At 44.9% G+C, this 71,620-nt stretch overlaps 1 protein-coding gene and 1 long non-coding RNA gene across 2 annotated transcripts; both read right to left on the bottom strand.

Moving 5' to 3' along the window:
* Positions 1-29,080: 29,080 nt before the first annotated feature.
* CFAP161 (cilia and flagella associated protein 161) lies at positions 29,081-42,217 on the bottom strand. Its single transcript, XM_004447703.5, has 7 exons — positions 42,106-42,217; positions 40,991-41,080; positions 40,291-40,523; positions 38,292-38,376; positions 32,307-32,465; positions 30,296-30,369; positions 29,081-29,912 (listed from the first exon to the last, which is right to left on the bottom strand). Exons 1-7 carry the CDS (start codon positions 42,172-42,174, stop codon positions 29,717-29,719), a joined length of 906 nt encoding a protein of 301 aa, XP_004447760.1. The 5' UTR covers positions 42,175-42,217; the 3' UTR covers positions 29,081-29,716.
* Positions 42,218-56,767: 14,550 nt separating this feature from the next.
* On the bottom strand, positions 56,768-59,021 carry LOC139438058 (uncharacterized). Its single transcript, XR_011647946.1, has 2 exons — positions 58,918-59,021; positions 56,768-58,034 (listed from the first exon to the last, which is right to left on the bottom strand). It is a non-coding gene; the product is annotated as an uncharacterized lncRNA (long non-coding RNA).
* Positions 59,022-71,620: the final 12,599 nt, after the last annotated feature.

The following is a 71,620-nucleotide window of genomic DNA, read 5'->3' on the forward strand; positions in this document are numbered from 1 at the left end:
GACTTCTTCCCTTCCAATTTGAATGCCTTTTATATCTGGTTCTTGTCTCAGTGCTCGAGCCAGTACTTCCAAGAAAATGTTAAATAGGAGCGGAGACAATGGGCATCCTTGTCTTGTTCCTGATTTTAGAGGGAAGGATTTCAGGACTTCGCCATTGTAAACAATGTTGGCTTTAGGTTTTTCATATATACTCTTTATCATGTTCAAAAAGTTTCCTTGTATTCCGATCTTTTGGAGTGTTTTTATCAGGAAGGGGTGCTGTATTTTGTCAAATGCCCTTTCCGCATCTATAGATATAATCATGTGGTTTTTTTCTCTCAATCTGTTTATATGGTGTATTACATTGATTGATTTTCTTATGTTGAACCATCCTTGCATACCTGGAATAAATCCCACTTGGTCATGGTGTATAATTCGTTTAATGTGTTGTTGAATACGATTAGCAAGTATTTTGTTAAGTATTTTTGCGTCTAGGTTCATTAGAGAAATTGGTCTGTAATTTTCCTTTCTTGTGGTGTCTTTGTTTGGCTTTGGTACTAGGGTAATGTTGGCATCATAGAAGGAATTAGGCAGTGTTCCTTCTGTTTCAATTTTTTGGAATAGTTTCAACAGGATTGGTGTTAGTTCTTTCCGGAATGTTTTGTAGAATTCACCTGTGAAGCCGTCTGGCCCTGGGCTCTTCTTAGTTGGGAGATTTTTAATGACTGATTCTATCTCTTTGCTTGTGATTGGTTTGTTAAGATCATCAATTTCTTCTTTCGTCAGTATGGGCTGCTTATGTATTTCTAGGAATTTGTCCATTTCCTCTAAATTGTCATTTTTGTTGGAATATAGTTTTTCAAAGTATCCTCTTATGATAGTCTTTATTTCTGTGGGGTCAGTGGTGATTTCACCTTTCTCATTTCTTATTTTGTGTATTTGCATCTTTTCTCTTTTTTTTCTTTGTTAGTCTTGCTAAAGGTTTGTCAATTTTGTTGATCTTCTCAAAAAACCAGCTCTTGGTCTTGTTTATTTTTTCAAGTGCTTTCTTATTTTCTATTTCATTTAGTTCTGCTCTTATCTTTGTTATTTCCTTCCTTCTTCTTCCTGTTGGGTTACTTTGTTGTTGTTTTTCTAATTCCTTCAAATGTGCAGTTAATTCTTCAATTTCTGCTCTTTCTTCTTTTTTGATATATGAATTTATGGCTATAAATTTCCCTCTCAGTACCGCTTTTGCTGCATCCCATAAATTTTGGTATGTTGTGTTATCATTATCATTTGTTTCAAGGTAGTCATTGATTTCTTTTGAGATTTCCTCTTTGACCCACTGTTTTTCTAAGAGTGTGCTGTTTAATTTCCAAATTGTCGTGTGGAGTCTGGGTCTCTGTCCCTTGCAAATTTCCAGCTTGACTCCACTGTGGTCAGAGATATTGTTTTGTATGATTTCAATCTTTCTGAATTCATTAAGCCTTTCTTTGTGGCCTAGCATATGGTCAATCTTGGAGAATGTTCCATGTGCGCTTGAGAAAAATGTATATCCTGCTGTGTTTGGGTGTAATGATCTATATATGTCTATTAGATCCAGCTCTTCTAATATACTGTTCAAATGTTTTGTTTCTTTAGTGATTCTCTTTTGAGATGTTCTGTCCAGAGTTGATAGTGGTGTATTAAAATCCCCCACTATAATTGTAGATGCATCTATTCTTTCACTTAGTTTTTCCAGCGTTTGCCTCACATATTTAGAGGCGCCCTTGTTAGGAGCATAAATATTTATGATTGTTCGATCTTCTTGACAAATTGTCCCTTTCACTAAAATATAGTATCCTTCTTTGTCTCTCACAATTGTTTCGCATTTAAAGTCTATTTTGTCTGATATTAATATAGCTACTCCTGCCTTTTTTTGGTTGTTGTTTGCTTGTATGATTGTTTTCCAGCCATTCACTTTCAACCTCCATGAGTCTCTGGGTCTAAGATGTGTCTCTTGTAGGCAGCATATAGATGGGTCATATTTCCTTATCCAGTGTCCCAGTCTGAATCTTTTGATAGGTGAGTTTAATCCGTTGACATTCAGTGTTATTACGTTTAGAGAGTTATTTATGGTAGCCATATTTTGGTTGGATTTGTGTTTGTTATACTTTGTTTGTATTATTTTATTTTCCCCTTCTATTTTTGTCTTTCTTGTTGCTTTTACACTCTCCTCCATCTCTGACTGTCCTGTTTTTTCCTTTCTTCCTGCAGAATTCCCTTAAGAATTTCTTGAAGGGGAGGTTTCTTGTTGATATACTCTTTCAGTTTCTGTTTATCTGTGAATATTTTGAACTCTCCATCATTTTTGAATGCTAGTTTAGCTGGATAGAGTATTCTTGGTTGGAAATTTTTTTCCTTTAGTACCTTGACTATATCATACCACTGCCTTCTTGCCTCCATCGTTTCAGATGAGAAATCAGCACTTAATCTTATGGAGTTTCCCTTGTATGTGATGGTTTTCTTTTCTCTTGCTGCTTTTAGAATTTTTTCTTTGTCTTGAGCATTGGATAATTTGACAAGTATATGTCTTGGGGTGGGCCTGTTGGGGTTTATGACCAGTGGAGTGCGCTGTGCTTCTTGGATATGTACATCTGTCTCTTTCAGTAGATTTGGGAAGTTTTCATTCATTATTTCCTGCAACAGTCCTTCTGACCCCTTTCCCTTCTCTTCTCCTTCTGGAATGCCTATAATACGTATGTTTGAGCGTTTTGCGTTATCATTCAGGTCCCTAAGTCCTATCTGGATTTTTTCTACCTTTTTATTGACCACTTCTACTATCTGTTTGATTTCCAATGCACTGTCTTCCACATCACTAATTCTCTGCTCTGCCTCTTCTAGTCTGCTGATATTTGCTGCAAGTGTATTTTTGATTTCTTGAATTGTGGTGTTCATTTCCATCATATCTGTTATTTTTTTGCGCATGTCTGCAATTTCCCCTCCAAGTGTTGTCTTCACGCTGTTAACCTCTTTCATTACTTCATCAAATTTGTCGGTGATAAATGTTCTGAGATCTTTCATTGCTTGTGCGAAGTCCTGCCCCCCTTCCTGATTTTCAGTTTGTTGATTGGATTCAGCCATGTTTTCCTGGTTACTGGTTTGGTTTGTAGATTTTTGTTGCTGTCTTGTCAACATTTTTTCTTGACGGGTTTAATCAGTTCCTTAGCTTCTTTGTCTAGTCTTGGAGATTAATTAGCTGTTGTTTTTGCGTAAGTGTTATATCTTCTCTTTGTCACTTTGTTCTTCTTATTCCAATTTCTTATTGCTAGTTAAGCTCACTTTAAAGGAAAGTATTAGTGCTGGGGAAAGTCAATTGTGTAAGGAAGGAAAAAGTGTGAAGTAGTATTGGTGATATATGTTTACAAAGCAACAATATGAGTTCTGGGAGGATGGAGGTTAGATCATGTAAATTGTGTAGAGTTATAGTAGTAGGAAAGTACCTATAATGAGGTAGACGACTGAATATGGGAGGAATGTGGTACGTACTAAGAGGCTATTGTTTTCGTGAGAGAGGGAAAGAGAAAAGAAAGGTAATAGTTTCAGGGACGAATACCAGATGGAAAACTAAACAAAGGTATTAGAAATTAAGAGTTAGACACTTTGTGGATCAAAGAAAGGGAGATGGAATATAGGAGAGATAGCAGATGGTGGAGGATATCAAGTTGTAGGGGAAAGGGGATAGTGTAGATAGGCTAAATCTATTCACAGAGAAATGAGGCAGTGGAGGGTGTGGAAACCCAGCAAATGTGAGGTATTTCCTGTAGGTCCTATTGTATTGTTAAGGTAAAATAGTATAAGAAGAATATTGGGGACAAGAAAGAGAGGGTAAAAAAAAAAAAAAAAGAACAACAACAACAACAACAAAAAAAAAAAAAAAAAAACCAAAGAACAGAAACCCCGCCGCCAGGCTCGGCTGGGCTCAGCCGGGCTCCGGTCCCCCGCCCGCCGCCCGCCGCGGCTCGGCTGGGCTCGGCTGGGCTCGGCCGGGCTCGGCTTTACCGCCCGGTGCAGCGCGGCTCCGCTCTCCCGCTCGCCGCGCGGCACGGCTGGGCTCAGCTGAGCTCAGCTGGGCTCCGCCCCCCGCCCGCCGCTGCTCAGCTGGGCTCGGCCAGACTCAGCTACCCTGGCCGCCGCCCGCCGGGGCTCCACGCGGTGCTAGCTGCCTCGGCTCCGCCTAGCCAAGGAGGGAATCCTCCACACGTAGCTGGGATCTCCGTGTATATTTCACAGATGGATCCTCTCTGTTACCTTCCCTCCAAATCGATGTCCAGACACCTCCGTACCAGGAAAAATCCCGAAACAGCCGGTCCCAAAGAGTCTCCGACGCCTCCCAGCCAATTCCCCCCAGGAGCTAGTAACCGGGAAGTTCACTCAGCCGCCATCTTGCCTCCCCCTCCTGAAAAGTCCCAATTTATATCTTATAGACCAGTCCTTTCCATTACCTTCCCACCAAATCGATGTCCAGACACTTCCTGCCCTGAAAAAATCCTGAAAAAGCCTGGTCCCGGAGAACCTCCAGCGGTGCCCAGCTGCCTCTTCCCAGGAGAGACGGCAAGGCAAGCTCACTCAGCCACCATCTTGCCGGAAGTCCCGGTTTTTGCCATTTTTTAATCAGGTCATTTGTCTTTTTATTGTTGAGTTGTAGCATCTCTTTCTATAACATGGATATTAGACCCTTGTCAGATGTGTGATTTTCAAATATTTTCTCCCATTGAGTCAGCTGCCTTTTTACCTCTTTGCAAAGTCCTTGAGGTGCACAAGTGTTTACTTTTGAGGAGGTTCCATTTATCTATTTTTTCTTTTGTTCCTTGTGCTTTGGATGTAAGACTTAAAAGACCCCATTTACTACAAGGATTTGTACATGTTTTCTTTTGTACTTTCTAGGAGTTTTATGGTCCTGGCTTTGATGTTTATGTCCTTGATTCATTTTCAGTTGATTCTTGTACAGAGATAAGGGTCCTCTTTCATTCTTTTGGTTATAAATATACAGCTCTCCCAGCACCACATGTTGAAGAGGCTGTTCTGTCCCAGAAAAGTGGGTTTGGTAGGCTTATAAAAAAAATCAGGTGACCATAGAGAAGAGGGTGTATTTCTGAACTCTCAATTCTGTTCCACTGATCAATGTGTCTATCGTTATACTAATACCATGCTGTTTTTACCACTGTAGCCATAAAATACACTTCAAAGTCAGGAAGAGCTGACTTGCTCCTCTTTTTTAGGGTGTTTTTGACAATTCCAAATAAATTTGGAACTTGATCTTCTATTTCTATGAAGTAGGATGTTGGAATTTTGATTGGTATGGCATTGAATCTTTAAATCAATTTGGGTATAATTGACATCTTCACAATGTTTAGTTTTCCAATCCATGAACATGAAATGTCCTTCCATTTGTTTAGGTCTTCTTTCTTTTAGCAGTGTTTTGTAGTTTTCTGAATACAGATCCTTTATATTCCTGTTTAAATTAATTGAGTTCTTAGATACTTGAGTCTTTTGTTGCTATCGTAAATGGAATTTTTTTCTTGATTTACTCCTTAGGTTGCTCACTACTAATGTGTAAAAATGCTACTGATTTTTGATTGCTGATCTTATAAACTGCCACTTTGCTGAACTCGTTTATTAGCTCTAATGGCTTTGTTGTAGCTATTTTGGGATTTTCTAAATATGTCATATGCTAACAGTGAGAGTTTTACTTCCTCTTTTCCAATTTGAATGGCTTTTATTCATTTTGTCTTGCCTAATTGCTCTGGCTAGAACTTCTAGCACAATGTTGAATAACAGTAGTGACAGTGGGTTCCTGATCTTAGAGGCAAAGCTTCCAAACTCTCCTTACTGTGTGCAATGTTGGCTGTGGGATTTTCACATATGCCCTTTATTATGTTGAGGAGCTTTCCTTCTATACCTTTCTTTTGGAATATTTTTATCAAGAAAGGATGCTGGATTTTTGTCAAATGCCTTTTCTGCACTGATCAAGATGAGCGTGTGTTTTTTTCCCCTTCAATTTGTTAATGTGGTGAATAACGTTAATTGATTTTCTTATATTGAACCACCCTTGCATACAGGAATAAAACCCACTTGATCATGATGTATAATTGTTTTTATATGCTCTTGGATGCTATTTGCAACTATTTTGTTGAGAATTTTTAATCTATGTTCATTAAAGGGATTGGTCTATAGTTTTCTTTTCTTGTGATATCTTTATCTGGCTTTGGTATCAGGGTGATGTTGGCTTCATAAAATGTTTTGGGTAATTTTCCCTCCTTTTCAATTTTTCGGAAGAGTTTAAATAGGAGTGGCATTAATTCTTCTTGGAATATTTGGTAGAATTCACCCATGAAGCCACCATCTGGTCCTGGACTTTACTTTTTGTGTTGGAAGATTTTTAATGACTGATTCGATCTCTTTGCTTGTGATTGGTTTGTTGAGTTCTTGAGTTTCTTGTAGAGTCAGTGTAGATTGTTACTGCCCTCCTATAAATTTGTCCATTTCATCTAGGTTGTCTAATTTGTTGGCATACAGTTGCTCATAATATTCTCTTACGATCCTTTTTATTTCTGTGAGGCCAGTTGCAATGTCCCCTTTTTATTTCCTTGTTTTATTTATCTTTATCTCCTTTCTCTTTTCTTTCTTAGTCTTGCTAAGGGTTTGTTGATATTTTTTATATTCTCAAAGAAATAGTTTTTGGTGTTGTTGATTTTCTCTATTTTTTTTTCTAGATTTCATTTATTTCTGCTCTAATCTTTGTTATTTCTTTCTTTCTGCTTGCTTTGGGAATGGTTTGATGTTCTTTTTCTAGGTTCTCCAGTTGTTCAGTTAGAACTTTTATTTTAGCACTTTGTTTTTTAATGTAGACATGTAAGGCTACACATTTTCCTCTCAGCACTACCTTAGCTGTATCCTATAAGTTTTGATAAACTGTGTTCTCATTTCTTTCATCTCAAGATACTAATTTCTCTTGCAATTTCCTTTTTGACCCACTAATAGTTTAGTAGTGTACTGTTTAGCCTCCGTATATTTGCAAAATTTCCCCTTTCCTGCCTATTATGATTTTCAGCTTCATTCCATTATGACCAGAGAAGGTGTTTTATATAATTTCAATCTTCATAAAATTATTGAGAGCTGTGTTGTGGCCCAGCATGTGGTCTATTGTGGAGAAAGACCCAAGAGCACTTGAGAAGAATGTATAACCTCCTGATTTGGGGTGCAATGTTCTGTGTGTCTGTCAGATCCAGCTTGTTCTCCATATTGTTTGAGTTCTCTTGTTGATCTTCTGTCTAGTACTTCTATTTATTGATATGAGCAGTGTTTTGAAGTCTCCAACTATTATTGTAGAGATGCCTATTTCTCCTTTCAGTTTTGCCAGAATTTGCCTCATATATTTTGGGGTACCCTGGTTAAGTGCATAGATGTTTATGTCTGTTACTCCTTCCTGGTAGAGTGTACTTTTATTAATACATAATGACCTTCTGCATCTCATGACTTTTTGCATTTGAGGTCTGTTTTTTCTGACCCCAGTATAGCTACCCCTGGTTACTTTTGGATACTATTTGCATGGATATTATTTTCCAAACTTTCAGTCTATTTGCATCCTTGGGTTTAAGGTGAGTCTCTTGCAGACAGCATATGGATGGCTCGTGTTTTCTTATCCATTCTGTCAACCTATGTCTTTTGATTGGGGAGTTTAATCCATTCACATTCTATGTTCTTACTGTAAAGACATTACTTACTTGAGCCATTTTATCCTTCCATTTTCATATACTGTATATTATTTTTGGCTGTCTTTTTACTGTTTTTACTTTTACTTTTTACCCTTTCTGATGGTCGTCATTTCTACACTCTCCCAAGTCTCTCTTTCTTGTCTCTTCTTTTCCAGCTGCAGAACTCCCTTTAGCGTTTCCTGTATAGCTGAATTCTTATTTATGAACTATTTTCATTTTGGTTGTGGATATTTTAAACTCACTGTCTGTGACTATTTTAAACTCAGTCAAACTTGAAGGACAGTTTTGCTGGGTAAAGAATTCTTGGCTGGCAGTTTTTCTCTTTCAGTACCTTAATTAGATCATACCACTACCTTCTCACCCCCACAGTTTCTGAAGAGAAATTCATACTAAGTCTCATTGGATGTCCCTTGTATGTGGTGTTTTGCTTTTTCCTTGCTACTTTCAGAATTTTCTCATCTTTGGCATTTGGCAGTCTGCATATTACGTGTCTTGGGTAGATCCATTTGGATTTACTCTAATTGGAGTACACTGTGCTTCCTTGTCACATATATTCATGTCTTTCAGAATAATGGGGGGATTTGGGGCCACCATTTCCTCAATCCTCTTTCTGCCCCCTTTCCCTTCTCATCTCCTTCTGGAACTCCCATAACATGTATGCTGGTGCACTTTGTGCTGTCATTCACCTCCCTGAGCCCCTGCTCAATTTTTTTCATTCTTTTCTCTCTTCAATTTCAGTTGTTCTTTCCTCTACATCGTTGATTCTCTCTTCCATGATTTCAAATCTGCTGTTGTGTGCCTCTATGGTATTTTTAATCTCACTTATTGTGTCACTCATTCCCATAAAATCTGTTATTTTTCTAGCCAAGATTTCAAATTTTTCTTTGTATTTGCCAAGTGTTTTCTTAATCTTTTTTGTTTCTTTAGCCATGTTGTCTCTTAATCCCATGATTTGATTTAGGAGATTTGTATGAACCTCATCGATTAGTTGTTTCAAGTCTTGTGTTTCATCTGGAGCTTTGATTTTCCCCTTTGCCTGAGTCATATTTTCCTTTTCCTTTGTATGGCTTGTAATTTTTTTTTTTTTTTAAAGATTTATTTATTTATTTAATTTCCACCCCTCCCCTGGTTGTCTGTTCTTGGTGTCTATTTGCTGCGTCTTGTTTCTTTGTCCGCTTCTGTTGTCGTCAGCGGCTCGGGAAGTATGGGCGGCGCCATTCCTGGGCAGGCTGCTCTTTTCTTTTCATGCTGGGCGGCTCTCCTTACGGGGCGCACTCCTTGCACGTGGGGCTCCCCCATGCGGGGGACACCCTTGCGTGGCACGGCACTCCTTGCGCGCATCAGCGCTGCGCATGGCCAGCTCCACACGGGTCAAGGAGGCCCGGGGTTTGAACCGCGGACCTCCCATGTGGTAGATGGACGCCCTAACCACTGGGCCAAAGTCCGTTTCCCGGCTTGTAATTTTTTGTCTTGGCATCTGATTCTGATGCTGCATTTACTCTAATGTTCAGTTTCACTCCCTTGCCTAGGGATGTGCAGTGTATGCTACCACTGTTCTTTTACTCTTGCTTCAGCTTGCTCCAGATCTTGAGGATTGCCCCTGGCTAACTGCTCACCAGGGCTAAGGACCCAGTAATGGGGTTTGGGCGAGTTTCCAAGGGCCCTGGAAAGGGTGGCAGTGTTACCATAAGGAAGGCTATTTATAGAGAGGCCCACCCAATCCCATGCTACAAAGGACAAATGTGTCTCTTAGTGAGAAGATGATCTATTGCAAGTGCACAAGCAAGGAACTGAGGGAATCTTCCCCAAATCAGTTCAAAGTAAAAATGGGAGCTAGGGTTTTTAAAGGGGAAATAAAGTAAAAAAAAAAAAAAAAAGGTAGTTGAGAAGAAAAACAAGTAATGTCAGAGGTCTTATAAGGAGAGAACATGCAATTTCTCAGTCCTGTGCTGTCTCAAGTACATTCCACTTGTCCTTGATTTCAGCAGCTAATAACCCACAGTTTAGATAGAGTTATGAAGGAACAAGGTTTCCATGGCCCCTTTCTCAGACAACCACTCAAGGATATCAAACTTTTTGTCTCTGGGAAAAGTTACAGATTTACACCATTCTGTCTGGTTTTGCTTTGAAATGTTATCTTACTTCTGTAAGCAAAACTGAGAAGGTCTGGTTAATATCCTTCAGGGAACTAAGTGCAAAGAGTAAACTTCTAAAATTTGATGAATAGAACACCAATACAGTTAGTTTTAGAATTTTCAAAGCTGAAGAAATTTCATTAAGCACATTTTCCAGCTATCAGCAGTCAAGGCACCTGCTGGCCTCTTTTATTTTTTTCCTTTTTCATGCACTTTTCCAATCTAGCCAGCAGATCACACTCTTTGGCAGACCTCGCACCTCAGATCCCAGGTGCTAGGGGCGGAATTGCACTCAGAATAACTCCGGGCAGGTGGGTTTGCAGAAGCACTGTCCTCAGGGCAGGCCACGCCTCAAAGGCTAATCATCAAGGCTGTTCTCTACCCTCAGCAGCCACGCCCTCCCGCCCTCTGCCTCCTCAGCAACCAGCCTGCAGCAATATGAAGGGTGTTTGAGAAGGCGAATTATCTTGAGCTCCCTGGGGGCTCTCAGCGCCAACAATGTACCGACCCCACCCAGCCTGGAAGTGTGCAGCCCCTCCAATGCAGCAGACTAAGCTTGCTGGCCAAAATCTGAATTCTCTGTAGGCTGTGTCCCTCCTTCTCTCATTTCTTGGGGAAAAGGACCCCTGCAATTCCTTCATTCTGCAGCCAGTGCAGTGGGGAAAGATGCCCGCTGCTGCTGCAGCCGTCCTCATGGGATTTTCCAGCCAGCCAAGCTCTTTCCCTTCGCCCCTCTCTCTTTGGGGTGGTGTCCAGCCTTCCCCTGGAGTATTGAGCCCCAGAGAAGCCCCCCAGCCAGTGTCCCCTGTCCTCTGGCTATTTTTCCAGGAGAGAACTGACCCCTCTGCCTCTCTAATCCTCCATGTCCAGGTAAATTCTTCCCCGTCAATCTTGTTTGGTCCTCCTATCATCAGAAGAACATTTAGCTCATTCATTCTAGAAATACTTATTATCTACTCTGTGCCTGGCACTATTTTAGGTATTGGAGAGGTAGCGAAGAGCAAAACAGCCAACAACCCCTGCGCTTGTGGAGGTTAGACTCTCATAAAATCTATTATTAGAACTAAACACAAAGATTTTTTTCTTTCTTGTGTATAAAGAGTTCCTGTCTCATGTCAGCATTTCCCAAAGTATTTTTCATGAAATATATGTTAACTATTTAGGACATGGGGGAAACGTGTTTCTCTGGTCAGATACATTTAGAAAATTTGGGGTTCCAAATAGTGAAAGAGGGTTCAGCCGGCACACCTCGGAGCCCGCAGCAGGCTAAAGAGCGTCGTGCATTTTCAAGGGAAGGTGGCGATGTGTGGCTCGCCCACACTCACAGGGCCCCGGAATTCTTGTTTCACTGTTACAGAACCTGGAGCCTTGACGGGCCGTCGTGCCTCCTCGGGCTGCCCTTGCTCCTTCCTGCCCGCCCAGGAGATTCACCCTGCAGGGCTCGGCCCAGTCGCCCTGACCTCCGGGAAGCATCCCCTGACCTCCCCGGCCAAGGCAGCGCCCGCTCCTCCATGCCCGCCAGCGCCCTTGCCCGCCCCCTCCCATGGACTTGAACTCTAGGGTGGTGTTCTTTCTCAGTCCTCTACATCAGCCCCTCCAGTCCCCCCAGGGGCACGTCGGAAGCGAGACCAAAGAGGGCAGCAACGCCTTTCGGACAGCCCAGGGTGGCAGTTCGGGGCCGGCGGACCTCACACCCACCCCCACCCCTACATAAAAGGCCGGTTCTGACCCCAGACCCCCGCCTCAGTCAGAGCGCCCCCAGGTCCCTGGGCAAGAGGTCCGCTGGGTCAGCTGTCCTGGAGTGCCCTCCTGGACAGGCCAGGGACTGTCCCAAACGGCAGGGACCCACGCAGCCCCTCGTTTCACAACCAAGACGGGCGTGAGCCAAACCCCAGGGCTGGGCTGTGTGTCAAGGATGCGAGAGCGAGCCACACGCAGACCTCTCCCTAGACCCCCACAGGGTTTTGGGGGGATCCCGGGCTCAGGCAGCCGGCCTTCCGAAGTGCAGCCCGGGCATCGGGGCCCCTGCCCACCTGCGCGGCCTCCCCCTCCTGCCGTCACCTGCATCTCTGATAGGCCCCTGTCTTCTGCTGAATGTCCTGACCCACAGCAGGGTCCCTCCCCGGGGAAGGGGGGGGGGGTCCCGGGCGGGGGTTGGGGCCCCTCTCTTCCACTCTCCAGGTCTCCTGAAGGAGGAGACCCCCCAGCCCCCGAGCCAGCGTCCAGGGAGGGGCGGCTTCCTGCCCGCCTGCTGGGAGCACATGCAGGAGACATGAGCAGATGTCTGGCGCGTGGCCACCGTGTCCCAGGCCAGCCAACAACAACACAGCCCAGGGACCCAGAGGTGGGGGGGGGGGGTGCGGCTCAGCTGGGAGGGAGGGAGGGAGCTGCTTGAGTGGGACTCTCAGGCCGGGAGTTAGAACCTGCCGCACCCACAGGATGGAGGAATAGAGTATGGACTAGAGTGGACTTGCTGATATTCTACTACAGAACTGTTGTGCCTAGTAATGGAAGAAGCTGTAGCATCGATATGGAGAAAGTGGCCGCGGTAATTGCTGAGGGCAGGGAGAGGGAAGAAGACATGGGATGTGGGGCACTTTGGGACTTGGAGTTGTCCTAAATGATATTGCAGGGACAGGTGCTGGACATTATATACCCTGCCATAACCCACTGAAGGGACTGGGGGAGAGTGTCAACTACAATGTAAATTATAATCCATGCTGTGCAGCGGTGCTCCAAATGTATTCACAAATGCAATGAAGGTGCCACGATGATGAAAGAGGTTGTTGATGTGGGAGGACAGGGGTGTGTGGGGGGGGGAGGGTATATGAGAACCTCTTATATTTTTAATGTAACACTTTTTTGTGATTTTCAAAAGAAATACCATTTCTAAAAATGACGGGGTGGGGAGTGGGGTATATGGGAACCTCTTATGTTTTTTTTTAAAGATTTATTTATTTTTTATTTATTTCTCTCCCCCCCCCCAAGTTGTCTGATCTCTGTGTCCATTCGCTGTGTGTTCTTCTGTATCTGCTTCTATCCTATCAGCGGCTCCTGGAATCTGTGTTTCTTTTTGTTGCGGCATCTTGTTGTGTCAGCTCTCCGTGTGTGCAGCACCATTCCTGGGCAGGATCTCCTTATGGGGCACACTCCTTGCGCGTGGGGCTCCCCTACACGGGGGACACCCTTGCGCATATCAGCACTGCGCATGGGCCAGCTGCACACGGGTCAAGGAGGCCCGGGGTTTGAACCGCGGACCTCCCATGTGGTAGGCAGACGCCCTAACCACTGGGGCAAGTCTGCTTCCTCACCTGTTACGTTTTTTATGTGTTTTTTATGTTTTTCAATGTAACATTCTTTGTGATCTATTAACTTTTTAATTTAAAAAGTGTGAAAAAAAAAAAAAAAGAGCCCTCCACAGCGGGCACCAGGCTCGGGGCGGGCCGGGTCAGGCTGGCGCTCAGCTGCCCAGACAGAGTCTACGGCTGGAGCCTGCCAGCCTGGCACACATTTGGGTCGATCTGAAATCGGAGGGTTGGGGGCCAGGCTGCCTGAAACGGGGCCCTCGGCCCCCTCCTGGACCCTGGAGGGCACCTCTAGGCGGGACACACTGCCCAGGGCTCCGGGCAGCCTCCTCTGGGCCCAGGTGGTGCTGGAGCGGGACCCCAGCTCTGCGCTTCTGGGCTGGGGCTGCGAGTGGTCAGAGTCCCCGGGTGTGCCCAGGCAGCCGAGGGTGACCCAGGCCACACAGCGCCGCCTCTGCCGCGAGCCGCTGCGGTCACACCGCGGGTTACTGCAGGTGCGGGGCAGCTCCCGGCTCGCAGTCCTCCTCCCACCCCCCTCCACCCCCTGCCCCCCACCCCCCCGGCCCCTCTGCTGCCCCGGCAGTTTCGGCACCTCCCGTCCTTCCGTCCTCCTTCCACTGACCCTGCCACTTGTTCGTGGCCTGTCCCCCTGGATGGCAGGTGTGTAAAGAGGCTGGGATGCACTGGATGGACTGTGGGAGAGTGTGGGCTATGGTGTGGACCATTGACCATGAGGTGCAGCGGTGCTCAGAGATGTATTTACCAAGTGCAATGAATGTCTCATGATGATGGAGGAGGTTGTTGTTATGGGGGGAGGAGTGGGGGGAGGGGGGAGGGGGGTATATGGGGACCTCATATTTTTTTAATGTAATATTAAAAAAATAAAGATAAAAAAAAAGAAAGAGGCTGGGATGGAAGAAACGCGCTACACAGCCCCAGACCACATTCTGTTGTGTCTCCATTTCCAGTCTTACTGATTCCCTTCAAATCAGCAAAAATGCCTTGAGGGCTGAACTGCCCTTGAAGCCGCACCGGATAGTGGTGACGCTTGGGGGCTCTGATAGAGACTGCCTGGCTCCCCACCATGGCAGGCGGTGTCCCCCAAAAGACATACACACCAGGAGCCTGTGAACATTCCTCGTTTGGAAAAGGGTCGTTGTAGGGAAAGAATGTGGCTTGACCAGTTGGGCACCTGCCTCCCACTCGGGAGGTCCCAGGTTTGGTTCCTGATGCATCCTAAAGAAGATGAGCAGACACAATGAGCAGACAGACGAGAGAGCCATGGTGGGGGGGGGGGGTTAATAAAAATAAATACATAGATCTTTTTTTAAAAAAGAGTAATCTTTTCCTGAAGGCTACGGAGATCCACAGGGTATATGTTCATGGCAGATGAATTTGGAGCTCTGTGCCATTTCAGAGCACCCTACTTTGGAATTTGTGCTCCTGAGTGTGAGAGAGCTGGATTCAGATGTGACTTTTCTACACATGCCTCTACTGTCACTTTCACTGAACCTGCGGTTGGCACTAGGGATGGTCCATGCTCAGGAGACTTGAATCTCTGGACCGCCCGTGTGCCAGCTGGGCCCTGAGCCTCAGCAGAGTGGCGACTCCTACTCTCTGGTTCGTTGGACTTACCCAGGTCAGCTAACAGGGAGGTGAAGATGGTCAATCACCACACCAGGGAATCAAGAGTGCCTACAACTGTAAGCAGAGGAATTGCATCCATCATCCATGTGGGATCTAAGCCCCTCTTGATCTAGAGGTGGCATGGACATCACCATCCCAGGGTCCACAGGATGGAGGAATAAATATGGACTAGAGTGGGCTTACTGATATTCTACTATGAAACTATTGGGACTAGAAATAGAAGAAATTTTAGCATTGAGGTGGAGAAAGTGGCCACAGTCGTAGCTGAGGGCAGGGAGAGGGAAGAAGAGATGTGATGTGAGGGCATTTTTGGGATTTTGAGTTGTGCTAAATGATATTGCAGGGCCAGATGCTGGACTTTATATATCCTGCCATAACCTGCTGAATTGACTGGGGGAGAGTGTGAACTACAGGGTGAACTATTATCTGTGTAGTGCAGCAGTGCCCCAAAATGTGCTCATCGAGTGCGATGAGTGTGCCACAGTGATGGGAGGGGTTGTTGGTGTGGGAGGAGTGGGGTGGGGGAGTGGGGGAAATACGGGAACCTCATATTTTTTAATGTAACATTTTTTGTGTGATGTATATATCTTCAAAAAAATACAATTTACAAAAAGGACGTGGTAGGGGTGGGGAGTGGGTTATATGAGAACCTCTTATGTTTTTTGTTTTTTAATGTAACATGCCTTGTGATCTATTAACTTTAATTCAAATATATATATTTTAAAAACGCAAAAAAAAAAAGAGTAATATTCTGCAGAGATTAGATTGCCTTTGGGGGAAAAAGGGTATCTTTGCAGATGAAATTAAGGATCTTAAAATACGATTGCCCTGGTGGGATAATGCCCAATGGCAAGAGTCCTTAGAAGAGAAGAAAAGGGGAGAAGACACAGAGGAGGAGGCAACCTGGAGGCAGGAGGGATAGGAGCATGGCGGCCACAAGACGAGGAGCGCCGGAGGCTGGGAAGGAGGCATGGGGCAGGCTCCTCCCCCAGAGCCTCCAGCGGGAGCGGCTCTGCCACCCCCTTTTCAGGCTTCTGGCGATGGAACAAATTTCTGTTGTTTAAAGCCCCTCTGGTTTGTGGTAGTTTGCCACAGCCGCTCTGGGAAATGAAAACACCTGTTTACTAGTTGTGCAACATTGCGCAAGCCCAGCTCTCTGTCTAAATTTTGTCTCCTGTAAAAGTCAGATGATGATGGGAGCGATGCCATGGCTTACACGGGAGGATTAAATTGGTGAATACCTGAGAAAGCCACAGAGGCGCGTCTGGCATGTAATAGGTGCTCAACAAACGTTAGCTCTGAGGAGGAGGGCTTCTGACGCTGGGGGTGGGGTCGCCTGCCCTCCAGGAGCTTCCAGGCAGGTGTGGCAGACAGACAGGTGAGCACACAGCTGCAATTCACAGTGACGCGTGCCGGGTGGAGGACGATGAGCTCGTGAGCGAACCCCTGCAAGTCACTCCACCTCTGCATACTTCATGACGCGTGACATGAGATGAAAGGAAAGGAAAGAGAAGGACCAACATTGACAACGGTATGCGCCCAGCAGGGGCTGACCGTTGGGCAGACAGATTCTAATTAGATATGTGCACAGGCAGCTTCTCCATTTGAGGGGCTCGTTGTCACGGAAGGGCGAAGGATATTAAAAACTCAGAACGCAGCCATGCGAGGAGCGTGCCAGGGGGCAGAGGCGTGCATGAGGCTCTGCAGGACGGGTCATGACGGCGGTTATCGTTTTTGGTGTGATGCCGGACAGGAGGCTGAATGCTGGAGAGAGAGAATCGCACTTAATCTGCACAGCAAGCTCGTGCAAGGGGTGCTATTTTAATCCTGTTTTTAGCCTTTGAGGGATGGAGGTGCAAAAAGGTGCCAGGACTTGCCAGGGTCCCACGGCTACGGAGTGATCAGCATCCGCCCTAAGTCGTCTGACCCCAGAGCCGGGGCTGGTACGCATGAGCCTGCCCCTCGCAAACACACGATGTCATTTCATTTCATCTTCTAAGCAACCCTGCGAGGAAGCGGTTAACCCAATGGGGAGAAAACTCCAGCTTGCTGGGGAAAAAGGACCTAGGTGGCACTTAGCAGAGAGGAGCTGGGAAGCGCCGTGCCACGCCGCGCTGCCTTCACGATGGCATTGTCAATGGCCGGGACCCTGGGCCTGGGGCGCAGGGCACAATTTCCCGGGGAGAACTCCCTATTTCAGAGAGAGTGCCTACAAAGGCCCCGCGGGAGCTGTTTCTAACTTGAATTCCCCTTGGCGCAAACCTTAGGAAAGCTGTTTAAAGCAGTTCTTGTATATGCCTAATATACCGTTTCTTTTAAAAAGAAAAAATTTTTTTTTTACTTGATGCCCTGACCAAGGTACTTGTATGGTTTTTCTCTTGAAATTTCATTTTGAAAACTGGAAACTCATATTTTGGTTCAATAGTTGAGCAATTGCAATTAACATTGACATCTAGTGGCCACTTTAGAAAACTGCAGGATCCGATCAGCAGGTGGGCAGCACGTCCTCACGGGAGACTTCAAGACATGCCCGAGTCTTAACCCACCGGCCTTCTCCAAGGTCCTGCACTGACTGTAAGTTCACCGGCTGATCCCAAGGGGGATCTCGCGGACCTGCCTCCGTCGTCCTTATGACCTTAGGTGTGCCACCCCCCCTTTCATGTTTTGAAATGTTTATTGGACACTTGAATTAGTTCTTTTACAATTGCCACCTCAAGCGCTTTGCGTGTTTTTCTAAAGGGACGTGTGTAGTTTTCTCTCTCACTTGTAATAGTTCTTTGTGTATTCGCCAATTGTCTTCCTTACAACACGGTCTCCCCTTAGGAATTGGATCCTGACACAGGCTCTCCTTCCGCCAAATTTCCGTGATAACTGAATTTATATCGAATTTTAATCACATATATAAATGGTTACTCTTTAAAATAAAGCAGCTAAAAGGGGAAAACTAGAGCTGTTATTTCCCTTTTTAAAACTCCACACCAAATCGGGAGATGTTGAATGAATATATTCAGGGAAAATAATATTTCTACTACCTTTGCCCTTGATGAAGGGCTAGTAGAAAACGCGCATCTGCGCATCAATCAGGATCACAGCTACGCTTCCCCCTCGTCCACGCCTTTGGAGTCTTTCACCGACCAGATGGCAGATTCACAAATGACCTTCTTTTTCTATTTATCCTGTACCTCCTCTCCCAGAATCACCTTCCTTTCTCATTCTTTCCCTCCCCTGCTTAAAAAAAGCAAACAAAAAAGCAAAACAAAACAAAACAAAAAACATACGGTGGCTCCCCACTGCCTGCTGAATTAAAACACAAACTTGGCTCCCAATATATCATTTCCCTAGCAAAGACCCTGAAGGCAGGGACCATAAAATACGTTTTTATTACAGAAGTTAGGAACTTACGAAACAGTCGCATATGTGTAAAATTCCCATACAATACCCCTTCCCCTTCAACAACTAGCATCACATTGTTGTGGAACAGTTGTTACAGGTTATGAGATAATATCATCAAGCTCTTGCCACTCGCTATGATCTATACCATACGTTTGGCATATTTTCCCATATGCCCCTATTATTAACACGGTACATTAATGCAAGAAGATCACAGTATTACTGTGAACTATAGTCCATAAGTTACCTCAGTTGAATTTTTCCCATGCTTCTGCACATTCCCACCGCCTGATAATAGTGACGTACATCCACATTTGTTTACCGCAGAAGGACACTCTTGCATTTGTACTATTAACTGTGTAGTTCAGTCTCTGGATTATTCTCTAGCTTTTTTTTAAACTGACATTTACATCTCTAGACAACCCTTTTCAGCCACAATCCCATTTACAAATCAGCTGCTACTCACTACAATATGTAACTATAAACTCTATCCATTTCCACTCTTTTACAGTCAAGTTAATTCAAATGTCTACATACGTTAAACATCAGTATTGCTTTGCAGCCCTCCTCTTATCTCCTAATAACCTATACTCTAGGTTTTAACTCCATGCGTTTATTCTTCATATTTAGTTCATATTAGTGAGACCATGCAATATTTGTCCTTTTGTGTCTGGCTTATTTCACTTAGCATAATGTCTTCAGGATTCATCCTTGTTCTCATACGCATCCCAGTTTCATTTCTTCTTCCTGCAGCATACTCTTCCATCGTATGTATAGACCACATTTCATTTATCCATTCATTGGCTGATGGACACTTGGGTTGTTTCTTCTTTTGGCAATTGTGAATAACGTCGCTCTGAACATCAGTGTGTAAATGTCTGTTTACATCACAGTTTTCGGTTCTTCTGGATATATTCCTAGTAGAAGAATTGCTGGATCATATGGCAGTTCTCTATTTAGCTTCCTGAGGAACCACCAAACTGTCTTCCACAGAGGCGGCACCATTTTACAATCCCACCAACAGTGCAGGAGTGTTCCTGTTTCTTCACATCCTCTCCAGCACTTTCTTTCCGTTTTTTTAATAATGGCCATTCTATGCAGTGTGACGTAATATCTCATTGTTGTTTGATTTGCATTTCCCTAAGAGCTGGTGATACAGAACATTTTTCCATGTGCTATTTAGCAATCTGTATTTTGGAGAAATGTCTTTTTAAATTTTTTGCCCATTTTAATTGGAATGCTTGCTCTTTTATTGTTCAGTTGTATGATTTCTTTATATAGATTAGAAATCAAGCCGTTATCAGATGTGTGGTTTCCAAATAATTCCTCCATTGAATGAGTTCCTTTTCACTTTCTTGAGGAAGTCCTTTGAATCACAAAATTTTTTAAGTTTGAGGAGATCCCATTTATCCATGGTTTCTTTCATTACTAGTACTTTTGGTGCAAGGTTTAAGAATCCATCACCTATCACAAGGTCTTGAAGATATTTTTCTACATTTTCTTCAAGGAGCTTTATCGTTCTAGCTTCTACATTTAGGTCTTTGATCCATTTTGAGTTAATTTTTGTAAAAGGTGTGAGATAGGGGTCCTCTTTCTTTCTTTTAGATATGGATATCCAGTTATTCCAGCACCATTTGTTGAATAGACTCTTCTGCCCAAGCTGGGTGGGTTTGACAGGCTTGTCAAAAATCATTTGACCATAGAGGTGAGAGTCTGTTTCTGAATCGTCGCTTTGGTTCCATTGGTCTATGTGTCTTATCTTTATGCCAGTGCCATGCTGTTTTTATCTCTGTAGCTAGATAATATGGATTAAAGTCTGGAAGTGAGAGTACTTCAGCCTCACTTTTCCTTTTTAAGATGTTTCTGGCTTTTCAGGGCCCCTAACCTTCCAAATTAATTTGATAATTGTGTTTTCCATTTGTTTGAAGAAATGCTGGTGGAATTTTTACCAGGATTGCATTGAAACATATCAATTTGGATAGAATTGACATCTTAATATTTACTCTTCCAATCCATGACCATGTAATGTTCTTACCATTTTTTAGGTCTTTTTTAATTTCTTTTAATAATGCACTGCAGTTTTCTGAATACAATTGCTTTATATCCTTGGTTAAGTTTATTCCTAGATATTTGATTCTTTTAGTTGCTGTTGTAAATGGACTTTTTTTTCCCCTGACTTCCTTCTCAGATTGTACATTATTATTGTATAGAAACATGACTGATTTCTGTGTATTGATCATGAATCCTAACACTCTCCTGAAATTGTTTCTTAGCTCTACTAGCTTTGTTGTGGATTTTTCAGGACTTTCTAGGTATAGGATCATATCATCTGAGAATAGTGAAAGTTTTACTTCTTCCTTTCCAATTTGGATGCTTTTTATTTCCTTTTTCTTGCCTAATTGCTCTAGCTAGAACTGCTAGCACTATGTTAAATAACAGTGGTGACAGTGAGCATCCTTGTCTTGTTCCTAATCTCAATGGGAAGGCTTTCGGTCTTTCACCATTAAGTACAATGTTAACTATAGGTTTCTCATATATGGCTTTGATTGATTGAGAAAGTTTCCTTCAATTCTATCTCTTATAGCATTTTTATCAAGAAAGGATGCTACTTTTTGTCAAATGCTTTTTCTGCATCAATTGATAGGATTATGCGATTTTTCTTCTTTGATTCATTAATGTGGTGTATTATGCTGGTTGATTTTCTTGTGTTGAACCACCCTTGCATGCCTGGTATAAAACCCACTTGATCATGATAAATAATTCTTTTAATGTGTTGCTGGATTCAACTAGCATGACTTTTGTTGAGGATTTTTGCATCCATATTCATTAGGGAAATGGATATGTAATTTTTTTTTTCATAATATCTTTATGTGACCTTGGTATTTGGGTGCTATTGGCTTCATAGAATGAGTTTGGTAGCTTTCCTTCTTGTTCAATTTTCTGGAAAAACTTGAGTAAGATTGGTATTAAATCTTCTTTGAATGTTTGGTTGAACTCACCTGTGAAACCATCTGGTCCTGGGCTTTTCATTTTGAGAAGTTCTTTGATGATTGTTTCAATCTCTTTACTTGTGATTGGTTTGTTGAGGTCTTCTATTTCTTCAGGCTCAGTGTAAGTTGTTCATATGTTCCTAGGAATTTTTCCATTTCATCTACATTGTCTAGTTTGTTGGCATACATTTGTTCATAGAATCCTCTTATGATCTCTTTTATTTCTGTGGGGTCAGTAGTAATGTCCTCATTTTCATTTTTTATTTTCTTTATTTGCATATTCTCTTTTTTACTTTGTCAGTCTATCTAAGGGGTTGACAGTTTTGTTAATCTTCTCAAAGAACTACCTTTTGGTTGTTAATTCTCTCTATTGTTTCTTTGTTCTGAATTTCATTTATTTCTGCTCTAATCTTTGTTATTTCATTCCTTCTACTTTCTTTGGGAATAGTGAGCTGCTCTTTTTCTAGTTCCTCCAGCTGTGTAGTTAGGTCATAGATTTTAGCTCTTTCTTCTTTTTTAATGTAAGCATTGAGGGCTATAAATTTCCCTCTCTGCACTGCCTTTGATGCATCCCATAGGTTCTGATATGTTGTGTTCTCATTTTCATTCATCTCAAGATATTTATTGATTTCTCTTGCAATTTCTTCTTTGACCCATGGATTATTTAAGAGTATGTTGTTTAATCTCTATATATTTGTGAATTTTCCCTTTTTCCGCCTCTTTTGATTTCCAACCTCATTCCATTATGATCAGAGAAAGTGCTTGTATAATTTCAATCTTGTTGAATTTATGAAATCTGCTTTGCAACCCAGCATATGGTCTATCCTGGAGAAAGACGCATGAGCACCTAAGAAGAATGTGTATGCTGCTTTTTGGGGTGCAATGTTCTGTATATGTCTATTATGTTTATTCCATTTATCATATTATTTAATCTCTCTGTTTCTTTATTGATCCTTTTCCCAGATGTTCTACCCAATGTTGAGAGTGGTGTATTGAAGTCTCCAGCTATTACTGTAGAGATACCTATCTCTCCAGTTTTGCCAATGTTTGTCTCATGTAATTTGGGTCATCCTGGTTAGATGCATAAGCATTTATGATTGCTTCTTCCTGGTGAATTGCCCCATTTATTAATATATAATATCCCTCCTTGTCTCTAATAACAGATTTACTTTTAAAGTCTATTTCAACTGATCCAGTTTTTTTTTCCCCTGGCCACTGCATGTGTATAATAACTTCTTCCAGCCTTTTGCTTTCAGTCTACTGGTATCCTTGGATCTAAGATGTGTCTCTTTTAGGCAGTGTATAGATGGCTCATATTTTCTTAGCCATTCTGCCAGTCCATATCTTTTGATTAGGGATTTTAATCTATTAACATTCAATGTTATTACTGTAAAGGCAATTCTTATTTCATCCATTTTGACCTTTGAGTTTTATCTGTCAGATTTTATTTTCAATTTTTATTTTCTTTTTATACTTTTAGTTACTTTTACTGTTACAATCTTTATTTCTAGACTGTCTTCCAAGTTTCTCTCTCCTGTCTTTTCTTTTCAGGCTGAGGTACTCCTTTCAGTATTTCCTGCAAAGCTGGTCTCTTGGTTACAAACTCTCTCCATTTCTGTTTATCTGTGAATACTCTAAACTTGCCTTCATTTTTTGAAAGAGAATCTTGCAGGATACAAGATTCTTGGCTGTATCTTAAACATATCATACCACTGCCTTCTTGTCTCCACGGTTTCTGATGAGAAATCCATAGTTGATCTTATTAAGTATTATTTGCATGTTATGCATCACTTTTCTCTTGCTGCTCTCAAAATTCTCTCTTTGTCTTTAGCATTTGACATTCTAATTAGTATGTGTCTCAGAGGTGATCTATTTAGATTTATTTGGATGGGCATATGTTGTGCTTCTTGGACACAGTTATCTATGTCCTTCAGTAGGTTTGGGGAATTTCTACTCTTATCTCTTCAAACATTCCTTCTGCCCCTTTTCCCTTCTCTTCTCCTTCTGGGATACCCATGACATGTATGTCTGCACATCTCTTGCCATCATTTAGTTCCCTGAGACTCTGTTCAATTTTTTTACATTCTTTTCTTCATCTCTTCTTTTGTATGTTTGCTTTTGGAGGCCATGTCTTCAAGCTCACCAATCCTTTCTTCTGCCTCCTCAAATCTGCTGTTACATGCTTCCAGTGTATTTTTTATTTCATTTATTGTGTCTTTCATTCCCATAAGATCTGCTATTTTTCTATGTATGCATTCAAATTCTTCTTTGTGCTCACCCAGTGTCTTCTTAATATCTTTAATCTCTTTAGCCATATCATTGAATTTATTAAGGAGACTTGTTTGAACATCTGTGATTTGTTGTCTCAACTTCTTTATGTCATCTGGAGCTTATCTTGTTCCTTTGACTGAGCCTTATCTTCCTGTTTCTTGTTATGGATTGGCATCTGGCTCACTAGATGTACTTATTCTGGGCAGAGTTTCTCTCTTCAGTTTAGGGCTTTCTTATCCTCTCTCCCTTGCTGGTTGTGTAGTAGGAACCAAGGATGTAGTTGTTACTGTAAGCTGTGGAGGCTAAAACTGTCTGCGTTGCCCCAGGAATTAATGAAGCTTCTTCCACCTTTCTCATCTGCCAGTGGTAGGGACAGAGCCATAGCTGTGTATAATAATCCAAGTCATGCAGACCAAGACCATCTGTAGTTGCCAGGAGAGACTGATGAACCTTCACACTCCTTCCTCCCCTGTGTGGTGCACAAATGGAGCTGTAGGTGTGGACTGCAATCTGTGCTATCCAGTTCCAAAATGACTGCAGTTGCCCATAGACTCACATAGCACTGGTCCTCTTCCTTCCTTGCCAGGATAGGGATGGACCCTCCAGAGTGTCCAACAATCTAATAATCCATGTGGGATGAAAGCACCTGCAATTGCACTGAGAGGCTGAGGATGGAACCACAGGCACCCAACAGTTCAGTCCATGTAGGCCAAAAGTGCCTGCCATTGTCCAGAGAAGCTAAGGAAATACCAGCCCCCTCTTATCTTATTAGGGGGTGGAGGTAGATCCACAGGTGTTTAGCAGTCCAGTCCTTGCAGGCCAAAAGTGCCTGCCATTGCCTGGAAAGGCTGAGAAAACACAGGTCCCCTCCTGGCCTATTTGGGGACAAGGATAGAGCTTCAGGTGTCTGACTATTCAGACTGTGTGGTCAAAAACACCTGCAGTTACCCAGAGAGGCTGGGGAAACAGACCCTCTCTTGTCCTATCTGGGGTGGAGGTGGAGCTATAGGCACCCAACGGTTGTGTTCATGCAGGGCAAAAATGTGTGCAGCTGCTTAAAGAGGCTGAGGAAACACAGCTCCCCTTCTATCTTACTGGGGGTGGGGATGGAGCCACAGGTGTCCAACTATGCAGTCTGCGCCAGCTGAAAGAACCTGCAGTTGCCCGGAGAGGCTGGTATAGGTATCCCCAATGTCTTCCTGCCAGAGATAGGGCCAGAGCCTAGGCTAGGGCTGCAGTCCAATCTGGGTGGAAAGAAGCCAGTTCCTACCATTGCTGTGATTTTCAGTCCACCCTGCTTCCCCTCATGCTGGAAACAGAGTTAAAATAGTGGCTACCAGTCTCTTTCTGACTTGGACAGGATCAAACTTTAGCTCTTCTTAAGATTATACCAGCGAAATTTACCTATCAGTAGCCAAAGTCAGTGACCAACCATCTCTTCCTCCCCTGTTTTTGGGAAATGGAGCTTCCAAATACAGTCACGAAATAGCTCCCCAGGCAGCTTGTGCCTTCAGGGGAGGATGGGCACCAACCTCCACAGCATGGAGCACTCGACTCATGAATCCTCACTGCAGGTGGGCAGTCTCCTCCTTCCGTTCTTGGGATGTTATAGGATGCTTTTCTGGTCTCCTGGGCCCCAAAATAGGTGCTCTAGATAGCTCTAGTGATTATTAACTACCCTGTAGGGTGAGCTGACTCTTGGAATGCCTTACTTTGCCACCATCTTGCTCCCTCCCCCCAGGAGGGACCATTTTCATTCCTCTCTGGATCCCCAGTATCTAGCCCAGCCCCAGGTATAGAATAGTCCATGAAGTCTGTTGGATATGAATGAACACAGAAAGGTCTTCTGTGTATGGGGACAAAGAGGGGTCGAATCCCCAGGTATGGAACCAGGGTGGCATTGGGAATGAAATCAATTCCTGACTTGAACGTACACTTGCTAAACTTTCAATGGAAGGCAAAGGGGAAGCAGGGAAGATACCAGCACACATTGAGCCCCTGCTTTCGCCCACCTGATCACACCCAATCCTCCCTGCAACCCTCCAAGGCACTGCCTCTCCCCTTCCCAGATAAATGCATGGATGCTCAGAGAGGTGACGGTATCAGAGCTGAGAGGTGGCAGAGCCCAGCCACTGGGGTTTCTAGATCCCTCCATGTGTCCTGTCCCCCCCAAACTGGGACAGGAATTAAAGGTTTAAAGATACTGCTCAACCCTAAAGTTTTATTTACTATGAATTATCAAGGACTTTGGATTTTTTAGCCTAGCAGCAGTGCTGAAGAAGGCATTGTGGCTGGGCTGCAGTTCTATCCACCTTAACAGGTTCTCCTGAGGGTCAGACATCCCCTGGAAGCATTGGAACTTCCCTGCTCACCTGCTCTTCTTCTGTTCTGAATCCCAGGGATGTGCCCATGCCCCAAAGCTGGCTGTCCACCTTCTCCTTCTGTCTTGCTCTTTCGTCCACCAACTCATGGACTCCTTTGTCTCCCCTTGATCACTAAGTCACCCCTCCTTTCATGCCTCCTGACCCTGTCTCAGTTCAGAGCCTCAGCCTCCCTGCTGCCACAAGCTTCCATCATAATCTTTCAGAAACAGAATCCTACCACTCTCTTCCCTCAAAGTCTTTCAAAGTGTGACCACCACCTTCAAGACGGAATTCAGATGCACTTACCAGTTACACACAGCCAAGAATGATCATCGACATATTTAACAACCCGTACAATTTTTCCTGGGTTGCACAGGCACCAGTCAAACAAAACAAATTCTGGCCTAGGTGCTGAGCAGGCGTGACCTCCTTAATTGCTAGACTGTAGGGAAGTCCAGGGGCCCGGAGGGTTCCAGAGGCCACCTCATGGGGCTGGGTCCCAGGTACTACAATATTTTCACAGCCAGTCCAGCCACACCACAGCACCTGGTGACGATCACCTCCACACACAGCCCATTAGGAACTGGCCCCTTGCCAGCCTCCACCTCTCACCACTGCTCCCAGTGCCTGCCCTGCAGAGACGTGGAACTGGCCCTTTGCAGACAGTCTCCTTAGCCTAGCACACCCATCTCGGTGTCCTTTCCAGCTCAAGTGTCATCAGAGGGCAGCCTTCCCTGGTCCCCAGGTCTGAGTCACCTCGTTCTTCTACTGGGATCCTAGAAGACCCTGTGCATAATCACGCTTGTAGTTTGTTCTCTCCTCCCTCCCCCTTCTGCCACCCCACCAAGAGGACCAGCACGCGGCAAAGGGTTGGGGACCATTGGTTAAATGGAATGAAAGTGCACCTTGGGCTGGGCAGAGTCCTGGACAAAGCGATGCGGGCATCATTACAGCAGCGGTGGCAGCATTTTCTGGATAACAAATGGCCACATGCAGCACATGGCAATGGTCTCCAAAGTTTCCTGTGCACCCTACCCAATAAACTTTGCGTATTTATCACACATACATGCATACTTATATTTTAAATTTTTATTGCATGCCTATTAAACTAAAATGGGCACATTAAAAAACTAATATTTCAACAGTAGAACATACACATTGATGCATTTTACAGGATAAGATAACGAGATGCAGAGAAGTCCTACCTTTGCCTTCCACATCTCAGTGGGCCACCTGGCACAGCCCTCCGTGGAAGCCACCGCTAGGGCACTGCGTCGACCAGTTGCTCCACCGAGGTCCACACAACGACTTCCTCCTAGAGCGCCAGTCTGAGTCTGCCAAAATTCTAGGATTCCAGCAAAGTGCACTTCAAATGCTAAAAGCAGATTATTAGTGTACTTGGAAGTCACCTTAGAGACCACATATTCTACTCTCTATGGGACAAAAAGAAAAAGAAGAGTCCCCTGTTGCAGCACCCTCTGTAAATGGCAAATAAAGATCGAGCCAAAGGTCTAGTGCAGTGGTTCTCAAATGGTAGCTTTGCCCCTGCCCCAAAGGGACACTTAGCAATGTCTAGAGACGTTTTTGGTTGTCTCGAGAGCTCTACTGTCATTCAGTGGGGTCCAGGACAGGCCCCCCCAAAAAGGATTATCTGGCCCAAATTGCAGCCATTTTTAAATGGCCTCCAGATGACTCTACTGTGTCCAGGCTGAGAAACCCTGGTCTAGAGACAGTCCAGGAGGTTAGCTGGGTCCTGCCCCAGTGCTGCTCTGCACGAGCTGTGACTTGGAGCAAACTGAAGTTCTCCACGCCTAACGCCACCTCTGTAAAAGACATTGATTCATTCGTTCATTTATTCATTCATTCATTCGACAAATATTTTCAAGAAATGGGGATACGGCAGCAAACAAAACCCCATCTAACCCCAGAGACTGGTGAGAATTAAACTCGGAGATCACACGGGAAAATGAGCGCTCTCAATCCAACAGCCCTAGCATTCTAGGGGCTGACGGTATTTCCTCAAGTCTAAGATGAGCGGGGTTGTGGTGGCTTTGCATATATTTACCATCTCTGGATTCAGTGTGTACATTAGAATGTGCTTTTAAACAAGATATTTTAAAATTTTTTTAATTAAAAAATAAAATAAAATGTGCTTTTCAGTCGCCATCAGCCAGTTCGGTCCCGCCACAGTTGTCACTAGCTGCACATGCACAAACTTGGCCAGATTTCCTGCTGGCACTGAAACCATCACTGCTTCGGTCAAGAAACCATTTCAGGATCATTCGAGGAAGGAGTATGGGTGTCGATGTTGTCTGAAAGCTCTCTGGGGTTTGTGGCAAGAGGAGAATGCCCCGGAATGAGCACGGGAGGCTGGCGGGTAGTTCAGGCTACTGAGAATGGTTTTCCCTAAGTGGAACCCAAATCTACCCACCTCCAGACCTGGTCCTGCCTTCTGGACAAACTCTGACTTCACATTAAGAGAAATTGGGAGTTAAAAAAAACAAACAAACAACTAATACCTGGGTCCCACCCCAAACCAAAGGAATAAGAACCTCTGGAGGGGGGCCCGAGCAGCTGCACTTTGAAAAACCTCACCCCGGAAATTCTGGGCTAAGGGTGTGGGGTGCACCCAGGCACTGGCCTCGGCACTCTGCGTCAGGTGATTCTACCTGCAGCAACCTAACATGCTGCCAGGTTCCAAGCCCCTGCGGAGCGCCTCCCCGAGGGCCCCGAGGTACGCCGCTCCCCTACCCACCTCCTCCCGCCATCGTCTCCACCTCCAAGGGCGTTTCAAAAGCCCTTTTGTGTGATTCATGGATGTTTAAAAAAAAAAAGATAATAAAAAATTAAAAATAAAAATAAATTTTTAAAAAGCCTGGTGCCCAGGGTGCACCCGACCTTTAAATCGATCCCTGGATGCGGCTCAGGTATCGGTAATTGTTGAAGATCCACAGGGGGTCCCACAGTGCAGCCACGGTTGCAAACCACCGCCCTGAGTCCCAGAGCCCCTGCCGCCCAATCCACGCCACAGCGTGGCCTGCCCCTTGGGGACCAACCCACCCTGACCGGGGGGTCTCTCTCTAAAGCTCACTTAGCCACAGCACCTTGGATTCTGCCCTCCTTGCATTGCTCCGTGAACCTGCTTTAGCGCTTACCTTTTCTTACAAGGCTGGGCAGGGGTTATTCGCCCCGTGCTAACGCCTGACTCATCATAAGCTGTCGATAAAACGAAAAGGGTTAAAGAATGAGTAGATGAACAAATGAATGGAAGGACTGATGTTTATTTTATCCAGGAACTTTCTGATCCCATTCGGTACAATTATTATGCCAGTTTCAAAGATTCCGATAAAGTACTCTGCAACTTGACAAGCATTACAAAGAAATACGCAACTGGTCAGGTAGAAGTGCTCACCCCCAAGACGAGGTAAAAACACAGGCAGGATGTGTAGGGGGAGCAATTGTTTAACTCCGAAGATAAGGCCACAGCTCCCAGCTACCCACTGTTGATTTTTAATGCATTGTGGAGTCAAAAGGGGGGAGAGCGGTGCCAAAAAAGCAGGCTGGACATAGACACAGCTTTAAAAAGAAATCCATAGTCCTCGCAGAAGATGCTGCAGTGTAGGATTTAAAAAGGAAGCCGAGACCCTCAGAACTGGGCTCTCAACCACGGAGCATCATCTCTCAGGCTCCAACACTACTTAGGGGGGCTCTGCAGAGCTGGTTTCTTTCTGTGGCCTGGACCCCCACGCCCCGCTCAACGATGTCAGCACAGCCTCTGTTTAACGTGGTGTTCAGACAGCCCCACGCCTGCCGTCCTGGAGCTGGAGGCGTGACCAAGAGTGTTGGCTTCTGCGGTCGGCACGGGGCCCTGGCGTGGTACGGCATGTCACAGGCGTGTTACGGCGTGTCCAGGCCCACGGCCTGCTCCGTGGCTCGGGTGTCCTCGGCCAGGGGCTTGGGCAGCTCCAACATGGTGGACGAGGCCTTCCTGGGGTTCCCAGTCACCAGCATCCAGTGATTCTTGGGTTTTTCAACTCTATGCGAATCCAAATGCGTGTGCGCGGCCACCTCGGCTTCCTTCCCAAAGTAGGTACTGGGGCAAGAAAGAAGGCAGATGGTTGGGGATCTCATAACGGCGCCCGACAACCTTCCTTTCGTGTCAGAGGCACCTAAGCGAGCAGGCCGCTCTGCAGGGCCCTCGTGGCACCAGCCCACGCGACGCGTTTGCGGGGAAGTCGCATCCGGGCTGGTCAGGGACGAGGTGGGTGAGGTCCGGTGACAGCTAAAATCCCCCTGACGGGGAAGGACTCGCGTAACGGAAGGGGCTCTGGCGGGGTTTCGCACCCCACCCAAGTTCTGGGTGGCAAAACTTCACCGTCGGAGGACTTTGTTTTTCAAGGCCACAGTCTAAACTGAGCTGCTCCGCTGATATCACCCAGCCCGTCCACGCACTTCCCTCCACCCCGCCGGAGATACCTGAGGAGAAGCTGCCGGTGCACGGCCAGGCCCCGATTCGTGCGGCAGTGATTGAGGAGGAGCTTGGCGTTGGCCTTCCAGATTAAAAAGACAAATGTTATTTGTTTTCTGAATTAAGGTCTCCAAATTTCTAAGACAAAAATTTGGAAATAAACCATATATTCATTTATAGGGAAGAAAGGGAAGGAGGGAGGAAGGGAGGATTGGGAACTGGGAATAATCTAGAAGCCAAAATATTATGGACTGAGTAAAGACATTACTGTAGATATCCACGGGAGGTACCGTATGCAACATGAGAAACGGCCTGTGGTGTTAAGTGAAACCGAAACGTATATGCACGATGGCCCTATTTTGTGACAATATGTACTGGCATAAAAAAAGATGGAAATGATAAGCCAGTGGCTCTCTCGGGGGAATTTTCACATTTTTTTGTGCTTTTCACAAAAAAACCTGACTATTCACCATCATAAAAAAAACATATATATTCACAAATGAATATATGTTCTATTAACCATCAGAAAAATAATAAATATGATCTCAAAATACTGACTCGTTACGCGAAAAGCCAAGCAAGAAAGAGAAAAGCGGCCCCCGACCGCAGGGGGCTGGATGGGCGCCAGCGCCTTGGCGTGTCCACCTGTTGAACAGAATCACGTTCACGGACCCTGGCATCAGACCAGGCCACGCTGTGACCACGAGGGCCAAGACGAAAGCCAGGCCTCGCCCCAGCCGATCTCAACGGAGACAAAGCACAGGTCCCATCCCATCTGCAAGCCCCAGGCATGCCCATCTCAGGCTGGCATGAGGGGGCGCTGCTTCCTTCCCAGGTCCACGGGTGCCCTCCCTGGAGGACAGAGTCGCTGGGATAGCCATTACGGAGCTGCATGCTCCCTCACTGCAGCAAGCGACGCCCTGGACCTGCTCAACGGCAGGTGCTCCCACCGGGCGCTGGCTGGAGGGCAGGGGGCCAGGACAGGACAGGTATTGGGGTTCCTGGTCTGCAGAGCAGGACTTGGGGGGCTCGCCTCGGGCCATAAGGCCAGCTAGCACCAGGGAGAAGGACTGCTGGTGGCCGGGCTGCCTCAAGGGCCCCGATGACCATGTCACGGTCAGCACCCACGACAAGATCCAGCCTTTGGGGTTTGGGCTCCTTGCTAATAAGTGCACCTGCCATTGAGACCTGGCAAACCTCACAGGGTGGGTGTTACTTTACTAGCCCCGCTTTACAGATTCAGGAAACGGAGACACGGACAGACAGTTAGAGGCAGCTCCAAAGAGAGCAGCGCTGGGCAAGGACCCGCGGGAGAGAGGACAGCTGCCCGGCGGGTGTCGTGACGGGCGGTGCAGGCCGGGAGCACCAGCGCCGTGACCTCGGCGCCCAGCTGGTGGAGATCGGGGGGCGCACGCACGTCCCGTGCACTCAGAGGGGCCTGGACCTGCGCGGCCACCTCAGCCCACTGCGCCTCCCCCGGCGGTTCCGCAGGCCCCGGGGACTCCCAGCCTGGTGGAGGGCGCGGGAGCCGCCAGCAAAGCCCTGGCCCTGAAGCAGGGCCGCCTGCCCTGTGCTCGTCCGACTCGGCGCCGAGCCTCGGGTTCCGGGCTCAGGCCCAGGGTCCCGGGGCGACGGCCAGGGAGGGGGCTGCCGCAGGACCGCCGGGGCTGCCCGTGCGCCTTCCCTGCTGCCGTCACTCCCCTGGGAGGCCCCAGGCCCTGCAGACGCTGGGGCCTATCTGGGGCGCTCTTTGACGCCCTGCAAAGGAAACGGGGTCGTAACCCTGACCAGCCGGCCAGGACCCAGGGGTGGGGCCGGGCAGCAGGGTTTGTTAAAACCTGGGCAGGGCATTCCACTGGGCAGCGCAGCCCGGGCTGAGCTACACCCACGCTGGCGGCTTCCAAATGTGAGCTACAGATTAAAAATCAAATACAGCGCTGGAGCCACGTGAGCCTCCGTTTTAGAGGCAGGAGGAAACCCCAGCTCCATCCGCTGGGCAGCGTCGGCGCACGCGCTCACCTGGACCGGGCAGCCTTCGTATTCCAGGCGCAGCTGGGGGTCGGGAAAGGCGGCCTGCCAGCAGTTCAGGTAGGAGAGCTCATCAGTCAGGTACACCTCCTGGAGCCAAGACTTCTTAGACGATTTCAGGAGGGTCCTGTGGTCACTGGCTAAAAAGAACTGCATGTGACAGCAAGTAGATGAACTAAGTTAGAGCTCTCTGGAAGGCTACCTGAGAAGAAAAAGCAATCGACTGGGAGCGGATGTGGCTCGAGCAGTTGAGTGCCCGCCTCCCACATGGGAGGTCCCAGGTTCAGTTCTCAGTGCCTCCTGAGAAAACAAAAACAAACAAGCAAAAAAAAAAAAAAAATTAAAGGAAGCTGGTGTGGCTCAGGGGTTGAGCGCCAGTTACCCACATAGGGGGGCCAGGGATTGGAAAAAAAAAAGATAAACCAATCAACTGGCTGGATGGTAAGTATCTTCAAAATCGGTTTTGAAAAGCTCGCCTTACTGATGCTCACTTACCAACGTCATCTTGAAACGCTGACTCCAGCCACCACCCCCCACCGTCACCTCGAATTACCTTTCCTCTAGTCTTCTCCTTCCTTTAAGCACCAAACTCAGCTTACCCCTCCCCTTGCTGTTCCCCGCCCCCTGCTCCCCACCACCTCTGTTTTTCAGGGCACAGGACCCAGGTGGATATTTTATTTATTATATTTATCGTTGCATGAAACTCATTGCCTAAAATGAAGTATTCTTAAAACCAAAATCATTCACAGATGATTCATCTGTGAGCCTCTCCCAAGACTCTCTGGAATTGATATCTACACTTGAAATTCAGATATCCTGGCTGAACGAGTCCTTACCAAAAACTACCCCATCCTGCTTTCAAAGTCTGAAATGTTAGTGCCTTATTAGCTCTTTTTTTAAGGGGGTACCAGGGAACGAACCTGGTACATGGGAAGCAGGCACTCATGAGCTACACCCACTGCCCTCATTAGCTCTTCATTAATTCACCTTCGCCCTGACCTTGTGCAGCTTGACAGATTTTTTAATTAGTACCTATCCCGTGCAAGGCTGTGCTGTGAGGCAGAAGTGAGGTCCTATCCTGGAGAAGCTTCGGGCCAGCAGGAGAGATGCTCAGTTACAGAAACGGGAGGTGCCTGCGGGTCAGGGCTGCCCAGCACAGCTGCAATCGGCTGTAGGGGTGCCGAGATGGGGCGCGGTGTTCTGCTGAGGCTGAGGAGGGGCTTTGAGGACGAGGCGGGCGGCTGGGGAGCCAGAGCGGATGAGCATGGCGAGAGAGGCTTTCAGTGCCATGGGGAGGGGCATCAGAACTTTAATTCAGAGGCCCTGGGGAGCCACTGACAACTCTTCAGTGAGGATGGACCAGGCCAGAGCTTTTACAAGACCAATCCGGCAGCCCCTGTTCAGTATGGATTGAAGTCAGGATCGACGGGAGGCTCCAAGCAGTGAGGGTCTCCACGGAGGTGCTGGCATTAAGAAAGAAAAGGCAGGACAGAGTGCAGGATGAAGGAAGAGCGATGGGAGTGGTCGAGAGCCAGCTGGAGACAGGGAAGGGAGGCGGGTCTGACGCTGTACAACAGCTTTGCTTCGGGGTGATGGGCAGAGAGACCAGCCACTTAGAGTGACAAGGAAACCAGGGGGCAAAATGGCAAAGAATACCCATCTCGGATTATAAACCTGTATTGATATACAAAAAAAAATGATAAAGTCAGGAGCAACCTAGAAGGCCTTTTCATAAATGCCTTGGAAGCGCTTGTTAATCCAGAGACAAGAAACAGAAACAAGACGTATGAGAACTTCAGGACAAAGAAGAGATACAACTGTCATTGCGTGAAGATGAAATGACTGTCTTTCTAGCAAACCCAAGAAAACCCAGAATTTATAAGAGCAAGCACTTTCATCAAAAGTGAACATAAAAATCAATAGCTTTCTATAATACAAAAAATACAAGAGATACAAAGATAAATAAATAAAAAACCACGAGGTTTCTTATTCTTTGTTGTGACCCCCAAAAGGACCTCACTACAACGGCACTCAAAATACAAGTCAGCAGCCTCGCCCTGATCAAGATGGCGGAGTGAGATGCTTCAGGCTCCGCCCCCCAACATTAGCTTTGAACGACCAATAGGAACTGGCAGAAATACTTTCTCAAAGCTCCAGAAAACAGTCAAAGACCTGCAGTAATAGGGCAGCACTGATTCATGAAAGAGGCCACTTAAACACGGTAAGACTTCACAGCACCCTGGCTGGCCCCTCCCCACTCCTCACCACTTCAGCACGGGCTCTCCCGCAACCCAGTGCAGATCCCCAGTCTCAGTTCTGGGGGGCAGGGAAATCCTCGTGCACACACGAAGAGCTTGTAGAGCTGACGTAATCTACCTGGTGGTGGCCTCGGGGACTCACGCTCTCAGGACTTGCCTTCATGTGTAGAAGACAACTCATTGGTTTCTCCTACAGAACAGTGCAGTCAAATCATGCTGATTGGGACAAGGGAATTCAAGGCTCTAGAGCAATGCCTGGGACCACGAGAACACCGTTTCCTAGGGAAGAGGGGACACTGCTACCTGTGTAAATGGGGCAACTCCTAGGGTTAACCAAGCATGCCCAAGAGAAGACACAGGCACAGAAAGGATCAGGAAGGCCCCTAAGCATGGCCTGGAGCTATTCTCTAAACGTGTATGAATAAGCCCTGAAGTAGAGCACTTGCCCAGGTCAGTCTGCAAAGAGTGGTAAGACTGTTATCTTCTTTATGTTCTTTTGTTTGCTGGGTTTGCTTTTCTCTTTTTTTTTTTTTTTTCTGGTGTAGTTAGCTCCTGGCATTCAAGGAAACTTCTTTCATAACATTAGCCAGATCCAAATTTAGGGAACAGATGCTTCAAAGTCTAAATCCCAGAAATAGCACATTAAAATATCAAAATGTCCAGATTTCAACCAAAGATTACAAAACATAAGAAGAAATAGGAAGCCATGACTGAGGCAAAGGACACAATTAAAACATTAGAAACCATCAGTTAGGAGGATCAGGGATTTAGACAAAGGCTTTTTTAAAAGTGGTCCTAAGTATGCTCAAGAGCTAAAAGGAAACATGGACAAAGAACTAAAGGAAAGCAATAAAGAGATGGAAATTATAACATGGAGCCAAACACAGCTAAAGACCACAGTAACAGAAATTTAAAATTCCCTAAAGAGGTTCAGCAGCAGATTGGATCTGGCAGAAGAAAGAATCAGTAAACTTGAAGATAAGAAAATGAAATCACACAGTCTGAGAAACAGAAAGGAAGAATGAAGAAAGTGAACAGAGCCTGAGAAACCTTTGGGACAACATCAAGGGTACCAATATATGCTATATATATATATATATATATATATATATATATATATATATGTATGTATATGTATATGTATATGTATATATATATTGCAATATATGCTTCCAAGAAGGAGAAGAAAAAAAAAAAGAAAGTGACAAAAGGAATATCAAAAGATGTTTTGTACATAACTCCATTTCTTCCTATGGGTGCTAAAATGCAATACATAAAAATAAGGATAAATCTATGTTTTTGGACCTACAATACACAAAGATATAAGTGATAACAAGTACCAAAAAAATTGGTGATGGGGCAGGGAAAAGTATATGTGCATGCTATTGAAGTTAAACTGGTGTCAAACCAAATATGGTTGTTATATATTTAGAAGGTTAAATTTTAACCCAGTGGTAACCATAAGAAAAATAAATGAAAAATATATCCAGATAGACATTAGAAAGCACTCAACATGGTGTTGAGCAAATAAATATAAAAGTAGCCATTAACAGAAGTGAGGAACAAAAATGGTTTGACTTACAAAGGCTAAATAGCAAAACAGCAGCAGAAAGACCTATATTATCAGTTTTTCCTCTAATTCAGGGGTTCTTAACTAGGAATCCACAAGCCTGAACTGAAATTTAAAAAAACATTATTCCTGTGGGGATATATTGGTACAAGTGTGATATATTTATTAAATAATACACAATATAGTATGGACTTAGTAAGGGGCCCATGGTTTTCACCTGACTGGCAAAAGTGTACATGGAACAAAAAAGGTTAAGACCCTTAAATGTAAATGGATTAAAATCTCCAGTCAAAAGGCAGAGACTGGTAGAATGTATTAAAAAAGCATGGCCCAATTATATGCTGTCTGCAAGAGAGTCACCTTAAAGTCTAAGATACAAATAGGTTGATAGCAAAAGGATGGACAAAGAAAAAGCAAAAAACATGCAAGCAACAACCAAAAGAGAGCTAGGATGGCTATACTAATATCAGATAAAACAGACTTTTAGTCAAAAAGTTATGAGGGACAAAGATGGTCATTATATATTGATAAAGGGGATAATTCAACTGAAAGATGTAATAATTATAAATAGATAAGCACTTAACAGCAGAGCCCCAAAACAAATGAAGCAGATACTGACAGATTTAAAGGGAGAAATTCACAATTCTCCATTAATAGTAGAAGACTTTAACGACTTTAACACAACACTCTCAATAATGAGCAGAACATCTAGTCAGAAGACCAATAAGGAAGTACAGGGCTTGAACAATATACTAAACCAACTAGACCTAACAGACATACATAAAATTTTTAAAGAACTGCTAAACCAAACAACAAAAAGACACACAACCCAATTTAAAAATTGGAAAAAGACGTGAATAGACATTTCTCCAGAGAAGATACAAATATGGCCAATAAGCACATGAAAGGATGTTAGAAGTCTTCAGTCATTGAGGGAATGCAAATCTAAACCACAACGAGATACCATCTCACACCCACTAGAATGGCTACTATCTAAAAAAAAAAGAAAAGAAAACTGCCAGTGCTGGAGAGAATGTGGAGAAATAGGAACAATGGTACATTGTTGGTGGGAATGTAATACAGTGCAGCCACTGCAAAAAACAGTATGGCAATTCTACAGAAAGTTAAGTATTGAATTACCATGCTATCCCACAATCCCACTTGTAATTCCAAAAGAATTGAAAGCAGGGACTTGAACAGATATTGTCACACTGATGTTCACAGCAGCATTATTCACAATTGCCAAAAGGAAGAAGCAAACCAAATGTCCAGCAGCAGGTAAATGAATGAATAATAAATATTATTCAGGTATAAAAAAAGGAGTGAAGTTCTGATGCATGCTGCAACATGGATGAGCCTTGAAGACATCATACTGTGTGACATAAGCCAGATACAATGGGACAAATACTGTATGATCTTGCTTATACAAAATAAGCAGAATAAGCCCATTCATAAAGTCAGAAACTAAAAATACTAGTTACCAGGGGCCAAGAAGGGGAGGGCAATGGGGAATGAATGTTTAACTGGTATGGAGTTTCTGTTTGGAGTGATGGAAAAGTTTTGGCAGGGGACAATGGGGATGGAGGCATCACATTGTGTATGTAATTAACACCGCTGAGTCGTATATTTGCAAAGGGGAAAAAAAGGGAAATTTTAGGTTGTATATAAGTTACCACACACACAAACCCATAGAACTGTACAATACAATAGACACAATGCACTAAAGTTAATAGCATGATTACAATGATACTGTTTCATGAATTCTAACAAAGATAACACACTAAAGCAAAATATTAATAATAGGAAAACTACACGTGTGAGAGGGGGTATATGGGAACTTTGTACTTCCTGCATGAGGTTTCTGTGAACGTACAACTGCTCTCATAAAAAATAAAGTTTTTAAAAATAGCTTCTTATCAGTCTCATTGTAAAAATTTCTCCTCACTAACTTTTTACCTTTTAAGGGTATATTTTTGTAATCTGCAAAGTTAGAAGAAAGCCTTAGTCCAAAGACACAGGCTGAAAAGATTCTGCAGCCAAAGAAGGAATATCCATGTTGCTAAACTTCTCTGCCCACTTCTAGAGCCATTAGCCCACATGGAAACAAAAACGACTGGCCCAAAGCAGGCACGCAAAGGCATGACTCACCATTTTATCCGCAAATCCTCCTTGGATCCCAAGGCAAAAGTTCTGCCCGTATCTAAGAACTTGACCATCGGCATTTCCATCCATGCTGGCAGGAGAGAAGATAAACCGTAAACTCCCTGTGCCGGAATCATTCTAGTGTGTGTATGCAATCGTGCTTATAATAATAAACCATAACTGAATTAAATAACTAAATAAAAAGACTTCTCTTTTGACCTTAAAATCCACCAGCTCCCTATTCCCCGCCTTCCATCACAGCCAGAAACAGAGCATCCCTGCTTTGTGAGCCTCTGGCTCGAGCGCACTGAGCATCATGTCATCACGCCACATCATGGCACCCCATGCTAGGGGATTCCGTTCAAGTGCAGGTGACATCTTTAGAGAAAATCTCGGTGACTCAGTTGCAGACATTTAACACATCTTTCTTCATAATCCTCCAGGAACCAGGCATGATTAGTGTATTTATTAGTCAGGGTTCTCTAGGGAAACAGAATCAACTGGAGATATCTGTCAATAGTATGTGATTCTATAAGAGGCTCTCATGCAGCCATGGGATGCACAAGTCCAGATTCCGCAGGCAGGCTGCCATCAGGGGCTCCAGTGAAAGTCCAATGAAGGTTCTTGATGAGTTCTGGGAGACGTTGGCTGTCCAAAGATGAGCTGGGAAATTATCTCTCAATGCTGGAATCACTTTCCCTTTTAAGGCATTCAACTGATTGAGTTAAGTGTCACTCATTGCTGATGGCAGTCTCCCTGATGGATGTAATTATAATCAGCTATCTATGATTTACCACTGCAGTAAAGTCAATGGTGACTAAAGTCCATAAATGCCCTTTTATTACAGTTAGCCTAGTGCTTTCTTGGCCAAACAACTGGGCACAGTTACCTCACCAAGTTGACACAATAGTCTAACCATCACAATAGTTTTTAGTTCTCTTACCATAGATTATCTGTAATCAAAAGAAATCTAAATTGAAGAAGCTTTATCAAGACTTAAAGGAGTGGCTATAGTCTTATAAACATTACTACCATAAATGTATAAGTTAGTTTAAAAGTGAATGTAGGGAAGCGGACTTGGCCCAGTGGTTAGGGCGTCCGTCTATCACATGGGAGGCCCGCAGTTCAAACCCTGGGCCTCCTTGACCCATGTGGAGCTGGCCCACGTGCAGTGCTGATGCATGCAAAGAGTGCCGTGCCACGCAGGGGTGTCCCCGTGTAGGGGAGCCCCATGTGCAAGGAGTGCGCCCCGTGGGGAGAGTGCCCCGTGGGGAGAGCCACCCAGGGCGAAGGAAAGTCCAGCCTGCCCAGGAATGGTGCTGCACACACGGAGAGCTGACACAACAAGATGACACAACAGAAAAGAAACACAGATTCCCATGCCGCTGACAACAGCAGAAGCAGACACAGAAGAACACGCAGCAAAACAGACACAGAGAACAGACAACTGGGATGGGGGGTGGGGATAAAATAAATAAATAAATCTTTTTTTTTAAAGTGAATATAATTGTTTTAATTGTAACTATATATCTATTTGCTCTTTGAGGACTTAATTGCTCATTTCTAAAATTGCCTCAAGTACCTTATTTAAAGGACAATTAATTTTAAAAGAGTAAATGCCATGTAGTGCCATCTTGCATCAAACTAGATTTTTTGTTATAAAAATAACAAAACATTAAAAACAATGAGCTCAGATCATCCTGAGAGGTTACGAGGACAGCTCTCCAATCAGAATATGAACTTAATTCCCTGAATCCTACACCTATGAATTAAGCATTTTGAATTGAACACAAATTACCAATTAGGCAATATAAGGTAAAAGCAATTGTAAAGGCCTCTCAACAATAATTCTCAAGGTAAGAAGCAAGTTGAGAATTACAAAGAATATTTGCATAAACTTCCCTTCCAGTAAGCCCTGCTCCAACCCCAGGGCGTCCATAAGCTACAAGTCAAGTGAAAACTGCTATTTATGATGAAAGTGAGCTGAAAGTGGAAATCTCTCTACCTCATTACGATAAAAGTATTTCTGCCAACGGGCATCTTGGTTTGCGCTGCGCTCAGGCCACAAGGCACCTCCAGTTCGTCACTCAGGTGGGCTTTGATTTCATCTGGCATCATGCACAGGCTGAGGTCCCCACCCAGAAACACAGCATCATCTACATTGGGGTGATCAGGGTTCACAAGTATAACTTTGTCACCATAGTGAATGTGTCCATCTTCAGATATGGAAAGCTGCATCTATAATTTTAATAGGAAGGTTTTCAGTAAATCATACTATTCCTTAACAGTCAGTGCCACAGCCTCTCCTAGTTGTACCATTTTTCCCCTCTCAGAGTAGCTATATTTCAATTAGGGATTCCCTTGGATTCCCTCAAATCCTTAGTTTTCTTCCCTTTCCTGCCACAGCTCCCTCCCACTTTGCCCAGGCAAAAACCCTCAGTAATCCCAAATGATGCCAAATGAAACCAGGTTGACTCCAACTCATTTCTTCATTTGGACATTAAGATAAACCTAATTAAGAACAGGCTTCTCTTAACATTAATATTTCTAAAATCTCAAGGAATTTTAAATGCTGTGGTCTTCAGATTATTTTTAAAATCTGTTATTCCCCAAAGATAACCCATTTATGGAATTTTTGCTTGCTTAACACATACACACACTTAATTTCACAGAATTTTGAAAACAGTATTTAAATTTGAAATTACCTGTCTCAGAAGATTCTCTTTCAGTCTTCTGTTTCTCTGTATGAGAAGTTCCCCTTTATCCCTCTTCTCTAAGAAATCTTTCATGCGCTCCTATTTGTTAAAGATAAAATGAATGAAATCCACAGGGCCAGTAATAGTCCTGAATGATACAGATGACAGTTGGTAGCTTTTAGATCAGAATTATCTCAAGTTGAAAAAACAAAATTTGAGAGTGGGAAAAGAAACGTAAGCATAATAGGAATGGTGGGAATATTTTTAGCATTATTTTAGTATTTTTATTTCATGGTAGAGTTGGAAAATGAGAAAGGCACAAAAAAAAAGAAAATGAAATGTTGGGAAGCGGCTGTGGCTCAAGTCACCTGGGAGGTCCTAAGTTTTCAGTGCCTCCTAAAAAAGAATAGAGTACACAGCACACAGAGAGCGCAAACGAGGGGGGCAGGCAGAAATAAATAAATCTTAAAAAAGAAAGAAAAGTCCTCTGCCATCACTCCAGCCACAAACAATCCTGAGAAACATCTGGAGGCCTTTTCTGTCCCACCCAGTCTCCCCTGGTGTACGACGACTGGCAACATGACAGGCACGTGGACATGGGTTGTCCCAGGCCCTCGCTGAGACCACCACACCCCCATACAAGAGCACAAGGCAGTGAGTCCAACGTTCCTAAAAGGGTACTGTGGGGCCGCTCAGGAGAGCACTGTCACCGAGGAGAGCGTGCTTGAGAAGGAGTGTTTCTCTTCAGAGCCTGCCTTCTCAACTGGATGGCAGCCTGTGAGGCTGTGACTCCAAGCAACAGCAGGAAACAACTTAGTGGCGCTCCAGAGGAAGGCACGAGCCGGGCCTGGGAGTCAAGGCCCCGAGTCTGGGAAGCCAACCGACCCCGAAGGGAGCGTCATGGTGCGCAGGGCAGAAGGGCCGTGAGACCTGGTTGGCAGGGCGGCGGGTGGCATTCCTCGGAAGCACAGGTAGGGGTGAGCTCTTGGGGGTCCCTGTATTTTCTTGGTGAGGACATAGACTCAGGGTGTTCAAAGCAGGAGTCGGAACTCCAAGAGGAATTCCGGGAGTCTCTGGACTCCCAAGGGCGGAGGGTCTGGCAGCATGGGCCGCGGCCTCCGTACCTCCTCCAGGTAGACGTCCTCGTTCCAGTTCCCCATGCGGACGCGGGGACCGTACAGGTTCTGCGCCATCGTCCCCCGGCTCTTCCGCAAGCCAGCCTCCCTCCGCCGCGGCCGGCGTTAGCGTGCCCCGTCGCCATGGCGACCCGGCGCGGTGCGATTGGTCAAGGAGCGAGCGCTGCTGGCCAATGAGCGCCAGCGCCGGGGGCTGGGCGCCGCCCGCGCGAGTCCCCAGCCCCGGGCGGTGCCCGCACTCTCACCCCACTCGCCTCCACCGCTTAGCCGTCGTTGTTTAACTGCAAAGCAGGCCAGAGGAGAAACTCGTGCCAACCCAGCTCGTTGTCCTAAATGCTCCCGAGTGGGGAAGAAAACTCCCCTCCCGCCCCCTTTTACTAGGGTCTGGGTGGAAAACGCTTTAACAATGTACTTCTCATTGCTTGTCCAGGCAGCAGGGAGGAGCTTTTCATTGGAAGCACAGCTGCTCGCAGGCTATTTTTTTTTATCAGCCGCAGCAGCAATTTCACTCTGATCATAAAACGTGACATGCTCCATGTAGAAATTTGGAAACCAAATGAACAAGGAAGGGAGGGGGAAATTACTCAAGCTTTCGCCACCTCGCCAGTAAGGAACAGAGCATGTCAGGACGGTTTTGTTGATGCGTTTCCGAGGTAGTCCTTATTTTTAGAGACTTTACAGCATTCCTCTTCCCTCCCCCAACCTCCACCTGGAATCAGGCAAAACCTCCCAAGAAAACCCGAATATGCCGTAGCCAGCATTTTTAAATAAGATATGATTTTATGAGTTGGAGGAATAAACAGCTTCTGTAGGACTACCTGGGTTACTGCTGCTGAACTCATGCAGAAATTCACCTGTAATCAGTGTCTGCTAAGGACAGGAAAGGAACACAGAGGAACTTCCCAACCCTCCAGCAAGCCCAGTCTAAAAGAAAAGGTAATTCGTGAGAAAAAAACTACTTCAAGGAAAAACGTAACAAATGCAAGTAAAGATGTGCCAGGGAGGAGCCGTGGAAGGAGAAGGAAGGATTCGTTTCGGCCTCGGGGGATTGTGAGAACGAGAAGGGCAGGCCTTCCTGGGGGGATCTGGGCTGGACTTGAGCTCCTTTGAGTCCTCGCGGATTCTAGGAGGAGCCAGCCGGCTGCCGCGCGCCCTAGAAAGAGGAACATTCCCCCACGGTGGGAACCCATGGCTCTGTTAATACATCATATTTTAAGACACTTTCAGAGGAAAATAGTACAAAGAAGTTAAGTCAAATATTAGACCACTGACTACGTAAGTTAAGAAGCTGAGCCTCAAAGATGCTAGCGGCTTGCCTAAGTTCAAACTGCTAAAAGTTGCTCAACGCAAGGATTGGACCCACATTTTCATGTTTTTTCTCTTTAAGTGCTTCCATAATCCCCTTAAAATTAGGAACTGGACAGGGCAACTTTGGCCTCCATTATTATTTAATGAGGTTCAAATGATTCAGTCATTCATTAGTCAAAAAAAAATAACATCAATAGAAATTGGTAGGGATGGAAAATTTTTCTTAATAGCAAGATATTGAGAAAACCCAATCCAATTCTGAAAACTCAATAGAGAAATAAAAATTGCAAAGGTTGAAATGAAAATTTCTTAATAGCACAAGACATGATTATATTCTTAGAAGATGAAACCCAATTCCTAAAAATCAAGACATAATAAAATAGCTTAGCAAAATGGTCAAATATAAGGCAAAAAATTAAAAACTAGCACACACTGCTAATAATCAGGGTGTGGTCGGTGGGCATTTTTTAAAATGTGTGTCAAATACAACAAAAGGTGTACATAAAGAAAACTGCAGAACTCTGCTTAAAAAAAAATCCTAAATAAAAATTATTGAATGGATAGGTTAAATCTATTTCTGCCTATGTGATTTTTAGATTTATAACATTTCCAGTTAAAACCTTAAAAGGATACTTGATAGATTTTTTAAATATTCTAAAATTCATAAAGAAAATAAATATGGGTTATACTTTTACATACGTTATTATCCTCCAAAGTGGTTGCACTCTTCTACGTTCCCATAACTAATGTATGAAGATTCCTTTCTCTACCTCCTTTTCAGCACTTGTCATTATCTGCCTTTTTTATTATAGCCACCCTAGCAGATGTGAGTGGTATGTCATTAATTTGCATTTCCCTAATGACTAATGATGTTGAGCATTTTTTTCATGTGCTTATTAGCCATCTGTGTATCTTTGGAGAAATGTCTATCCAAGTTCTTTGCCAAAATTATAATTGGATTACTTGTAGTTTTATTATTGAGTGTTAAGTATTCTTTGTATATCTTATATACAAGTCTCTTATCAGAAATACGAATTGCAAATATTTTCTCCCATTCTGTGTTGTCTTTCCACTTTCTTGATAGTGTACTTTGCAGCATAAAAGTTTTTAATCTTTTTTTAAAAGATTTATTATTTATTTTACACTCCCCCCCTCATTATTCGTGCTCACTGTCTGCTCTCTGTGTCTGTTCATTGTGTCCTTTCTGTGTCTGCTTGTCTTCTTTTAGGAGGCACCAGGAACCAAACCCAGGACCTCCTGTATTCAAAGGAGGTGCCCAGTCTCTTGAGCCACATCTGCTCCCTGCTTGTGTCTCTCATTGTGTCTCCTTATTGTGTCATCTCATTTCATCAGCTCATTGTATGAGCTGGCAGTGTCAGCCTATCACATCAACTTTCTGTCTTGCTCTTTAGGAGGCACCAGGAACCGAACCTGGGACCTCCCATGTAGGAGGCTGGCTCCTAACTGCTTCAGCCACATCTACTCCCAGAAGTGTTTAATCTTGATGAAGTTCAATTTATCTGTTTTCCTTTTGTCACTGTACCTTTGTGTCATACTCATTGTATTAGTCAGCCAAAGGGGTGCTGATGCAAATACCAGAAATTGGTTGGTTTTTATAAATGGTATTTATTTGGAGTAGGAGTGTACAGATACCAGGTCATACAGCGTAAGTTATTTCCCTCACCAAAGTCTATTTTCACATGTTGGAGTAAGATAGCTGCCGATGTCCATGAGGGTTCAGGCTTCCTGGGTTCCTCCCTTCCTCAGTCTTCTTTTTCCTGGGCTCAGGGTTTCTCTCTTCCCGGGGCTTGCTCCTGTTTCCTTGTGAACTTACTTCCCGGGACTCCAGCTTAATACTTCAGCATCAAATTCCAACCTCAAAATCCAACATCAAAAATGCTTCAACTCTGTTCTTTGCCATGCCTTTTATCTGTGAGTCCCCACCCAGCAAGGAGCGAGGGCGCAACGCCCTACTGGCACAAGAGGTTTACATAATTACTTAATTAGTAAACCTATGAATCCATTTTAATCAAATATGCCCAGAGGAAAAGATCAGTTTACAAACATAATCCAATATTTCTTTTTGGAATTCATCAATAATATCAAACTGCTACATGCATGAAACCATTGCCTAACCTAACGCCATGAAAATTTAAGCCTGTGTTTTCTTCTAAGAGTTTTCTAGTGTGTACTCTTGCATTTACGTTTATGATCCATTTAGTTAATTTTTGGTATGGTATAAGCAATGATTCCAATTTCATTATTTTGCATGTGAATATCTATCTGTTGCAGCACCATTTGTTGAATTGTCTTGGCACCTTTTTTGAAAATCAATTGACCATGAATGCAAACATTTACTTATGAACTCTCAGTTCTTTTCTGTTGATCTATGTGTCTATCCTTATGCCAGAACAACACTCTTAATTACTGCAGTTTAGTAGTAACTTTTGAAATTGGGAAGTATGAATCCTCCACCTCTGTTCTTCTCTTTCAAGCTCTATTTCCTACTCCACTCTTTGTGCTATATTATTATACATAGTATGTCTATAAATTTTACAAACCTAATAATAGTTATAAAGATTACTTTATATAATGTTATCTTTTAAAGAAGCTGAGAGAAGAAAGAAATGCAGTATATATTTCTAAGGTTTGTTAAATTATTCTTCTTATTTACCATTTCTGATGCTTCTAATTTATTCTTGTGGATTTGAATTACCACTTGATGTCATTTCCTTACACTGATACAGCTTTGCTTCCACCTACTTCCTTGTACTATTATTCTCAAATATATTACATTTCCATATTTTATAAGCCCAACAATGAAATGAAATATGTACTATTTTATGCAATTGCTTTTATTTTTTTAAGATTTAATTTTTATTTATTTCTCTGCCTCCCCTCCCCCCCCGACATTGCTTGACCTAGCTGTCTGTTCTCTGTGTCTGTTCATTATGTGCTCTCTGTGTCTGCTCATTTCTTTCTTTTAGGAGGCACTGGGAACGAAACCCAGGACCTCCCATGTTAGAGAGAGGCACCCAATCACTTGAGCCACATCCACTCCCTGCTTGTTATGTCTCTTGTTGTGTCTCCTCATTGAGTCAGCTCATTACATCAGCTCACTGCAAGAGCCCATCATGTTAGTTCTCTGTCTTGCACATCTTCTTTAGAAGGTACTGGGAACCAAACCCAGGACTTCCCATGTGGGAGGTGGAAGCCCAACTGCTTGAGTCACATCTGCTCCCCTGCAATTGCTTTTATATCAGTCAAGAGATGAAAGGAAAATAAATATGTAACCATACTGTCTTTTTAAATTGCCTATATAAAATTATCTTTACTGGCACTCTGTGTTTGTTAGTTTGTTTTTATATGGATTCAAATTACTGTCTGGTGTCACTTGCTTTTGATTTGAAGAATATCCTTTAGTATTTCTTGTAAAGCAGGTCTGCAAGCAACAAATGCTCTTAGTTTTTGCTTAACTGTTTATCTCACTTTTTGTAAGATACTTTTGCTAGATAAAAGATTCTTGGTTGATACTTTTTTCTTTCAACACCTTAAACATGTCATCCTATTGCCTCCTGGCCTCTATTGCTTCTGAGAAGTCACCAGATAAAGTCATTGCAAGTCGCTCCTGGTGCTCTTACTGCTTTCAAGATTTCCTCTTTGCCTTTCAGCATTTTGACTATGATGTGTCTGGGTGTGGATCTCATTACATTTCTCCTATTTAGTGTTCATTGCACTTCCTGGATGTGCAGAACAGCGTATTTCATCAGACTTGGGGAGTTTCCAGCCATTATTTCACTGGGTTCTTTCTCCTTTCCTTCTGACACTCCCATTACAAGTCTGTCGCTATACTTAATGATGCCCTACATTTCTCTGAGGTTCTATTCATTTTTCTTCATTCTTTTTACTCTTTTCCTCATACTGCATAATCTCTATCAACTTATCTTCAAGTTGCCTGAGTTTTTGCTCTTCTTCCAGCTTAAATCTACTGTTGAGTAGATTCTAGTAAGTTCTAGTGAAATTTTTATTTTGGTTCTGGTAATTTTCAACTCCAGAATTTCCATTTGGTTTTCCTTTTTAATAATTTTTCTCTTTATTGATATTCTACATTTGATGAGCCATTGTAATCATACCTTCTTTTAATTCCTTAAGCCTGTTTTCCTTTAGTTCTTCAGATATATTTATAATAGCTGCTTTGAAGTCTTGTCTGCTAAGTCCATCACTTGGGCTCTCTCAAAAGCAGATTCTGTTGCCTATTTTCTTTTCCTATTTAGGCCATTTCTTTGCATGTTTCATAATTTTTTGTTGAAAACTGGATATTTTAGACAATATATTGTAGCAACTCTGAATGCTGACTTCCCACCCCCAGTGCTTGTTTGCTTGTTTATTTGTTTAGTGACCTTGGCTATGCTAGTTCAATGAAGACTATTTTCCCCTCTGATGTCATTCTGCAGAGGGCACAGCCTTGGGCAAGCACATAGTTTCCTATCCCTCCAAATGAATTTTAATATTATCAATAACATAACATAGAAAATGCATGTCACAATTTACAGCACAATATTCTTCACATGGATTTAAAAGCCAGGTGATAATAATAAAATTATAAACAAAATATGTAAGTAGTTGTTTCTTTTTTTTTAGTAATTTACGATCTTTATTCTTCCCACCCACCCCCCAGACCACTCCCTCATCTGTTTGCTTGTTGTCTACTCCTTGTTTTTGCTCATTGTCTGCTCATTGTCTTTTTGTTTGTTTGTTTTTTCTTTAGGACCTCCCATGTGGGAGGTGGGTGCCCAAATGCCTGAGCCACATTCACTCTCTGTTTTCCCTTATTTTTTAAAAATGATAAAATGTTTACATTATACACAATCATTTATGATCTCTTTTAATATTTATTTTAAAACTCTCAATGCTTAAGTTAAAAGGGGAATATGCTCATATATTGCTGGTCACTGAGTAAATTACTTAATTTTTATTTAGCATTAAATATCTCCTTGAAATCAAGACCCCATCTGCTCCCCTTTGCAATTATTATGATTTTGACATGGGAACCAGGTATGTAATGGAAAAGCTATTTGCTTCTATTCTTTTCATGGTTTGATAAGAGTTTTGGAAAAATTAAATTGGGGCCTTTTTCTACTTATTTGTGAAAATCTGCAAGAAAAGAAAAGCCAAAAAACACTTGGAAATAATAATTTTTAGAAAAAAATAAGTGAGAAAATGTTCATATATTAGGAAAGAGAAATGAGAGTTAGCACCTTAGAGCAAGTGACTTCTAGATGTCGAAAAAATAAAATGGCCACTTGAATTGAACATTACTGGGAGCAACCCTTTTCTGAGAAATGAAGAGGAGATAGGGACTTACAAAAAAAACCAAACAAACTATTATCACAGGGTTGAGACCTTCTGAGACCCAATATAACTGCAGTCTGAACAACACTTACACACTTAGTAATAAGCCATTTTGGGTCGAGGAGACATAGCCTATCAAAAATACTTAAGTAGGGAAGTGGACTTGGCCCAGTGGTTAGGGCATTTGTCTACCACATGGGAGGTCCACAGTTCAAATCCCGGGCCTCCTGGATCCATGTGGAGCTGGCCCATGTGCAGCACTGATGCACGCAAGGAGTGCCATGCCACACAGGGGTGTCTCCTTGTAGGGGAGCCCCACGTGTAATGAGTGCGCCCCATAAGGAGAGCTGCCCAATGTTAAAGAAAGTGCAGTCTGACCAAGAATGGCACCACACACATGGAGAACTGACACAACAGGATGATGCAACAAAAAGAAACACAGATTCCCGTGCCGCTGACAACAACAGAAGCAGACAAAGAAGAATAGGCAGCAAATAGACACAGAGAGCAGACAACTGGGGGGTGGGGGGAGAAATAAATAAAATAAATAAATCAATAAAAATACTTACGTATATCACACTAACCAATGTGCATCTGTTCCTCATTGTGTGGGACCTCCTTTTTTTTTTTAATTTATTGAAATATATCAGTCATACATAAACATATATCAACAATAAATGTATAATAGTTGTGAACTTACATCAAACAAACATATATAACATCCCACCCTACCACCAATAACTTGCAGTTTTTAAAGCTTTTTAACTGATTAAAGAGCATTGTCAAAATATTACTACTAAACAAAGTATTTTCCCCTAACCAATCCGATTATTGTTATCTTTATATCATTTATATATGAACAGACATAAACTGTTAAGTGTATAGTAAAAGTTGTGAACTTACAAAGCTAGCATGCATGACATCATACAGGGGTCCCATACATCAACCCTCCACCAACACCTTGCATTGTCATGAGATGTTTGTTACAAACTATAAAAGAACATTGTCAAAATCTTACTACTAATCATAGTTCTTTTCTTACATTTGGTGTGTTTTTCCCCCAACTCATCCTATCATTATTTTTTAAATATATTTTTTTATGACAGAAGTTGTAGACTCATAAAATGATCATGCACATGTGCAGAATTCCCAAACAAAACCCCTCCATCAACACACCACAATGTGGTGTGTCTTTGCTACAGATAGAATAATATCATCTGATTATTGCTATGTCCATAGTGTACATTTGGCTCACATTTTCCATACTGCCTCAGTATCAACATAGTATATCTTTTGCATAGATGCAAGAATATTATATTATTACTACTAAACACAATCCATAGGTCACTCCAGCTGTATTTCTCCCATGTTTCTCCACATTCCCAACACCCCGCAGTAGTGATATACATTTGTTCTAGCTAACAAAGGACACTCTTGCATCTGTACCATCAACCACAATTCTCACCCACCTCTTGGTTTACTGTGCTATCCAGTTCCTAGATTATTCTCAAGTATTCTATCAATTGGCATTTATATAACTAGACTACCATTTTCAGTCACATCCCCATTTATAAACTAGCTGTTACTCACTGTGTGTTACTGTCCACTCTATATATTTCCACAATTTTACAGCAAAGCTAATTAAAACTTCTACATACATTAAACATCAGTAGTCCACTCAGTCCTTCTTTTATCTCCTTTAAGAATCCGCCACCTATCACCAGGTCTTGAAGATATTTTCCAATAATTTCTTCCAAAAGTTTTATGCTTCTTGCTTTTTTTAGTTTTTTTTTATCCATTTTGCTTTAGTTTTTGGATAAGGTGTGAGATAAGGGTCCTCTTTTCTTCTTTCAGCTATGGATATCCATTTCTTTCAGCACCATTTGTTGAATGGATTGTTCTGCCTGAGCTGTGTGACCTTGACAGGCTAGTCAAAAATCACTTGACCATACCTGTGAGGGTCTGTTTCTGAACCATCAGTTTGGTTCCATTGGTCTATTGTGTCTGTCTTTAGGTCAGTACCATGTTGTTTTTACCACTATAGGTAGGTATTATGATTTAAAGTCTGGAGATGAGGATTCTTTTTTCCTTTTTATGATGTTTCTCGCTATTTAGGACTCCTTACCCTTCCAAATAAATTTAATGATCATGTTTTCAATTTTTTCTTTAATGCCGGTGGAGTTTTTATCGGGATTGCATTAAATCTGTATATCAATTTGAGTAGAATTGACATCCTAATGCTATTTAGTCTTCAAATCCATGAGCATGGAATGTTCTTCCAGTTATTTAGGGCTTTTTAGATTTGTTTTAACATTGAGTTGCAGTTTTCTGAATACAAGTGCTTTACATCATTGGTTAAGTTTATTCCTGACTATTTGAGTTTTATCTGTCATATTTTATTTTCACCACTCTTTTGATACTTTTAGTTACTTTTATTGATACAATCTTCATTTCTAGACTCTCTTCCAGGCTTCTCTCTCTGTCTTTTCTTTTCAGGCTCTAGCATACCCTTTAGTATTTCCTGAAAATCTGGTCTCTTGCTTAGAAATTCTCTCAGTTTCTGTTTATCTGTGAATATTCTAATTTTTCCCTCATTTTTGAAAGACAGTCTTGCTGGATATAAGATTGTTGGTTGGAAGTTTTTCTCTTTAGTATCTTAAATATATCAGACCACTGTCTTCTTGCCTCCATGGTTTCTGGTGAGAAATCTGCACTTATCTTATTGGGTATTCCTTATATGTTATGCATTGCTTTCCTCTTGCTGCTCTCAAAATTCTCTTTGTCTTTGGTCTTTGACATTCTGATGAGTATGTGTCTCAGAGTTGGTCTATTTGGATTTTTTCAGATGGGAGTATGTTGTGCTTCTTGACAGTGATATCTTCAATAGGGTTGGGAAATTTTCTACTGTTATTTCTTCAAATATTCCTTCAGCCCCTTTTCTCTTCTCTTCTCCTTCTGGGACACCTATTGCACCATTCGTTCCCATAAGATCTGCTATTTTTCTATGTATGCTTTCAAATTCTTCTTTGTGCTCATCCAATGTCTTCTTAATATCCCTAATGTATTTATTAATCTCATTGAATTTATAAAGGAGTTTTGTTTGAACATCTATAATTACTTGTCTCAACCCATTTATGTCATCTGGAGGCTTACCTTCTTCCTTTTACTGGGCCATACCTTCCTGTTTCTTGGTGTGGATTTAATTTTTTGTTGGTGTCTTCACATCTGGCTAACTAGAGTACTTTTTCTGGGTGCAGTTGTTTTCCTCTCTAGTTTAGGGCTTCCTATCATTTCTACCTTGCTGGTTATCCAGTAGGAGCCAAGCATGTAGTTGGTGCTGTGAGCTGTGGAGGCCAAGCATGTAGTTGGTGCTGTGAGCTGTGGAGGCAATCCATGTGCAAACCTAGACTATATTTGCCCAGAGAGACTGATGAAGCTTCGCATCCCTTTCTCCCCTACCTGGGGTAGGGATGGAGCTGCAGGTGTGGGCAGCAATCTATGCAGTGCAGGTCCAAGATGACCGCAGGTGCCCTGGTAGACTTCTGATTTTCAGTCTATGCCAGCCAAAGTTCCCTGCAGTTACCTGTATAGCTGGCGTAGGGTTCCTCAGCCTCCTCCCTGCTAGAGGTGGGACTGAAGCCTAGGCTAGGGCTGCAGGCTGATCTGTGTGAAAGAAACTGGTTCCTGCCGACACTGAGAGTCTCAGTCAGCCTGGCTTCCCCGGCCACTGGCCTCTTTCTGACTTGGGCTGGTTCACACCCCAGCTGTTCCCAGGGTTATGTCTTAGCCAGCTGAGTCTCACTCAGTAGCCAAAATTGGCAGCCAACCATCTCCTCCCGTTTCTGGGAAATGGAGCTTCCAATTCCCGTCACAGAGCAGCTCCTGGGGCGGCTCGTGTCGCCAGAGTGGGATGATCACCCGCCTAGTGGCTTGACCAGTAATTTCCCGGCGAGGCTGGTGCAGGGCCCCGCAGCTTCCTCCCTGCCGGAGATGGTCCTGGGGCCTAGGCTAGAGCTGCAATCTGACCTGGATGGGAAGAAGCCAGTCCCCACCAGCACTGGGATCCTCAGTCCACCCTGCTTCCCCTTGTGTCAGGCACAGAGTTCAGATGGCGGCTCCCGGCCTCTTTCTGACCTGGACAGGCTCAAACCTTAGCCTTTCTCAGGATTATACTTTGCCCACTGAATTTCCTCATCAGCAGCTGAAGTTGGTGCCCAACCATCCCCTCCCCCGTTTTTGGGAAATGGAGCTTCCAATTCCAGCCGCGGAACAGCTCCCGAGGCGGCTTGTGCCTCCAGTGGAGGATGGCACCCGCTTCCGGGGCCTCTACGTACGAGTCCTCTCTGCAGATGGGCGGCCTCCTCCTTCCACTCCTTCAAGGATGTGGCAGGATGCTCTTCTGGCCTCCTGGAGCCCCCAAACAGGTGCCTCAGCTAGCTCCAGAGAGCGCTGGGTGTTTGCTAACTGCCCTGGAGCAGGAGCTGACTCCAGGAGCTCCTCACTCCACGACCGTCTTGCTGGTCGGGACCCTCCTCTTAATGAAAAACTTAAACACCAACCAATCCTCGTAACTTCCCGCTTGGAAGTCCTCAAGGCTTTGTAAGCAGCTGCTACAGACTTCTCCAGTTTGAGCTCTTCCTGCTCTGGCTGTTTCCCTTTCAATAAACTGCAGCTTTAACTATATTGGATTACATTGGTAACTTTTGACACAGGGAACATGAAAATCAATGCAAAAGTCCTCATTGGGGGACAAATACTGTAATTCATCACAGGATAGTAAGGAAAGAAAACTAGGTCAAAGCCCCTTTCCCGTAGCTTACCCAATTTTATCTGAGACTTAGGATCTTCAATAAAAAAGGATGAAGGACAACTTTACTGCTAACTCTCTAAGAAGTGTTTCAGAAACACCCTGCACTATGTTAATAGGTATGATGACGGGAAAGAGCTCTGCTGTCAAATAAACGTGAGCAGCGCTCAGTTCAGCAAAGTGAGATAGGCTCCTTCAGCGCCTGCCTCCGAGCCTCCACTGGGACGGCGTGCGCTGTGGATCTACAAAAGGAAGAGGCGCACGCAGCGCCCCCCAAACTAATTCCAACCTGGAATCCTTCTTACAAGGATCACCTTGTAAGACCAAGTCTTTAAGGAGCACGGACTCAGAGATTTAGGAAGACTCAAATGACATCGTAATATCCCAAAATGGGGAGGATTTGCACATCCAGGCTTAGAGGCTGTGCTAAGTAAGTCCTTTCCAGGCAGTGGTTGTGGAGTGAGGCAGAGCACAGAGGCAAGGAAGCCAGGCATGCACATGGGACCAGAAGAGAGCACGGGACAGATACAGGGAGCGGGGAGGAGGGGGCCAAGGGCCCACAAGAAGGGCGGATCTCCTTCCTTAAGCAGTGGGGAGCCCCTGAAGGTCTCTACTGAGGAAATTAACAAAGGCCCGAAGGGAGCGCTTTGGGGAGTTCACTAGGGCTGCAGGCTATGGCATGGGTTTAAGGCAGAGTCGGGGAGACAGGAGGTGCAGTTAGGAGACAAGCAGGCAGAGGGGACGCTGTGTGCTTTAGTAAGGCAGTGGCAATGGGAGAGAGAGGGATGAATAAAGTCAGGACTTGGAGTTGTCCTAGGTGGTGCTGCAGGGACAGATGCTGGACACTGTGTGTCCTGTCATGGCCCACTGGGTGGACTGGGGGAGAGTGTGGACTACAGTGTGGACCACTGTCCATGTGCTGCTGCAGTGCTCCAGAATGTATGTGAATGTGTCACACTGATGGAAGAGTTTTGTTGATGTGGGTGAGGTGGGGGGTATATGGGGACCTCATATTTTTTTAATGTAACATTTAAAAGAAAATAAAGAAGAAGAAGAAGAAAAAGACTCAAAGTCAATATTGTCAGATCTTGGAAAATGATCGTGCAACGGGGGAATCCTGGCAACTGGTCATTCAACCAGGATTCACTTGTGCCAAGCACCGTGCTGAGCATTTGGGATGCAGGGTACATAAGAGACTTAGGGTGCCTGTCTTTGTGGAGAGCAGAAAGGAGAGGACTAACTCTGAACAAGTCATTGCACGTGTGAGGCATGTTGCTAAAGGCTCAGTACAGGAAAGACTTTCTTGGGAGAATGTCTGCATGTGTTTTCTCATCAAATAATGGCCTGTTGATGGGCAGGGTACCCAAACCCCCAATAGGACTACGTGATCCTTGTTGTGACGCCTCATCTGACCAGTGGTAACTATTCCTATCTTCTCCAGGGGAAGTTGGGTGGCGTCCTACCAGGCAGACAACCACAGCCATTTGTCCCCATCCGTCTCTTCCTCCCAGTGCACCAGACTCCTGCACAAAAGAGCGCCAGCGTGCCACCTGTTCCACCCCAGCCAGGCATGAACATCAGAGGCCTGTATCCACCCCCAGGACCAGACCCCAGAGGATAAGGTCTCCCAGTTGTGTTTGGCAACCTTGCACTTGGCCTGCCGGTACCCCTCCACTGAAGCTCACCACGTGGGAGCTTTGCTTGCACATTCTCCGAAGTCCCCATAGCAGAAGAAATGTCCTTCGATCTACAAGCCCCACTGATTTCTACCAAGGGTGGGCCCTGTTAAAAAGGAAGCCCTGCCGGCGGACTTGGCCCAGTGGGTAGGGCGTCCGTCTACCACACAGGAGGTCCACAGTTCAAACCCCGGGCCTCCTTGACCCATGTGGAGCTGGCCCATGCACAGTGCTGATGCGTGCAAGGAGTGCCCTGCCATGCAGGGGTGTCCCCCACGTAGGGAAGCCCCACGCGCAAGGAGTGCACCCCGTAAGGAGAGCCGCCCAGCGCGAAAGAAAGTGCAGCCTGCCCAGGAATGGTGCTGCACACACGGAGAGCTGACACAACAAGATGACGCAACAAAAAGAAACACAGATTCCCATGCCACTGACAACAACAGAACCGGACAAAGAAGACGCAGCAAATAGACACAGAGAACAGACACGGGGGGGGGGGGGGGGGGGGCGGGGAGGGGAGAAATAAAAAAATAAATAAATAAATCTTTAAAAAAAAGGAAGCCCTTTGTTCTTCTCCACACCCTGGTGGGTTTGGATTGTCAGCATAATCCCAGGGAAGTATGGCAGCGGGAGCTGGGAAGAGCCAAATGGCCCTGCCTAAGTGAGCAAAATGAAAGTGAGTGTCCTGTCTCAGGGGCTGCCTTCTGGAGAAGCTGCTGAGCCCAGAGGCTGATGATACCAGAGAATTAGCCGCCTCCAGGAAACGCACCCAACCGACATCCTGGGGAGGACTCTGGCCTGGGAACCAGAAATTCACTGCAAGCCCTACTTTTCCTGTTTTAAGCAGAGGAGCCTCTTTTCCAACGAAAGCACTGCAGAGCTCAGTTCCATAAGCAGGCGGCTGAACAGAGCCTCTCCTGGCTGACTCAGATGGTGAGCCCCGGAACTTCCGCCTTGGCTCCCCGGGCAAGGGGCTGCAGATCAGTTTGAAAACCCTTGGTCCAGCTTGGGACTCCCTAATTTTATAGGTGAGGAAACGGAGGCTCACAGGTGGCACCCAACCGCCCAGCAGCACGTGCCCCCGGGAGGAAGCAAGGGCTGGAACCCAACTCTCCTCCTTCTCGGTCCAGGACCCTCTACTTTCCAGCCCTCACGGGGCCCCACCCGCAGGCCAGCAAGTCTTCTTACCACCGACCCATTCATCTCGTCTTCCTGGTCCAAAGAAAGAGCTGTTCTTTATTGCTTCAGAAAGGTAGAAACAGAAGCCTTGCCCCACACTGCGGGCAAGACTCAGAACCCAGCCAGGATGAACCTGTTGGAGTGCCTTTCTTCTTTCTTTTGCAGTTTTGAAGTTATGGAAGTGTTCTGAAAGCAGTGACATCACTAAAACACAGACAGCTTAATGGGGCAAAATTGAGAAACGGTACGGCTCCTGAGGGCGCACGGCGGACAGCGGGCGGTGTCAAGGGCGGACGCACAGCGGCGCGAAGAATGCTGCGGAGACGGAGAGTGGTGGCAACGCGTCTGCTTTATTGAGGAAGACAAGCGCTTATATAGGCTAGGGCGCTGGCGGTAGCAGGGCTGAGCCAAATAAGGCAATGTATGTGAGGGGAGGCCGCTGATTGGCTGGGGACGGTTGGGGGTGAGGTACGAGGGTAAGGGGCGACGTGTGGGGTGCGGATTGGCTTAAGCTGAAGGCGACCTGCGATTGGTTGTTGGAGGCTGTTGCTAGGTAAAGGGGCAGAGGCGAGGTTATCATTCTGGCGGGGGGTATACGGGGGCTGGGGCAGAAGATAAGGGGAAGTTGTGGGTTGGGTTCTGGTGAGGCGCGGGAGAGGCAGGCCGATTCCCCTAGGGCGGCCCCTGTGGAGACCGGATGCTGGGTGGAGATCGAGGAGGCAGCCGTTAGGGGCAAGAGTAGCAGGGGGGCGACAATCTACCCGCGCCAAGCACTCACCCAGCAGGAGACGAGGCCTCATCTCAGCGTGCTGGGCCCGCCCAACGATGGTAGCATGCTTGTTACCTCATCTCACCCTTGTTTTTTAGTTTAGAAGAAAAGGGGGCTGCCATGGCAATGGGCAGACGGCCTCTGCCGGCTGGTAGGCGGGAGGAGCGGGGTAAGGGGCAGTGGGATAGGGCAAGGGCTGACAGGGGGACAGAATCAAATCGGTGGCACGGTCCTCTTAGGCTGCGGGCGATGGGCCGGTTTTTGGCGTTTTGGTCGTGGTTTTAGTAGGGGAGCGTGGAGGAGTGACAGAGCCAGCAGCCTTGGGTGAGGTTGGGGTTGGAGGAGTTGAGGGAGTAAAATGAGGCATTGATAAGGGATATAAGCGGGTGGCTTAGGTCCAGGGAGGGTAGGCGGTCAGGAGTAACGGGTGTGCTGTTGCTAAGTGTGCCGTTGCTAGAAGGAACCGGTGTGCCGTGCGAAGCGGGTGCAGGGTTAGGCCGAGGGGGAGGGTTTAGAACCTTATTTGGGCCGACTGGGACTGAAGGTGATGGGGAGGAGACTGGTGCTTTCCAGATTATAAAAAAGGAGACCAATTGAAAGGTTGATGTTATGGATTGGAGAGCACCGTCGGGGTTGTGAGGAGGAACGAGAGCATGGAGAGGAGAAGAGCAGAGAGGTTTGGGTGAGGGGCGGGGTGAGCGCGTTTAGCTGCGCGGTACAGACGAAGTAGGTTCCTCGTTTCCTCTGGATCCGTCGCACCCAGGGAGAGCTGGTTCATCTGGTGTTGCAGGGCCCTCAGGCGGCGGCGCTCCCTCCTTGTTGGCCTCGGCTGCGGTGGCGGGTCCATTTGAGCGCATGCCGAGGCAAAATCGGAATTAGACGCGGCAGGAGCGTTGTCCTCCTCCTCCTCTGTAAAATAGGTCTCGGCGGGGCGAGCCCCCTGGAGGCAGGACTGGAGCGTAATGAGGGCGGGAATGAGGCCCGGGGAAAGTGTTTATTCTCGTGCTGTATAGCCGCGGCGACGCGGTCGACGAGAATTCGGTAGGTATCAGGGTCCCAGAGGTTAGCGGTAGCAAGCCAGGGATTAAAGGGAAGCAGGAGGTCCCAAAAGGACTGCAGCTGTTGGACAGAGACCTTGCATTGATGGAAGTCAAGCAGGGCCGCCAGGGCGCGGACCTGGGGTGCTTGCTTGTGAGAGAGAGAGGCCCCCATGGCGAGAGAGAGGGAGGGGAAAAAAGGGAGAGGCCTTTTGAGGAACAGGACGATAAGGGAGACCAGAGCGAGGATGAGAAGGAGAAAGGCAACGGCTAAGAGGATTCTTTGGCCAAGGCTCCAGTCCCTAGGAGCCGTGTCGGCAAGGCAGAAAGCAGAGAGGGGGACGACAAACAGAAAGGTGACGAGGAGGAAGCAACGAAGGAATGGCTGCGGTGGGAGGGGAACAGGCATGGGGTCCGCCAAGTTATGGAGCGAGGCGGGGGTAAGGTGGAGGGACAGCAGGGACTTTATCGGATGCCTCTAGGGCGGCTGGGCCCGAGTGGCCCGAGCTGCAGTGCGCCAGAGCCCTCCTGAGGGGGGGGCGATAAGGGGCCCACGCAGAGTGCCGGGCGGAAGAGACCGAGCCTGTACGGGGCTGGTCGAGGGGTCCGCTAAGGGCGGACGGAAGAGCCCTCTCCGGCGGGCTGTTAGGCCCGGGAGGGGATGGGGGTCCTTACCCGCCCCACGTTGGGTGCCAACTGAGGGCGCACGGCGGACAGCGGGCGGTGTCAAGGGCGTTCGCACAGCGGCGCGAAGAATGCTGCAGAGTCGGAGAGTGGTGGCAACGCGTCTGCTTTATTGAGGAAGACAAGCGCTTATATAGGCTAGGGGCTGGCGGTAGCAGGGCTGAGCCAAATAAGGCAATGTATGTGAGGGGAGGCCGCTGATTGGCTGGGGACGGTTGGGGGTGACGTATGAGGGTAAGGGGCGACGTGTGGGGTGCGGATTGGCTTAAGCTGAAGGCGACCTCCGATTGGTTGTTGGAGGCTGTTGCTAGGTAAAGGGGCAGAGGTGAGGTTATCATTCTGGCGGGGGGTATACGGGGGCTGGGGCAGAAGATAAGGGGAAGTTGTGGGTTGGGTTCTGGTGAGGCGGGAGAGGCGGGCCGATTCCCCTAGGGCGGCCCCTGTGGAGACCGGATGCTGGGTGGAGATCGAGGAGGCAGCCGTTAAGGCAAGAGTAGCAGGGGGGCGACGATCTACCCGCGCCAAGCACTCACCCAGCAGGAGACGAGGCCTCATCTCAACGTGCTGGGCCTGCCCAACGACGGTACCATGCTTGTTACCTCAGGCTCCAGTAACATTCACCAAGATACTGGCTGTGTACACACAGAAGTGGATGGAGAGAAAGACACGTTTCCTCACAGTCAGCTTTTCCAGTTCCCTGAATCTGGTGGGAAAAAGAAAGGGTGTGCCTTCCTTTCACAAATGAGGAAACAGAAGCTCTGAGAGGTTATGGGAAATGCCCACGTTAGCATCAGAGCCAGGGCTAAAACACACCACAAGACTGCAGGGGGAAAAGGAGGAAGGGAGAAAGAAGAGACAACATGGAAAAACACGACCTTGTATTTTCATTGTGATCACAGGTCTCAGGCCGCCTGTACACGCTGCATTTTAATTGGGTATTGCCAGAGCAAGAGGTTGGGAAAGAATCCTCCGTTACATGGCTAGCTCTGTGACTTAAAACACAAGCTCTGGGGTCAGACATGACAAGCTTAAATCTCAGAACTAAAACCACATATTGGCTGAGCTGCCCTGGGGCAACATCGCAAACTCTCTCTTGCCGCTCTGTAAAATGGGGGAAAAAATAATAGTCAGCTCGTTTGGTTTTTGTGGGATGTTGAGGTGACGCGTAAGCCCGCAGCAGCTATTGCCATTTACTGTCCTGAAGAGGGTAACATCAGGAATGGCTTACCCAAGAAGTTTTCTGTTTGTGGGACTCACAAGTATGAAGTTCAAGGAATATTTCACTTTATAAATGGAAAAACAAGGGCCCATCAAAGGGAAGAGATTTGTCTAAGGTCAGAAAATTAGCACTGGCAGAGCAGGAGCCCAGATCAGGGCTCCTAGTTCCCTGTGTTAGAAGTTTCCAGACAAGAAGCTAGAAAACACTAGGGCAGGAATATTTTGTTTATCAAAATCTCATAAGTACCCTGAGAATATTTGCGGCGCTCTCTCATCCGCTGCTGGTTCAATGATTCTGGAAGGCTATTTTGCATTACAGATGTCTATACTCCTAAATTCCAATTCAAGGTTATTCTTCCAAGAAGATATTTACTTTAAGATGGAAAAGTGGCAAACAGCCCACAACCCGAATATCCCACGATAGAGTACTGGATTGTTTCAGAAAATTACAGTGCATTTATATTTTAAAAGACTATGCAGCTATTTGAAATCATGATTTAAAAACAATATTTAATGATTTGAGAAATGCTTACAATATATGAAAGCAAAATGAGATTACAGAGTATGTAATGCAAGCTGTCCATTTTATAAAAATGTATATTCACAGAAAAAAGAATATAGTTAGTAAATAGATGTCTCTAATACATGCATGCATTTTACTTGTCTAATATGCCTGAGTGTTATATATCATACAGTATACATCACATATTCTCATATACATCTACAATCTACATAATCTACCCATAAACCTCTCTATAAATGTACACATGGGTGTGGGGCATTGGATTTTCCATATATTCCAAATTTTCTTTAATTTGCATGCGATACTTCTGAGACCTAAAAAAAGAAGAAAATATTTTTAAAGCGTTCTGGTTCAGTGGCCAGATAGCCACACCCAGACTAAAGCTCTGATGTGTGTCAGAAGAGAAAGAACAGCGGATAGAATCTCTCAGTAGTTAGGGGAGTTAGGGCCAAGAATGGGAGGCAGTTTTCTCCTCAAATTCTTCCAAGCACCTCATGCAACAGATGTTTGCAGCTTTTACATAATCAGATTGAATCATTTCTCACACTCGTTAGCAACTTCTTTTCCAGAAGAGCCTGGGAAGACAAGATCTTTCCGGATCTTTCTTTGGAAGAGCGAGTTTCAGTCCATAACGGGCCAATTGTGCCCTCGCCTGGCAGGTCACCGGTACAGCTGGTGTCCCTAACCGCGGCGACAAGGTCGGCTCTGGGCTCAGCCCACGAGGCTCCAGTTGGTGCGTCCGTATTTCCAAAGGGAGCCCTTAAGTTCGACTTCTAGAATTTACGATGCTCCTTCCATCACAATGATAAACGCTGAGGTTAAGAGCTAGTCAGATGTCAACAGCCCTTTAAATCACCGTCTCCTTGCTAGCAAGCACCGGTCAGTGGGCTCGCTTGTAAGTAATACTGCTCCGTGCTGTATTCCAAGTGCATCGGAATATTTGCAGCATCCACACACGATGCAATTTTCCTTTGCTGTCTCCTCGCCTTGAATCGCCTCACCAGACTCTTTTCCTCCATATAATCTGTACCCATCAGCTGAGTCCATGCACAAAAAGTCATCTGCAACCACACTGGATAGGCTGCATGGAGCTAACTGCCTCTCCCCCAGCTCCCAGGGCATTTTGTATTTTCTCTGCGAAGTCCTAGGATGAGCCATTTTTCTCAGCAATGAGCACTCTGGACTAGAATAAGCAAAAGGAGGTCAGGGGTCTTTTTTGTTCTGTTGATGTCTTAGTTTTTCAGGACTTCTAGAGCAAACACCACAGCCTGGAGGGCTGAAACACCAGGAACTTACTATCTCACAGTTTGGGAGGCGAGAAGTCCAAAGTCAAGGTGTCGGCAGCCTGTGTCCTCTGCAGAGTCTGCGGCCATCTGGTGGTGGTTGCCTCGTCCCAAGGCCACCTGCCTCCTGCTGCTAAGCTCTCCAGGCATCCAGATCGAGGCCCACCCTGCTTCCCTTTGGTCTCACCTGAACAGAACCATCCAAGATGCCCTGAGTTCACACTGCAGGACTGCCTGCAAGCCTCTGACCTCACCCTTAGCCCCGCACCGACCAAACCTGGAGCCCGTGGGCGCTGTGCTCGCCCCTGCGTCCACCGCTGGTGCCCACCCACCTCCACTGCACGGGAGCCCGGAGGGCAGGACGCGTTTGTCATGGGCTGCGCATGACACCCAACCGATGCGACCCCTTCTCCTTCTCCCGTGGTCAGAGAACATTCTGGAACGTGTGGGCGGGCAGGAAACCCCTCCTCCTAGTTCCCGGGGAATTGCTTTCCAGCGGTTGCCCTCTGGCCTCCTGGATGGCCCAGAGGTCCGCCCGGGTGGTGCAGCCCGCGCTCCACCCAGGCCGGGGAAGGCGGCGATCGGGCCCTGCTGGAGAGACGCCCTCCCTGCTCCCCTAGCCTGGGTGCCCTGGGGCAGAACGAGCGTGGTGGAGGCTGGGGCCCAAGGCAGAGGGACGGTGCTGGGCCCCGGAGAGCCCCTGGCCGCCCTGGCCGGAGCCGGGCTTGGGGGCGGCGGTGGGAGGCACCCCCTAGCCGGAGCCGCTCCCCTCGCCAAGCATCCCCCAGGCGGAGGTTCTACGGGGCCAGAAGGAGGGTCCAGGCGCATCCGCCCTCCCAGCCCTGCCCTCATCTGGTTCCTGTCTTGAATTTCCTAGGGCTGCCGGGACTAATGACCACAAACTGGGTGACTTAAAACTGTCGGGGGGCTGGGGAGGATATGGGAACCTCTTACATTTTTTAATGTAACATTTTGCGTGATCTATGTATCTTTTTAAAAAACGATAAAAATAATAAAAAATAAATGTATAAATACGTTGCCAAAAAAACCCACTTCTGGAATGCCTCAGCTCCCATTCTGGAGGCCAGACGTCAAACCAAGGTGCTGGCAGGGCCAGGCTCGTCTTGCGGCCCCCAAGGAGCCTCCTTCGCCGCGTCTTCCAGCCCCTGATGGTCCCAGGCGTTCCTTGGCTGGCGGCAGCGACACTGCCTTCTCTGCCTCCACCTGCACGCGGCTGTCTTCCCCGGGTGTGTGTCTGTCTCTCTTTGTCCAAATCTCCCTTTCTTAGAGGACACCGACTGTAATGGATTCGGGTCCTAACCCAGTACGACCTCATCCTAACTAAGTCCATCTGCAAAGACCCCATCTCCAAACAAGGCCACCCTCGCAGTTACCTTGAATCCACAGGACTTGAACAGGCCTTTCCGGAGGACACGACTCAACCCACAAGAGTTCCCCAGCAGAGAAAAATCACTGTGAGGCACAGACGTTTCCAAGAAAAGCCTATTTGTTTTTCTCTGGAAAACTTTTTTTTTCATAAATACCATGTTCATTTGATGGACATTTATTAAATGCCTACTATGTACCAGCCCCAGAAGTTTCTGTGGCCTCAAAATGAGCTACCAGCTAGTCTCAGAAAACCCTCTGGGGTGTAAATCCCTCAACGTGGAAGAGAAGAGTCCTTTCAGCCGATGGTGCCCTCTCGTCCACAGGTGGGCCTTGGTCAAGATATGTCAGAATATAAAATGCCCACTGTTTGGATCACCAAGCCCATGTACAGTATTTCTCTAAGAAGAATAACTACACAAGTACGGACTCTATGCACAAGGGTGTGTATCAAGCTGGCGCTTAAAGCAGCCAAAGACCAAAATGAAACAGGCTAGGTGTCAATCGGTAAGAGACTAGTTTTCGTAAATTATGATACATGATGTCCCCAGTGAAATGTAGGCCACCCTAAAAAATGGTAATGGCTATCAATATTTATTTACATGGAGAAATGCCCATGTAAAAATAGCAAACTAGATCATATCATAGACAGTATGATGCTATTTTATTTTTTTTCTCTCTCCCCACCCCCGCAGGTTCTGCTCTCTGTGTCCATCTGCTGCATGTGTTCTTCTGTGTCCACTTGTGTTCTTGTCAGCAGCACCAGGAATCTGTGTCTCTTTTTTTTGCGTCATCTTGCTGTGTCAGTTCCCTGCGTGTGCAGCGCCACTCCTGGGCAGGCTGCGCTTTTTTCGTGTGGGGCGGCTCTCCCTACAAGGCGCACTCCCTGTGTGGGGGGCTCCCCTACGCAGGGGACACCCCTGCGTGGCACGGCACTCCTGGCACGCATCAGCACTGCGTGTGGGCCAGCTGCACACGGGTCAGGAGGCCCTGGGTTTGAACCCTGGAGCTCCCATGTGGTAGGAGGAGGCTCTGTCAGTTGAGCCAAATCCGCTTCCCAATATGTTGCTATTTATGTAAAACTTTATACAAATTGTTCCCCTTAGTTAGAAGTCTATGGAGATGGCTGGAAGAAGACATCACAGATGTCTGGGTAAGTAGAATTTGGGGTGATTTTTCCTTCACGCTGCTTGAATTTTTTACAATGAATTTTTTTCCCCAAAAACAGTAAAGCTGTTGGGTTTTTGTTTTTGTAAGAAAAGTAAATAAATCTATATTCTCAGAGGGTGACAGAAGGGCTTGAAGATGGTTTCATTATTCTCAGATGCAGAGAAAAAATTCTACTGTTAGTTATATTGAAATGCTTCAAGTGGATAAACTATCTGGAAAAGTCATGGTGCTTTGGAAAAAAAGCAAAGCAGCATTTACCTTCTAGAATTAGGGTTCTGGAGTCAGATGGAGCTAACAGAACCATGACCCAACTGTACCCAATTGAAAAATATAATACTTGTGTAAACTGTAGAAAAGTTTAAATGGAATGCTATTTTGGCAATGTTTTAAATTTTAGTCACATTTTATTCAGATCAGAATTTTTATCAAGGTGTTAAACTTCTCTTTAAAGAAAATAGTTTGTCATAAAATACTGTGCATAATCACAGTATTTATTTCCTAAGACTATAGCAAATGTGTAGACTTAGGTTTACTGTTAAGGGAAGTCACTTAATACTTGCAAAGATCCATATGACATTTACCACTCTGGCATTCCAAGGAATCATGCTCATAGTTGACACTAATATATTCTTAGGGCCAACATATTAATGTCCAATAAGTGTGTGATTTATTAACGTAGTAATAACAACAGTAACAGGGAGATAGTCTTGATTCCATTGGGAATTTGATGTTCTCATAAAATTTACTAGAAAAATCGTTTTCTTCCAGTACTGCTGAAGTTTCTTTGTAGTAAACAGTATCTTGCTAAAACAGAAAACATGGAGGAAAAAGTAAGCATGCAATCTACTTTTATTCCTGAGGACCGTATAAAATTCCTAAAGACTTTTAAAGTTCTCATTGTCTATTCTATCCTAATAATGATCTGTGTGATGCTCTTGTTGGTTATAGTTTTCATTATTCTTCGAAAAATGTGATGTAATGAGAACAACCAAAATCTCTTATTGGTTGTACTGTTTTGCTCCAATGCTTCTCTAAGAGGGCACGCAGTCACCCCATCTTCAACAAAAAAGGACTTTAAAGGAAAAGCAAGGCAAGAGTCTATAAGTTATGTTTTGCTTACTGATTAACAATCTTGGTGAAAGTGTAAAAGTAAAGTGAAACAAAACTCTTACTCTGATCTATAGTCGAAATGGACCCTAGAAGCAGCTTTATTTAAAAAGCTCACAAGGAAATTGGGGCCTAGTTTGTATGGTCTTGCAGCAATCGTAGTTATACTGAGCTCTGAGCTCTAATTGCTATGTCTAAATCCTAAGACGCTTTACTTTTTTTTTTTTTTAAGATTTATTTTATTTCTCTCCCCTTCCCACCCATTGTCTGCTCTCTGTGTCAATTCACCATGTGTCCTGCATCTGCTTGCATTATCTGGCGGCACTGGAAATCTGTGTCTTTTTGTTGTGTCATCTTGTTGTTTCATCTCTCCATATGTGTGGCGCCATTCCTGGGTAGGCTGCACTTTTTTCACGCAGGGCGACTCTCCTTGCAGGGCGCACTCCTTGTGTCCCCTATGTGGGGACACCCCCGAGTGGCAGGGCACTCCTTGCATGCATCAGCACTGCACGTGGGTCAGCTCACCCCACAGGTCAGGAGGCCCTGGAGATCGAACCCTGGACCCTCCATATGGTAGGTGGACGCTCTATCAGTTGAGCCACTTCCGCTTCCCTTAAGATACTTTACTTTTTGTGTATAACCTAATAGCTCCCTAGAATTTGTAAGGGCTTATATGACACTTGGAATTCAGAGCTCAAGTTTACCAGCTCTGAAGGCACTGAGAAAGCAGCCTTCATTCTGAAAGACCATGCCAATAAAAGAAGGTAAAAGAATCAGACCTCAATTAAAAGGTTAATGGGGCTAATCTAAAGACTAAGGAGAATCAGCCCACAAGGAAAAAGGTGATATTATCAAGCTAAACCTAACTATAATTTAAGCGTCATCTCTAGAGAACCTTTTTGTTATTCAAATATGGCCTGTCTTTCTAACCCAAACTTTCACTACCTGCTCCCCTACAGTGCGACAGGACTTCTGGGGATAAATGTTTTCCTCAGCAATGTGGGGGCTCTAGGCCTCTGCCTGAGGACCCATCTTTGCTCCTTTCTAATTGGTGAGGGCTGGTCATTAAATATTTTGGCTATCAGTGCTGGTTGGGCCAGTTTGCAAAATGAAGGCTGGGATTCAAGAGCTGTGCCTGCAGCATCCCGCATCTCCTTCACTCCCTGTTCTTCTAAGGCTGTCTGGTTTTATCTCAGGCTACTCTACACATCAGCTAGGCTAGCTTCCAGCTCTGCTCACTGCTATCAAATTTACAGATCAGCACTGTCCCTGCTTGGAAAGTAAAAAATAAATAAAATAAATAAGCCTTTCTCTGTTTCACTGTTATTAACAATGACCGTCATGTTTTCCAGGAGATGCAAAGGTGGAAAAGCTACTTTTTTTTCATTATTCTACAAAATTATTATTTTTAAATACTCAGCACTTGGTCTGTAGTTTTTCAAAACCTTTTCTGCATTTGAATTACAAAGGTGATTCTAAACTTTATGCAGAAAATTTAATCTTGCTTTATCAACATCTAGTTAGAGAGTATTTATGCTAAAGATCTTGTGTTGTGTAGCATGGGTTCTTCATGTTTCTTTTTTATATGTTTGTTAAAATTGTTCAGTCATTTCCAAATGAGTCGATACATTATTGTTTTAAGGTACGTATAGAGCAAATGCCCTTGGTTAGAGCCTGAACTGTATGAGCATTAGCTGGATGTGCTTTACACTCTGCTCCTAGAGATTTATTTTGTTTACGGTTGACTGATGTCGGTTTTTGTAAATGTTTCCCCTTAACACTTTAACTGTGAGTGTATAAACTGATTTTAAATGCCGTGTTTATATATCCTGGTTATATCATTTAAGTTTTAAGAAAATTAAATAATTTGTACTCTTAAAAAAAATGGAGGCTGGGACTGATCAGAAATTAGTATGTAGTAGGGAAGCCGACTTTGGCCCAGTGGTTAGGGCGTCCGTCTACCATATGGGAGGTCCGCGGTTCAAGCCCCGGGCCTCCTCGACCCGTGTGGAGCTGGCCATGCGCAGTGCTGATGCGCGCAAGGAGTGCCCTGCCACGAAGGGGTGTCCCCCGCGTGGGGGAGCCCCACGCGCAAGGAGTGCGCCCGTGAGGAGAGCTGCCCAGCGTGAAAAGAAAGAAGCAGCCTGCCCAGGAATGGCGCCGCCCACACTTCCCGTGCCGCTGACGACAACAGAAGCGGACAAAGAAACAAGACGCAGCAAATAGACACCAAGAACAGACAACCAGGGGAGGGGGGGGAATTAAAGAAATAAATAAATCTTAAAAAAAAAAAAAAAAAAGAAATTAGTATGGAAACTTTACCTCAGCAAAGTAATATTGAGGCAGGCTAGCAGATGAGGAATCAATAAGACGCATCTGGAACCTGGCAGAAAAACCGTTGCCGTTAAACCCACGGCCTTCGGTACCTCCAAGATGGCTGCTGCAAGAATTTGCAAGAACTCCCATTTGGATTAAGACTTCCTCCAGAATCAAGGAGAAGCCCCGGATCTTCTCCAGGGGATCTTATCATTGGGCCCTCCTGGGGGATTGATGGGTGGGGACATCAATCAAAACAGCAAACGGCTGGGATTCCTCCCCTGACATTCGCAAAGGGGCAGAATAATTAATGATCTAAAAAGCAAGTGCAAAGGCCAAATGGCCCCCTGCTCTTGCCTTTTCCCCCTGCCTGGCACAGCGCTTAAGCTGCAACGGGAACTGTAATCTGCAACGGGAAACTGTAGTCCGTAAATCAGCCCTCTTTATCTCTTTTCAGTCCATTTCCTCTCTACCTGGGCCCCGTAATCAGTTATTTTCCCCCATTTCTCTTCCCTCCCTTCCTTAATAGATTACTGGCCTAATTAAAGTGGCTTGCTCTTAAAATTCATTTTGTGTAGCTTAGCCAAGAACCCAGAGAAAATATGGCAACAGTATATCAAAAAAGCAAATAAAACATACATATAAAGGGGTTTTCTAAACTCCCTTTCTCAAGTCAAATCACTGAACTAGTAATGCAGACCTGATGGGCCCAGCCCTCTACCCAGGGAAAATGAAAGAAGAACCTACCAGGAAGCAGACAGGCAATCAGGGGTGCAAAGAGAACGCTAATGCACATTTAGGAGGAAATACCCAGCCAAATTAGACTTCTTTTTATTAAGAATGAGAACTCATGCAATAAATGTCAACATAAGGTTGAGAACTTTTTATTTTTTTACTTTCAAGAGTAAAGGAAGATGTCTATAATCACCCAGCCATATTTTTTGAAATAGGCCAAGGGAAAAAGTGGGACTGCCTTCAAACTCTGGTTGGGTGACTCAAAAAAACTGTGATGGGTAGAAAGTTTGCAAAGCTGGAGGAAAGCCCACAGGGGTCCCTCTAGGTTCTTGCCTGGAGCAGATGAATTGAAGTTCACACCAGAATGGTCATGAAGAAAGCAGGTTTAATGCTGGGGGAAGGACAGGAGATAGGGTGTCTCAGATCTGCCTTCCCCAAAGAGGGGAGCAGACGTTTTTATGGATCCAAACAGGGGAGAGTAGAGTGGTTACACAATGGCAAGTGTACCCAAGGGTGAGCCTAGTTCTGAAATGACCATAAATGAAGGTAAGTTCAGTCTAGAATTACCATCCCAACAGTAAGTATACACAAACAGGACTTTCCAGAAGATATTGGATTAGAATAAGAATAATATATAAAAATCCATATGATCATCTCAATAAATGCAGGGAAAAATAATTTGATAAGGGTCTTCTGGGAAGATAGCAGATTTAAAAGACACGGACTCTCATCTTGGATCTGAAAGAGAAACATTGCCAGCTAAGAATTCAATATCCAGCAAAGCTGTCCTGCAGATATGAAGTTGAGTTTAAAAAATTCACAAGTAAACAGTCTGTGAAAAAGAATCTGCATTTGTAGGAAGCATTAGCGGGAGCCTTACAAACATCTCCTCCCCCCGCCAAAAAAAGACAGCAGAAAGAGACTTGGAGGAGAGTGTAGAAGGCAAGAACAGCAGAAAGTATAAGCAAAAGAGTAAAAAGACAGATGAACATAAGGCATGACATATGAAAACCAAAGAACAAAATGGTAGAAGTAATACCTTTACAGTAGTATCATTGAATGTGAATGGATTCAAGTCCCCAGTCAAAAGATATAGTCTCACAGAATGGGTAAGGAAGCATGAGCCATCCATACGCTGCCTACAAGAGGCTCACCTTAGACCCAGGGATACAAAGCAGCTGAAAGTGAAAGGTTGGAAAAAGACATTCCATGCAAAGAGCAGGGGTAGCTATACTAATAACAGACAAAACAGATTTTAAATGCAAAAAAGTTATGAGATACAGAAGGCCATTTATATTAATAAAAGGGACAATCCACGTTGAAGATAAAACAGTCATAAATATCTATGCACCTAACCAGGGTGCCCCAAAATAAATGAGGCAAACTCTGGTAAAACTGAAGGGAGAAGTAGACATCTCTAAAATTATAGTTGGAGATTTCAACACACCATTCACATCATTAGATAGAACAACTAGAAGATTAACAAGGAAAAAGAAATTAAAGATATTATAAACAAAGTAGACCTAACAGACATATACACAAATATTGCATCCCATATCAGATGATTATACATTCTCTCAAGTGCTCATGGTTCTTTTCCTAGGATAGACCACATTCTAGGTCACAAGGCAGGCTCAATAAATATAAAAAGATTGAAATTACACTAAGCACCATATCAGATCATAATGGAATGGAATTAGAAATCAATAATAGACAGGAAAGAGGTAAATTCTCAAATGTGTGGAAGGTAAACACACTCCTAAATAATCAGTGGATCAAAGAAGAATTGTAAGTGAAATTAGTAGATACCTCAAGATGAATGACACAGCTTTTCAAAATTTATGGGATACAATAGAGGCATGCTGAGAGGGAAGTTTATAGCCCTAAACTCCTATATTAAAAAAGAAGAAAGAGCTAAAATAAAAAATCTAACTGAACAATTGGTGAAAGTAGAAAAAGAACAGCAAACCATTCCTAAAGTAAACAGAAGGAAAGAAATAATAAAGATGAGAGCAGAAATAACATGAAACTGAGAAGAACAACAACCAAAAAACAAAAAACAAACAAAACCAAAAGCTGGTTCTTTAAGAAAATCAATAAAATTGACAAACCCCTAGCTAGATTAAAAAAGAAAAAAAAAGAAAAGAAAAAGAAAGATGATGCAAATAAATAAAATCAGAAATGACCTTTCTACACATGCCTTTTCTGTTACTTTTACTGGACCTGTGGTTGGCTTTTGGGTTGGTGTAAACTCAGGAGACCTGAATCTCTGGACTGTCCATGTGACAGCCAGGCCCTAGGCCTCAGCAGACTTGCATCTCCTACACTCTGGTTTGTTGGACTTACGCTGGCCAGATGACAGGGTGAAGAAGGTCAACCACCACACCAGGGAGACAAGAGTACCTACAACTACAAGCAGGAGAATTGCATCCAGCATCCATGTGGAATCTAGAGAGGACTAGACATAACCATCCCAGGGTCCACAGGATGGAGGAATAGAGTATGGATTAGAGTGGACTTACTGGTGTTCTGCTGGGGAACTATTGTGATTAGTAAGGGAAGAAATTGTAGTAGTGATGTGGAGAGTGTGGCCACGGTGGCTGCTGATGGTCAGGAGAGGGAAGAAGAGATATGGTGTGGGGACATTTTCAGGATTTGGAGTTGTCCTGGGTGGTGCTGCAGGGACAGATGCTGGACGTTGTGTGTCCTGCCGTGGCCCACTGGGTGAACTGGGGGAGAGTGTGGACTACAATGTGGGCTACTGTCCATGTGGTGCAGTGGTGCTCTGGAAAGTATTCGCCAGGTGCAGTGGATGTGTGGCGATGATGGTTGTTGATGTGGGAGGGGTGGGGTGGGTGGGGTGAGGGGGTATATGGGGACCTCATATTTTTTTAATGTAACATTTAAAAGAAAATAAAGAAGAAATAATTAATTAATTAATTAATTAAAATAAAAT

The sequence above is a fragment of the Dasypus novemcinctus genome, chromosome 3 (genome assembly GCF_030445035.2).
Source record: "Dasypus novemcinctus isolate mDasNov1 chromosome 3, mDasNov1.1.hap2, whole genome shotgun sequence".
In the NCBI taxonomy this organism is placed as follows: domain Eukaryota; kingdom Metazoa; phylum Chordata; class Mammalia; order Cingulata; family Dasypodidae; genus Dasypus; species Dasypus novemcinctus.

Excerpts from the sequence above, each read along its gene's own strand:
- CFAP161 (XM_004447703.5), bottom strand. The coding sequence starts at position 42,174 with ATGGCGCAGAACCTGTACGGTCCCCGCGTCCGCATGGGGAACTGGAAC. Across the intron at positions 30,370-32,306 it reads ACGAAGGCTGCCCGGTCCAG|GCCAACGCCAAGCTCCTCCT; the intron begins GTGAGCGCGTGC and ends TTAATCTGGAAG. Across the intron at positions 29,913-30,295 it reads CACCGGCAGCTTCTCCTCAG|TACCTACTTTGGGAAGGAAG; the intron begins GTATCTCCGGCG and ends TTCTTGCCCCAG.